Source organism: Arachis hypogaea, chromosome 4 (assembly GCF_003086295.3).
Source record: "Arachis hypogaea cultivar Tifrunner chromosome 4, arahy.Tifrunner.gnm2.J5K5, whole genome shotgun sequence".
NCBI classification, from domain to species: domain Eukaryota; kingdom Viridiplantae; phylum Streptophyta; class Magnoliopsida; order Fabales; family Fabaceae; genus Arachis; species Arachis hypogaea.
Genome location: NC_092039.1, coordinates 7,989,820 through 8,059,921, shown reverse-complemented (window position 1 = coordinate 8,059,921; position 70,102 = coordinate 7,989,820). Strand labels below are relative to the sequence as shown.

Sequence of the window (70,102 nt, the reverse complement as noted above, 5' to 3'; positions counted from 1 at the left end):
CTATTCGAGTTCAATTTGAAGCACGAAGCTCGCGGTGATCAAGTCACATTACTTGGCCGACTTCCTTGCGGAAAGAACAAAAAGAGAGCTCCATGACTAAGGGATAAATCATCAAACAAAGCTGATAGTAGGACAGGGATCATCCTAAAAAATGAAGAAGGAAAGATCAGGCATATAAGCCAAGAGCATAATGGTCAAGTTGATATCTTCTCCAAGCTAGCCAGTACAAAACTTGGGATAATAATAAAATCCCGATTCAAGAAACACTAAAGTTACCTTCAGTATCAAAAGAAGTCAACAAGATGAACATCCTCACAATTTAGGGATAGATGACTCCAAGCATTGAATATATCAAATTCAAAATCCTTCCTTAAGAGTAAAGGAAGGTAAGAAAATTAATGAAAGAAGCTCAGCATTACATCCTAGTCTGTAATATTTTCTATAAAAGAGGGATCTCAACACCTCTATCAAAGTGCGTCCTGACTTCGAATACAAGAGGTTCTAGATGAAACCCAAAGTGAAATCTATGGAATTCATCTGGGGGCAGGTCACTAGCAAAAAGGTGTTATGAGCTGGCTTTTACTAACTGACTTTTCAGAACTCACACAAATGTTATAAGCATATGAAAACGACTCAAACTACTATTGAAGAATCTCCTTTTGACATGCATATGGCACAAAAGTCATGATTCCCATTGACATAAATAAAGAAAAACAAAGGGCAACATTCTACAATGAGGTTGGTAACATTCAAGCTCAAAAAGAAGAGCTCGACCTTCTTTCAAAAACTTGAGAGCAAACTCGGATAAGAAAAGAGATTTTGAGACAAAGAATGACTACGAGATTCGCCACAAATGACCTTATCCTGATAAGAAATAATATCGGGTTATAAAGGTTGGGCGAAGGAAAGCTGACAAGAAACTGGATATGACCCTACAAGATTACTGAGATCTTAGAAAATGGTTACCACAAAGTGTCTGACTTCAAAGGTGACGAACTACCCAGGTTGCGACACACCTCCAACACAAGGAGATAATAAAATTCCTTATGGGAATTAATTTTCTACAATTAAAACACACCAATTGAAGCTCGATAAACTACAAAAATCACGGGTCGAGGAACCGATCAAGGCCCAGATCAAGCTGCTTTCTCCCGATTTTGACACTTCTGCAATTGGAGCTTTCAAAACTATTCGGGATGGTCAGATTGTTGACATCCCAAATAAGTGATGTATATAGACTTTGTAATATCTTGTTTGAACTCTTTAGTAGTTTGTGTAAACTTGTTTGCCGTTTTGTTTAACATTGGTAATCGACGAGCTTGTGTACCATTTTGTTTTGACATTGGTAATAGCAAATTGTTTACCGTTTTATTTTGACATTAGTAATTAGCAAAGCCGGTTCGTGGCTTTCAAAAGTTCAAATTCTGGCTTACTTTTCTAGCCGCTTAATGTATTGTTCACGATGTCGTTAGCTCCTGGGGTGATCAGTCCCGTGAAGCCGTAATCGCGCTAAACTGGTTAGTTGACAAGCCATATAAAGGTAAAAATAAAGAAAAAATAGAATAAAATGAAAGAGAATCATGTTAGGCAATGACAAAAATAAAAAATTAACAAAAATAAAAAATTAACAATAGTTCAACACAAAGTAAAACGGGTGTTACTAAGTCGGTGAAACGGGTGGTCGTTCTGGATGCTAAGGGTAGAACCTTGTCAAATTTGCCACGTTCCAAGTTTGGGGTACCACTTTTCTGTTTAAACGTTCCAGTTTTTAAGCCCCGTTGCCGACCACTTCCGTCACTCTATATGGTCCTTCCAATTAGTCGCCAGCTTCCCTTCCCCGAGGGTTGGGAGGCCTACGTTGTTGCGTCGTAGGACCAGGTCATTTAGCTCGAAACTCCTCCTTAGCACTCTAGCATTGTAACGAAGTGCTATTCTTTGCTTCAGCGCCGTCTCCGACAAGTGCGCATTTCCATTGATTCGTCGACCAGATCCTTTTCTATAGCCTCCTCAATTCCACCCAGGAATAGTCGTGGACTTAGCTCCCCGACCTCTACAGGAATTACTGCATCAATCCCGTAGGTAAGTCAGAAAGGAGTTTCCCCGGTGGAGGATTGAGGTGTTGTTCTATACGACCATAGGACTGACGCGAGTTCGTCTGCCCACGCTCCCTTCTTCTGGTCGAGTTGCTTCTTGAGACCTTGGAGGATGACTTTGTTTGCAGCTTTAACTTGGTCGTTGGTCTGTGGGTGCTCCACTGATGAGAACCTTTGTTTTATCCCCATGCCCGTGAGGAACTCCCTAAATTTCTTGTCCATGAACTGCGTCCCATTGTCTGATATCACGAACTCTAGGATTCCGAATCTGGAAATTACCTGTCTCCACATGAACTTATGGCAGTTTGCTGATGAAATGCTGGTCAGTGGCTCTGCTTCAACCCACTTTGTGTAGTAATCAATGGCCACAATCAGGTATTTAACCTATCCACGGCCTACCAGGAAGGGTCCCAAAAGGTCGACCCCCACTGGCTGAAAGGTCGAGAAGCCATTAGCAAGCTTAGCTCGGCTGCCGGGGTCTTATGAAAGTTAGCATTTTCATGGCTTTTCTTGCATCTCTTGACAAATTCTTGGGAATCCATCATCATCGAGGGATAAAAGTAGTCGGCCCTCACGAGTTTCCAGGCCAAAGCCTTCCCCCGATATGGTGGCTGCAACATCCCTTATGGACTTCCCTTAGCACGTAGTCCGTCTGGTTGGGTCGTAGGCATTTCAACATGGGTTGGTTTAGTCCTCTCTTAAATAGTTGGCCTTGTACTATTACGTACTTGGCCGCCTCCCTTCTTAACGCCTTCGTCGCCTTGTGGTCGTCAGGAAGCTTGCCGTTTTCCAGAAAGTCAGTAATTGGGTCGATCCATGAAGGAGCGACATTTGCTCGGGTCATGCACAGGGCGACTGCTGCCTCTTTTACCAATCCTTTGATCAAGGAATGATTTTTCGTTCCTGGCTTTGTGCTGGCCAGTTTGGATAAGAGGTCAGTTCGTGTGTTTCTTTCCCATGGGACATGCTGCACCACGACCTCCTCAAAATCCTTACTTAGACCCCTAAGCTTTTCCAGGTATTTTTGTAGTAGAGGGTCTTTGGCTTGATAAGTTTCATTGATTTGGGAGGTGACGACTTGAGAATCGCTGTTCACCTCCACTCTTGTCACCCCGAATACTTTTGACAACAGCAGGCCGCCTGATGAGCGGATAATTTATACGCTTTTTGGCATTGTTTTTAGTATATTTTAGTTAGTTTTTATTATATTTTTGTTAGTTTTTAATTAAAAATCACATTTCTGGACTTTACTATGAGTTTGTGTATTTTTCTGTGATTTCAGGTAATTTCTGGCTGAAATTGAGGGACCTGAGCAAAAATCTGATTCAGAGGCTGACAAAGGACTGCTGATGCTGTTGGATTCTAACCTCCCTGCACTCGAAATGGATTTTCTGGAGCTACAAAACTCCAAATGGCGCGCTCTCAATTGCGTTGGAAAGTAGACATCTAGGACTTTCCAGCAATATATAATAGTCTATACTTTGTCCGAGTTTAGACGACGCAAACTGGCATTCAACGCCAGCTCTCTGCCCAATTCTGGAGTCAAACACCAGAAACACGTTGCAAAGCAGAGTTAAACGCCCAACTGGCACCAAAACTGGCGTTTAACTCCAAAAAAGGTCTCTACACGTTTAAAGCTCAATGCTCAGCCCAAGCACACACCAAGTGGGCTCCGGAAGTGGATTTCTACATCATTTACTTATTTCTGTAAACCCTAGTAACTAGTTTAGTATAAATAGAACTTTTTATTATTGTATTTATATCTTCAGATCATCTTTGATTAGTTTTATGCTATCTTAGACCTCCATGGGAGGCTGGCCACTCAGCCATGTCTACTCTATTATCACTTATGTATTTTCAACGGTAGAGTTTCTACACACCATAGATTAAGGTGTGGAGCTCTGCTGTTCCTCGAATATTAATGCAAAGTACTACTATTTTCTATTCAATTCAGCTTATTCCTATTCTACGATATTCATTCGCACCCAAGAACATGATGAATGTGATGATTATATGACGCTCATCACCATTCTCACCTATGAACGCGTGCCTGACAACCACTTCCGTTCTACATGCAAATAAGGCTTGAATGTGTATCTCTTAGCCTCCTGATCGTGAGATCAGAGTCTTCCTAGTATAAGTTAAAACCCATGGACGGCCATTCCCGAGATCCGGAAAGTCTAAACCTTGTCTGTGGTATTCCGAGTAGGATCTGGGAAGGGATGGCTGTGACGAGCTTCAAACTCGCGAGTGCTGGGCGTAGTGACAGACGCAAAAGGATAGTAAATCCTATTCCAGTATGATCGAGAACCAACAGATGATTAGCCGTGCTGTGACAGAGCATTTGGACCATTTTCACTGAGAGGACGGGAAGTAGCCATTGACAACGGTGATGCCCAACATACAACTTGCCATGGAAAGAATTAAGAAGGATTGGATGAAAGCAGTAGGAAAGCAGAGAGACAGAAGGGACAAAGCATCTCCATACGCTTATCTGAAATTCTCACCAATGAATTACATAAGTATCTCTATCTTTATTTTACGTTTTATTTATATTTTAATTATTAATTCACCATAAACATTTGAATCCGCCTGACTGCGATTTACAAGATGACCATAACTTGCTTCATACCGACAATCTCCATGGGATCGACCCTTACTCACGTAAGGTTTATTACTTGGACGACCCAGTACACTTGCTGGTTAGTTGTGCGAAGTTGTGACAAAGAATTAAAGATCATAAGCGCGCATATTGAGTTTTCAGCGCCGTTACCAAAGAAGATGGACCGTCACGAATTTTGCGCACCAATATTTTGGCGCCGTTGCCAGGGATTGTTTGAGTTTGGACAACTGACGGTTCATCTTGTTGCTCAGATTAGGTAATTTTATTTTAATTTTAAGCTTTTTGTTTTTATTATCTCTATTTTCGAAAATTACTCAAAAAAAATTTCAAAAAAAATTTATATTTTTCTTCAGAATTTTTAAGAATGAATTCTAGTGTTTCATGATGATTTGTTGAATCCTGGCTGGCTGTAAGCCATGTCTAATCTTTTGGACCGGGGTTTCAACTCATCATCACAAGAGCTTGTTGATCTTCACCCATTTGGCAGTTACACACATAGTTGTTGTATACAAGGGAGGTATCAATATCTGCTGAAGCTTGGCTGGCCATTGGCCATGTCTAGTGTTTTGGACCGGAGCTTTCACAAAAGCTTGGCTGGCTAGTGAGCTATGTCTAATTCCTGGACTGGAGCTTTAGACTAACATTGCTTGATTCCTGGAATTCACATTAAAAATTTTGAAATCCTTATTTCTCTTCTTCCAAATAATTTTCGAAAAATATCAAAAGAAAAAAAACCAAAAATTTTATGTTTCTTGTTTGAGTCTAGTGTCAATTTTTAAGTTTGGTGTCAATTGCATTTTTCTATGTTTCTTGCATTTTTCGAAAATACATGCATGGTGTTCTTCATGATCTTCAAGTTGTTCTTGACAAGTCTTCTTGTTTGATCTTCATATTTTCTTGTTTTGTGTCTTTTGTTGTTTTTCCTATGTATTTTCAATTTGTTAGTGTCTAAAGTGTGAAAATTTCTAAGTTTGGTGTCTTGCATGTTTTTCTTTTCTTAAAAATTTTCAAAAATAAGTTCTTGATGTTCATCATGACATTCAAAGTGTTCTTGGTGTTCATCTTGACTTTCATAGTGTTCTTGCATGCATTGTGTGTTTTGATTCAAAATTTTTATGTCATGTGTCATTTTTGATGTTTTTCTCTCATCATTAAAAATTTAAAAATCAAAAAATATCTTTCCATTTTTTTTATCTCATAATTTTCGAAAATTTGAGTTGACTTTTTCAAAAAATTTTAAAATCTAGTTGTTTCTTATGAGTCAAATCAAATTTTCAATTTAAAATTTATATCTTTTTCAAATCTTTTTCAAAAATCAAATCTTTTTCAATTTTTATCTTAATATTTTCAAAAACTTTTTAAAATTCATTTTCAAAAATCTTTTTCTTATCTTTCTTTCATATTTTTTAATTTAATGCTAACAATTAATGTGATTGATTCAAAAATATTAAGTTGTTACTTGCAAAGGTTCAATCTTTAAATTTTAAAATCATATCCTTTTATTTCTTGTTAGTCAAGTAATCAACTTTAGTTTTCAAAATCAAATCTTTTTAAATTTCTTTTTCAAATCTTTTTCAAAATAAATTTCAATCACATCTTTTTTTCAAAAATCAATTTCAAATCTTTTCTAACTTCTTATCTTTTCAAAATTTGATTTTCAAATCTTTTTCAATTAATCTTATCTTTTTGTTTAATTCTTATCTTTTTCAAAACTATATAACTAATTTTCTCTTTCTAATTTTTGAAAATCACCCTCTTCTTTTTCAAAATTCAATTTTAATTAACTAATTGTTTTAAATTTTAATTTAATTTAATTTCAATTTTAATTTTCGAATTTTAACTTTAAATTTTATTTTTATTTTATTTAATTTTCGAATTCTTCTCTTCTTCATCTCCTTCTATTTATTTATTCATCTACTAACACTTCTCTTCCACCCAAAATTCGAACCCCATCTTCCTCTCCGTGTTCGAGTTTTTCCTCTTCTCCTTTTTATATTCTTCTCTTCTTATACTTGCATAAGGAATCTCTATACTGTGACATAGAGGATTCCATATTTTCTTTTGTGTTCTCTTCTTTTTCATATGAGCAGGAACAAGGATAAAGACATTCTTGTTGAAGCCGATCCTGAACCTGAAAGGACTCTGAAGAGGAAGCTAAGGGAAGCTAAAGCACAACTCTCTGGAGAAAATCTGACAGAAAATTTCGAAAAAGAAGGAGACGTGACTGAAAATAATAATAATGCAAGGAAGATGCTTGGTGACTTTACTGCACCAAAATCCAATTTACATGGAAAAAGCATCTCAATCCCTACCATTGAAGCAAACAATTTTGAGCTTAAACCTCAATTAGTTTCTCTGATGCAACAAAACTGCAAGTTTCATGGACTTCCATCATAAGATCCTTTTCAGTTCCTAACTGAATTCTTGCAGATCTGTGATACTGTTAAGACCAATGGGCTTGATCCCGAGGTTTACAGGCTTATGCTTTTCCCGTTTGCTGTAAGAGACAAAGCTAGAATATGGTTGGACTCTCAACCTAAAGATAGCTTGAACTCTTGGGATAAGCTGGTCACGGCTTTCTTAGCCAAGTTCTTTCCTCCTCAAAAGCTTAGTAAGCTTAGAGTGGATGTTCAAACCTTCAGACAAAAAGAAGGTGAATCCCTCTATGAAGCTTGGGAGAGATATAAGGAACTGACTAAAAAGTGTCCTTCTGACATGCTTTCAGAATAGACCATCCTGGATATATTCTATGATGGTCTGTCTGAGTTAGCTAAGATGTCATTGGACACTTCTTCAGGTGGATCCATTCACCTAAAGAAAATGCCTGCAGAAGCTCAAGAACTCATAGACATGGTTGCAAATAACCAGTTTATGTACACTTCTGAAAGGAATCCTGTGAATAATGGGACGCCTCAGAGGAAGGGAGTTTTTGAAATTGATGCTCTGAATGCCATATTGGCTCAGAACAAACTATTAACTCAGCAAGTCAATATGATTTCTCAGAGTCTGAATGGATTACAAGCTGCAACCAACAGTACTAAAGAGGCATCTTCTGAAGAAGAAGCTTATGATTCTGAGAACCCTGCAATAGCAAAGGTGAATTATATAGGGGAATTCTATGGAAACACCTATAATTCCTCATGGAGAAATCACCCAAATTTCTCATGGAAGGATCAACAAAAGCTTCAACAAGGCTTTAATAATGGTGGAAGAAACAGGTTTAGCAATAGCAAACCTTTTCCATCATCCACTCAGCAACAGACAGAGAATTCTGAGCAAAATCAATCTAGCTTAGCAAATATAGTCTCTGATCTATCTAAGGCCACTCTAAGTTTTATGAACGAAACAAGGTCCTCCATTAGAAATTTGGAGGCACAAGTGGGCCAGCTGAGTAAAAGAGTCATTGAAACTCTTCCTAGTACTCTCCCAAGCAATACAGAAGAAAATCCCAAAGGAGAGTGCAAGGCCATAACCTTGCTTGGTATGGCCGAACCCATAGAGGAGGAGGAGGACGTGAATCCTAGTGAGGAAGACCTCCTGGGACGTTCAATGACCAATAAGGAGTTTCCCTTTGAGGAACCAGAGGAATCTGAGGCTCATTTAGAGACCATAGAGATTCCATTGAACCTCCTTTTACCATTCATGAGCTCTGATGACTACTCATCTTATGAAGAAGATGAAGACATTGTTGAAGAGCAAGCTGCTCAATATTTAGGAGCAATCATGAAGTTGAATGCCAAATTATTTGGTAATGAGACTTGGGAGGATGAACCTCCATTGCTCATCAAGGAACTAAATGCCTTGGTTCAACAAACTCTACCTCAAAAGAAACAAGATCCTGGTAAATTCCTAATTCCCTGTAACATAGGCACCATGACCTTTGAGAAGGCTCTGTGTGACCTGGGATTAGGCATAAACTTAATGCCACTCTCTGTAATGGAGAAACTTGGGATCTTTGAGGTGCAAGCTGCCAGAATCTCATTAGAGATGGCAGACAACTCAAGAAAAGAGGCTTATGGACAAGTAGAGGACGTGTTAGTAAATGTTTAAGGCCTTTACATCCCTGCTGATTTCATAATCCTAGACACTGGGAAGGATGAGGATAAATCCATCATCCTTGGAAGACCCTTCCTAGCCACAGCAAAAGCTGTGATTGATGTGGACAGAGGAGAGTTGGTCCTTCAACTGAACGAGGACAACCTTATGTTTAAAACTCAAGGATCTCCTTCTGTAACCATGAAGAGGAAGCATGAAAAGCTTCTCTCACTGTAGAATCAACCAGAGCCCCCACAGTCAAACTCTAAGTTTGGTGTTGGGAGGCCACAACCAAACTCTAAGTTTGGTGTTGAACTCCCATATCCAAACTCTAAGTTTGGTATTGGGAGGTCTCAACAATGCTCTGAACATCTGTGAGGGTCCATGAGAGTTCACTGTCAAGCTATTGACATTAAAGAAGCGCTTGTTGGGAGGCAACCCAATGTATTTCATTATATCTATTTTATTTTTATTTTCATATTTATTTCATGTTTTACTAGGTTGATGATCATGTGGAGTCACAAAAATTACTGAAAAATCAAAAACAGAATGAAAAATAGAATGAAAAACAGAATGAAAAATAGCTCACCCTGGAGGAAGAGCTTACTGGCGTTTAAACGCCAGTAAGGCTAGCAGAATGGGAGTTAAACGCCCAGTCTGGCACCATTCTGGGCGTTAAACGCCAGAAATGGGCAGCAGTCTGGCGTTTAACGCCAGAACAGAGCATGAAACTGGCGTTAAACACCAGAAACAAGCAGCAGTCTGGCGTTTAAACGCCAGGATTGCACCCTGGGGAAAGCTGGCATTAAACGCCAGAAACAAGCATGGCACTGGCGTTTAACGCCAGAAATGGGCATGAAAGTGGCATTTAACGCCAGAAATGGGCAGCAGTCTGGCGTTAAACGCCAGGATTGCATACATAGGGCGTTTTACACGCCTAAAAGGTGCAGGGATGTGAATTCCTTGACACCTCAAGATCTGTGGACCCTACAAGATCACCTCAAGATCTGTGGACCCCACAGGATCCCCACCTACCCCACCTCTTCTTCTCTCCTCTTCACACCCTTCTATAATACTCTTTTCCAAAATAACCTCCACCAATCACCTGCATTACTCCTCCAAAACCATCATACAACCCACCCACAACCACCCACTCAACGTCAACCCATCAATCCTTCCTTTTCACACATTATAACCACCTAAAACCCCCTTGGCCAAACCACTCTCACATCTCCATCTCATCTATTTTCTTCTTCTTCTACTCCCTATTCTCTTCTTTTGCTCGAGGACGAGCAAACCTTTTAAGTTTGGTGTGGTAAAAGTGTTGCTTTTTGTTTTTCCATAACCACTAATGCCTCAAGGGATGCACTTCCCTCCACAAAACTATTGGGAGCAAATCAACACCTCCCTAGGAGAATTAAGTTCCAACATAGGACAACTAAGGATGGAACACCAAGAGCATTCTATCATCCTCCATGAGATTAGAGAAGATCAAAGAGCTATGAGGGAGGAGCAACAAAGACAAGGAAGAGACATAGAGGAGCTCAAGAACACCATTGGTTCTTCAAGAGGAAGAAGACGCCACCCTCACTAAGGTGGACCCGCTCCTTAATCTCCTTGTTCTTATTTTCCTATTTTTCGGTTTTTGAGCTTTATGTTTTATTTATATTTGTGTCTTTACTATATGATCATCGTTGTCTAAGTGTCTATGCCTTAAAGTTATGAATGTCCTATGAATCCATCAGCCTTCTTAAATGAAAAATGTTTTAATTACAAAAAGAACAAGAAGTACATGAATTTCAAATTCATCCTTGAAATTAGTTTAATTATATTGATGTGGTGACAATACTTTTTGTTTTCTGAATGAATGCTTGAACAGTGCATATGTCTTTTGAATTTGTTGTTTATGAATGTTAAATATGTTGGCTCTTGAAGAATGATGAAAAAGGAGAAATGTTATTGATAATTTGAAAAATCATAAAAATTGATTCTTGAAGCAAGAAAAAATAGTGAATACAAAAACTTGCAGAAAAAAAAAGAGAAAAGAAAAGAAAAAGAAAAAGCAAGCAGAAAAAGCCAATAGCCCTTAAAACCAAAAGGCAAGGGTAATAAAAAGGGTCCAAGGCTTTGAGCATCAGTGGATAGGAGGGCCTAAAGGAATAAAATCCTGGCCTAAGCGGCTAAACCAAGCTGTCCCTAACCATGTGCTTGTGGCGTGAAAGTGTCAAGTTAAAACTTGAGACTGAGCAGTTAAAGTCGTGATCCAAAGCAAAAAGAGTGTGCTTAAGAACCCTGGACACCTCTAATTGGGGACTCTAGCAAAGCTGAGTCACAATCTGAAAAGGTTCACCCAGTTATGTGTCTGTGGCATGTATGTATCCAGTGGTAATACTGGAAAACAGAGTGCTTTGGACCACGGCCAAGACTCATAAAGTAGTTGTGTTCAAGAATCAACATACTGAACTAGGAGAATCAATAACACTATCTAAATTCTAAGTTCCTATAGATGCCAATTATTCTGAACCTCAAAGAATAAAGTGAGATGCCAAAACTATTCAAGAGGCAAAAAGCTACTAGTCCCGCTCATCTGATTGGAGCTAAGTTTCATTGATAGTTTGGACTTTATAGTATATTCTTTTCTTTTTATCCTATTTGATTTTCAGTTGCTTGGGGACAAGCAATAATTTAAGTTTGGTGTTGTGATGAGCGGATAATTTATACGCTTTTTGGCATTGTTTTTAGTATGTTTTATTTAGTTTTCATTATATTTTTGTTAGTCTTTAATTAAAAATCACATTGAGGGACCTGAGCAAAAATCTGATTCAGAGGCTGACAAAGAACTGCTGATGCTGTTGGATTCTGACCTCCCTGCACTCGAAATAGATTTTCTGGAGCTACAGAACTCCAAATGGCGTGATCTCAATTGCGTTGAAAAGTAGACATCCAGGGCTTTCCAGAAATATATAATAATCCATACTTTGCCCCAGTTTAGATGACGCAAACTGGCGTTCAACGCTAGCTCTCTGCCCAATTCTGGAGTCAAACGCCAGAAACACATTGCAAAGCAGAGTTAAACGCCCAAACTGGTACCAAAACTGGCGTTTAACTCCAAGAAAAGTCTCTACACGTTTAAAGCTCAATGCTCAACCCAAGCACACACCAAGTGGGCTCCGGAAGTGGATTTCTACATCATGTACTTATTTCTGTAAACCCTAGTAACTAGTTTAGTATAAATAGAACTTTTTACTATTGTATTTACATCTTTGGATCATCTTTGATTAGTTTTATGCTATCTTAGACCTCCATGGGAGGCTGGCCACTCGTCCATGTCTACCCTATTATCACTTATGTATTTTCAACGGTAGAGTTTCTACACACCATAGATTAAGGTGTGGAGCTCTGCTGTTCCTCGAGTATTAATGCAAAGTACTACTATTTTCTATTCAATTCAGCTTATTCCTATTCTAAGATATTCATTCGCACCCAAGAACATGATGAATGTGATGATTATGTGACGCTCATCACCATTCTCACCTATGAATGCGTGCCTGACAACCACTTCCATTCTACATGCAAACAAGGCTTGAATGTGTATCTCTTAGCCTCCTGATAGTGAGATCAGAGTCTTCATGGTATAAGTTAGAACCCATGGATGGCCATTCCGGAGATCTAGAAAGTCTAAACCTTGTCTGTGGTATTCCGAGTAGGATCTGGGAAGGGATGGCTGTGACGAGCTTCAAACTCGCGAGTGCTGGGCGTAGTGACAGACGCAAAAGGATAGTAAATCCTATTCCAGTATGATCGAGAACCAACAGATGATTAGTCGTGCTGTGACAAAGCATTTGGACCATTTTCACTGAGAGGACGGGATGTAGCCATTGACAACGGTGATGCCCAACATACAGCTTGCCATGGAAAGGATTAAGAAGGATTGGATGAAAGCAGTAGGAAAGCAGAGAGACAGAAGGGACAAAGCATCTCCATACGCTTATCTGAAATTCTCACCAATGAATTACATAAGTATCTCTATCTTTATTTTACGTTTTATTTATATTTTAATTATTAATTCACCATAAACATTTGAATCCGCCTGACTGAGATTTACAAGATGACCATAGCTTGCTTCATACCGACAATCTCCGTGGGATCGACCCTTACTCACGTAAGGTTTATTACTTGGACGACCCAGTGCACTTGCTGGTTAGTTGTGCGAAGTTGTGACAAAGAATTAAAGATCATAAACGCGCATATTGAGTTTTCAACGCTGTTACCAAAGAAGATGGACCGTCACGAATTTTGCGCACCACCGCCAATAAAGGCCTCATACTCTGCCTGGTTGTTGGAGACTAGGAACTCGAACTTGATAGACTGCTCATATACTATTCATGTCGGGCTCTCGAGGATTATCCCTACTCATCCAGACGTTTGGTTGGAAGCAAGTGGTGTGCAAATGGTAACTGTTAGCTAACATTAGGTTAGTCTATAAATAGAGCTTTAGGAAAATATTGTAAGGAGTTCTGTTCTTCTTGGAAAACACTTGGAGACTCAAAAACGCTTTCAGCCTCCCTGGCATCACAGAGTAAAACAGAGAATCTTAAGTAATTCCTCTGAAGTCTGAACTCAAACTTGTACTTTATTTTCTATTTTTAATCAAAGTTCTTTACTTTTTATTTGTTCTTCTTCATCTTCTTCTTTCTTTCTCTTTTAATTTCTGCATTTTACTTTGCCTCTGGCACCTTGCATGTTTTCTTTTCATCTTTAATTTTACTTTCGAAACTACAATTGAGACCTTGAGACACCCACAAAGGAATCGTTTCCGTTCCTTAAATTAAGATTGTGAAACAAAACTCAAAAATTGTTGATTTATTTGTTGTTAACAATAGAACAAAAATTTGAGTAAAACAAATTGGCACGCCCGGTGGGATCTTGTCAATAGATTATAATTATCAAAAGGAAAACCAAGGGTTTTGAATTTCCATGTGGTTGCGCAGTGGTAGGTTCGTGCGTCCAGAGCCAACGAAATCAGCGTCAGTTGACATGTCAAATACTTCTGTAGCATCTTCTTCTACTTCTAGTGATGAGATTAGAGGAAATAAATCCGAAAATTCTCCTGTGATTTCAAACGCAGAGCCTACCTTGATGTCAGTGAGGCATGATGGCGTTGGCCATGCCCATACAGGGTTAAATGCAACTCAAATAAATATCGTGGGGGGGCCGCCATATGGCTTGCCACCGGGGTATGTCCCCTCCATGGTGACACAAGGATTGTCTGTGCCTTTCAACTCAACTTTTCAAAATTCTATTTATCAAAATCCATATGGTATGTCAAATGTACCTGTTTCTGGGGCGTCAGTCAATGGTAGAAGTTGATGCCACAATGGTTAGTGCTAAAGATGAAAATAAAGACCTGAGGATCTTTGAGCAAGACAAGAAGCCAATTTATCCTCGTCCTGGTGAGGATTTGTTAGATTTTTTGTTGAGAATTAAAGAATCTGATAGCACCATCGCCATGTGCCCAAAGTGCAATGCTGTTTTTGACAAGGAAGCTGCAAAAGAGTTTGAAAAGTACAAAGTTGAAGAGAAAGAAAAGGCTGAGTTGAGAAAGAAGATTGTTGAAAAAGGAAATGAAACTAATGAGCTAAAGCGGAAGATAGCCGAGGAAAAACAAAAGTTGGGCGGTCAAACTCCTTTGAACAAGTGCGTCAACAACACTGGGGTACAACCCGTCAACCAGAAGATGAAGACTGTGGTCATGATTGATGGAAAACCTGATGGGTTTTCTTAAAAGACAAGAGTTCCTCCCACAAAAATTTCAAATGATAAATGGGTCCAGAATGTGAGAAATGTGCAGAATCAACCTACTGCTTTTGCAAGAAGAAAAAACAAATGGGTGAAGCCTAGACCTTTCAAGCCCAGGTACTATGAGTCTCAGTTATGGAACATGAATCATGCACAAAATGGAGGTAGTATATATATTCCAAAAAATGTGCCTATTCCTTCAAAGTCAATTTATTCTTATTATAATCCTAACATGTAGCAGGTTCCTAATTATTCTCCTTGGCCAAATTGTCAAAATATTCCAAAATATTCTCCTTTTACAACTTTTAAGCAGAAAGAGAATATACCTGAGTATGTTCCTTTGGATCCATACAAAGGACACGGAGTAGATTTTCCTCCTTTTCCAACCATGGCCAAGTCTGCAGAAACAGGCAATTCTTGTAATCACCCTAAATGCAATAAAAATGTCAAGAAGAATCTTACTGGGAAGAGAGTAATGGTTGAAAACAAGGGAGAAAATGATGAAGATTTAATTACTGATAATTTTGACATTGGTTTTGATGACAGTTTAGAAGCAATATTTGGTATTAAGCAACCTATAGCTGTGGTGTCAATACTGCCTGAGGAGTATAGTCAAGTCCAGGAAGTAGAGTCATTAGAAGATGATTGTTATGATGTCTTCCCTGGAAGCGAATGCTTATTGCTAGATGACAATATGTGTGGTGGAGGATTATTTGAGAATCCTACTGAAAATGATAAGGAACACTTACGTCCATTGCATATCAAGGCTCGTGTTGATGGAAGGATAGTCAATAAGATTTTGGTTGACGGGGGAGCTGCTGTTAATCTCATGCCTGAAAGAATGATGGAAAGGCCTGAAAAGACTGAAAAATATCTAATTAAAAGTAGCATTGGGGTAATAGATTTTAATAGAAAGACTTCTTCTGTTAGAGGTGTGGTTCTACTGTCAATTGAGGTTGGTTCTGTCAATAGGCCAACTCTATTTGTTGTGGTTCCTTCAAAGGCTGGTTTTAACTTGCTTTTGGGACGTGATTGGATTCATGGAATGGGTGCTATTCCATCCACTTTACATCAAAAATTGACTTTCTGGAATGAAGATGAAGGAGTGGAAGAAGTTCTTGCTGACAACAGTACCTGTTACTATGATGAGATGCATGTGGAGTTCAGGATGTATAATCCTGGAGTCAAGCCGCTGACACTTAACACCAATGTATTTAATCCTAAAAATATTGAGATGTGCAAAATAGATATGAATGGTTTTATTTTGGTCCCTAAGGCCGGGGCGGATACGGCCTCAGGAGAAAATTAGATTAGCTTGACGAGCCAACTGGCTCGGCTGTCAGCCTATATGGCAGACAGAGAAGAGTGCATTGACAATGTATCTTATGATTGTATATATGATGATGGTCCTTTAGGTTTTGAAAAAAATAACACTGACACTGTAAAAAAGGTTGAAGTGCAGGATCCTTTGGAGGAAGTAGATATTGGTAACGGTGATTATCCTAGACCAACATATGTAAGCAAGATGCTGCCTGATGATTTCAAATAAGAAATGGTGGAAATTTTGAAGGAATATTGCGACTGTTTTGCGTGGGATTATGCAGAGATGCCAGACTTGAATCGTGAATTAGTAGAACATCAATTGCCATTGAAAGCCAATGTCAAACATGTCAAGCAGCCACCAAGGAGATTTGCTCCTGAAGTCATGCAGAAGATTAAAGAAGAGATTGAAAGACTTCTTAAGGCTAAGTTTATAAGGACAACAAGGTATGTCAACTGGATTTCTAATGTTGTTCCTGTCATGAAAAAGAATGGAAAATTAAGGGTTTGCATTGATTTTAGAAATTTAAATTCTGCAACACCAAAAGATGAATATCCAATGCCTATAGCTGATATGTTGATAGATTCTACTGCTGGTCATGAAATGTTAAGTTTTATGGATGGATATTTAGGTTATAATCAAATATACATAGCTGAGGAAGATGTGTCAAAAACTGCACTTAGGTGTCCAGGTGCTTTAGGAATTTTTGAATGGGTTGTGATGCCATTTGGGCTCAAAAATGCTGGTGCAACTTATCAAAGAGCGATGAATAAAATTTTTTCATGACTTTATTGGTAATTTTATGGAAATTTATGTTGACGATGTGGTTGTCAAATCAAATTCTTAAAAAGAGCATGTAGAAAATTTAAAAAAAAAGCATTTGAAAGAATGAGAGAGCATAAATTGAAAATGAATCCTTTAAAATGTGCTTTTGGTGTGAGTGCAGGGAATTTTCTTGGTTTCTTGGTGCAGAAAAAGAGATTGAAATGGACAAAAATAATCTCTCATTGACATTTGGGTATGTACTTCATAAATACAAAAGCCTAATTGACTTAGAAATTCTGTTGAGTCTATTAGCGCTTGGAGTCAAAACTATTAGAGTGTTAGTGTGGAGATTTTATAGGATTAGAAATTTTATCAAATTTAATTGACACCTAGAGTTTAACATATGAAAGAAACGACTTTACGAAGTTAAGATTCTGTTACTTCTGAAGTTAGGAAAATTGTGTCAATTAAAACAATGAAAGTGTGTGTCAAAAAACTCTTAATTGTACTTACTGCTACAGGGTAATGCCATTCGGATTAAAGAATGCGGGAGCAACTTATCAAAGGCTGATGAACACAGTCTTCAGTGACCTAATCGGAAAGTCGGTAGAGGTGTACGTGGATGACATCCTGGTAAAGACCAGCCAATCGGAAGACCTAGTCGGTGACCTAAAGGTTGTATTCGCGTTCCTCTGGCGACACAATATGAGGCTTAACCCCTTCAAGTGCGCCTTTGCCATGGAGGCCAGAAAGTTCCTGGGTTTCATGATAACCCAGAGGGGAGTTGAAGCCAACCCCGAGAAATGCGAGGCAATTTTGCTAATGACGAGCCCAGGATGCATCAAGGACGTGCAAAGGCTAGCCGAAAGGCTCACGGCCCTATCCCGTTTTCTCTCCCATTCTTCAGCTTGATGAAAAAAGGAATAGATTTCGAGTGGACACCAACGTGTGAAGAGGCATTCAACCATTTCAAGAGCACACTCTCGGCACCCCCGGTCCTCGGCAATCCCAAGGACGGTGAGACGTTGTTCCTATACTTAGCAGTAACAGACAAAACCCTGGCGGCCATTTTGGGGCGAGAGGAGGGGAGGATATAGTAGCCAGTCTACTTTGTCAGCAAGGCACTGCAAGGGGCAGAATTAAGGTATAGCAAGTTGCAAAAGCTAGCGTATGCGCTCTTGACCTCGTCTCGAAGGTTGCGACAATACTTCCAAGGCCATCGGGTGGTTGTCAGAACAGATCAAGCGATCCGCCAGATCTTGCAAAAATCCGACCTGGCGGGTCGGATGATGTCTTAGGCAGTTGAGCTGTCCTAGTTTGACCTGCAATATGAACCCAGACATGCAATTAAGGCCCAGGCTATGGCCAACTTTCTGGTGGAAGTAACGCTGTTTTCTCTTCGTCAGGTCGGTGCATCAGTATCTAGTTCTAACCAGAGTATACGTCCATGAAACTCAGAAAACGATATCCTGCAGCCGCGTCCACTAAAGCATCAATGTTAGGGAGGGGGAATGAGTCTTTGGGGCATGCCTTGTTGAGGTCCGAGTAATCTACACAGATTCTCCATTTTCCGTTTGCCTTTTTGACTAGAACTACATTCGACAGCCAAGTTGAGTAGTTTAGTTCTCGAATGAACCCAGCTTCCAACAAGCTGGCCGTCTGCTTGGCCACCTCGTTGGCTCTTTCCAGGGACATCTTCCTTCGTTGTTGGGCTACGGGCTTAGCATCTGCTCTTACGGCCAGGTGGTGTGACATGAACTGGGGATCGATCCCCGGCATGTCGGCTGGTGTTCAAGCAAACAAATCGCCATTAGCTCGAATCATCTCCATCAAAGGCTCTTTTAAGTTGCAGGGGAGGTTTCTGTTCACAAACGTGAACTTGTCTTCCGAGTCGCCGACCCTAAATTTTTCCAGGTCTCCTTCAGGCTCTGGTCTTGGTTTATCGTCAATCCTAGCGTCCAGATCGGCTAGGAAAACCCCAGATGCCTCCTTCAACTTTTTCCTTAGGGAGAGGCTGGCATTGTCGCACGCAACCGCCGTTTCCAGATCTCCCCTAATGGATCCCACCGACCCATCGTCGGCTACAAACTTGATTATTAGCAGCTTGGTACATATTACTGCTCCGAACTCGTTGATTGTTTTCCTCTCCAAGATAAGGTTATAAGCCGTGGAGTCCCTCAGAACATCAAACTCCGCCGTTAGCGACCTCTTTCCTTGACCTCCCCCTATGGAGACCGGGAGGGAGGTTATTCCATCGGACTTGATAAAATTATCCCCTAAGCTGACCACCCCATGCTGGTAAGTTTTTAAGTCGGATTCTCGGAGGCCCAGGGCGTTAAACACGTTCCGGAACATAATGTTTGAGTCGGCTCCGGTGTCAACGAGAATTCACTTGACCAAACCTGTTCCCACTCTTGCTGTGATTACCATGGGAGGGTTCTCCAGTACGTCATGGAACCATTGGTCTTCTGGTCCGAATGACATCGTTAGGACTCTCCTAGGGGAGGGTCCATGATTAGCCAATGACACAGCCAAGATCTTAGCGTCTTTCCTTGCTGCCAACTTCGATCTCGGTGCAGCGTCCCTCCCAACTACGACATTCACGACGGTGAGGCCGCAATCGTTATCTTCTTCGGGCTCTTGCCTTGGCTTCACGACACGGCTTCTATCGTTATCAGATTGGTCGCGCTCTCGCCTCCTGGGTTCTCTTATGAACTGCGAAAACTCTGCCAACTTTCCTTCACGGATCGCCTATTCCAGAGCGTCCTTCAAGTTGAAGCAATCTTGGGTTTTATGGTCGAAACCCTTGTGGTAGTCACAGTAGAGGTTCTTGTTTCCTCCAGTTCTGTCCTTGAGCTGGTGAGGCTTCAACAAGATACCTTTGTCGGCTATCTGTTGGTATACATCCACGATCGGGGCCATCAAAAAGGTATAGTTAGTGAACTTTTCTACCTGGAGAAATGGTTTAAAAGGTCCCCCCATCCTTGGAGTGCTCTTTGGGCCTTTCCCCGTTCCGGGGCTGACGAGTAGGATGATAGGCGTGCTGCCGCTTGTTGGCTGCTACCACTTGGCTGACCTCCTCGTCGTTGATGTACTCTCTCGCCACATTCTGGATTTCCTGCATTGTCCACACGGGTTCGGTGGTGAGGTCTTTCCTGAAGTCCATTCAGCCCGTTTGTCAAGCAAAGGCTGGCCACCGAGTCGGTCAGGCCGTCTATCTCTAGGCATTCGTCGTTGAACCTATCCAGATACTTCCTGGTCGGTTCTCCGCTTCTTTGGGTCACCCCTAGAAGGTTGATCGGGTGCTTGGATTTGGCAATATGCGTGGTAAACTGTGCTAGAAAGCCCTGAGTTATGTTCGCGAAAGTCGTCACGGACCCCTGAGGGAATGCGTTGAACCACCGGATTGCCGGTCCCGCGAGGGTCACGGGAAAAGCGCGACATCTCACCTCGTCACCCACACCCTCCAGGTTCATCTTGGCCTCAAAGGCCGTTAGGTGTTCTTGGGGGTCCTGGGTTCCGTCATATCTCATGTCCGTTGGCTTGTCGAAATGTTTCGGCAGCCGGACCTCGAGAATAGAGTGGGGAAAAGGGATTGCCCCCATGATTACGGGATGTCGTCGCCTTCTTGGTCTCTCCCTGCTATCTCCTCAGTTTTCCTCCTCGGCGTGTCTCGCTGGGGGTCGCGTGTAGATTACGGGGTCTTGCCGTCTCCGCGGTACCTCCCTGCTTTCCCCTTGGCCCTCCAACTCCCCGCGTGTCGGGGGGGATCGGGAGGTCGATGTGTGCCTGGAGCGGTTTCTCCGGAGGCTTCTTTCTTGAGTTTCCCCTCTTCTATGAGGAGACCAGGAACGAGATTGACTCAGACAGGGCTGGTAGCGCTCCCTGGTCGCCAGCTCCCTCTCAAGGTTCTGCACCCTGTGGCACAGCTCCTGCATTATTCTCACACTGTCGCTCTCCATTCCTCTGAAGGGACGCCTTTCTTGGGAACAGGAGGGAAGCTGGGGAGATCTCGTGCGTTCACGGGAAGAAGCCAAGGAGGCCACCCTACTGGTTCGGTGAGCGATTTCTTCTACGCGCGGCTCGCCTCCATCTTCTCCTTCCACTGGACCCAACAGAAAATCCATTCAGGCCAGAGTCCCCACAGACGGCGGCAATGTTCGGGATGTCGATTCCTGAACGAGTCGGGGATACTATGAGCGTGTGTTGATTGGAGGGGATCTAGATCTAGGTTGCTGGCGTATGAGTGGATCTCCCGGGCTAGTGTTGATGAGCGAAGGATAGAGTTTCATGACCTCACAGGTTGTTGGAGTGTTGAAGGAGGGCACCTGCAAAAGGGGCTCCGACGCTCAAGCCAGAATCCGTACAAGGTGGCAGAAAAGGTGTAGATATAGTAACGTACCTAGGGGGAGGGGTAGGGCCCTCCCCTTATATAATCTACACCTAGGACGGGTCCCACAGGAGCAGACCCGCCTTCCAGAAAACTTCCCCTCCGTTGAGCTGGACCGAAACAATTACTAATTTAACAATTAAAATATTTTAAAATTAATAAACTATCTCCTTCCTTCCTTCCTTCCTTCCTATTTTTCTCCCTCATTTCTTTTTCATTCTTTATATCTTTTTCTATTCTTTATACTCTATAAAAAATAAAATAATATAATAAATTTATAAAATCATAAAGAATATATTAAATTTATAATAAAATATAATTAAAAAATGACCCCATAATATTATTAATATAAAAAATATAATTATTATATACATATTTTTTCAATTCATTTATATTTAGTTTCAAAGTTTTATTATTTATCTTTTTAATTTATACTCAAATTAAACTCTTTCATAAAATAATAAATTAAATAAATCAATAAAGTTTTTATATGAAAAATAATAACCAAAAAATTTATCATTTAATTTTATTTTAGTCTATAATAATCTAATTTTTTTTAGTCGATAAAAATTTTTGTTCCTACAATTTTTTTATAAAAGTGATTTTTTGCAAATATTTTTTTTTAATGTAATTCACAATGCCAGAGTCAAATTAATATAATTTAAAAAAATTTATAATTCGTAATGTTATTATAGGCAAAAACAATAATTATCATTAAAATCCTACCAGCTTCTAGGACCTTTTGTCAAATCATGTTGAATTATTAGATACATACATAGTAAAAATCATAGGAAAATGAGTACTTAGTTAACAAGTCACAAGTTGATACGATATATAAGCCATTTATTAAGACTTTAAAAAGAAAAACATTTCCTAAAGGTTTTATATAATAAATTTATTGAAAATATCATACTTATATTTTTTAATAAAAACTTATTGTTTTAAATGTAAATAGATAAGATCGAGTTTCTTAATAAATATACAGTTGCAAATTAAAATAAATTGAAAAATAATGATTGATTTGTTTTATTTCTTTAAATATCTTCTTATCTCTTAAATAGATAGAACTTCACATGTATTTAATTTTTTTAAAATATGACAATAATAATTTCAAGATTTTATTTATTTAAAATTTAGATAAATTATCGAAAATGTACTTGAATAATCCCCGACAAAAATACAGCTAAATTTTTTATTGATAAAAATACTCTCAAATAATTTAAAAACGCAATAAAAATATTCTACATTTAATATATATTTCTCAAAAAATATTTTAGAGATTGAATTTTAATGCAGTTTTTTGCAAGTATAATTAAAAAAATAAGCTTAAAATTTAGTGATTTTTCGCTAACTATATATTTTTTTGTGATTTTTTAAAAGTATGATTAGTTATTCACAAAAAAATCACAAAAAATATATACTTAGCGAAAAATTACCAAATTTTAAAAATAAAAATATTTTATTTTTCTAATCATGCTTACAAAAAATAGCATTGAAATTCAATCTCCAAAATATTTTTTGAAAATACATATTTAATGTTAGGTATTTTTATCGCGTTTTAAAATTATTTGGGAACATTTTATCGATAATAAAATTTGAGTGTATTTTTGTCAGCGATAAAATTATTGGGTGTATTTTTGTGGTTTATCCTTAAAATTAAGAATAATTTATTAGTACTTTTAATATTTTTTAAAGAGATAAATACCAAATCAATATTCAAAAGATTTTGGTGCTAACAAAATAGATTATAATAAATAATTAAATTATAAGGATATTTTAGATATTTTTAAATTTTAAGTGAAATGTCAATAAAATAAAATTTTAAATCATACTTATTTGGATTAGAATTGATTTTAAAAGAAACCAATGTAATTGAATTGAATTTAACTGATTTAATTATTTTTGTTTCAAATACTGGAATTGAATTCATCAAAGGATTTCCAAACACTCTAAAAATAATGTTTGAATCATTTAAAAATTTGACAAGTATACTTCCAAAATTATCGAAAGACATCTCTAATCAACACGATGCTGATGTGATCACAATGTTTTACTGATTTGATAATTTTTTTAGTTTAATTACTTAACTGTAATTAACATTTAAAATAAATCAAACATTGTCTTAATTTCATATCTAGAGTTAATTATAATGTGACATTATACTAATTTGTATTTAGTTTAAATATTAATTACAACTAAATAATTAGATTAATAGAATTGTCAAATCAGTAAAATACGATAATTACATTAACATTATCTCTATTAGAAATGTGTTCTGACAAATTCAGGATATATTTGTCAAATTTTTAAATTATTTTAAAATTATTTTATCAATTAACAAAAATTAGATATTATCCATGAGAGTCAGAATTTTTGGACGTGGATTTGGGAAGAATTTTTTCATTTATAAAATAAAAAAATATTAATTTTTCCAACATAATTTTTAGACTTTAGTTTTTCAAATACTATTTTTTTTGGGCATTTAAGCAAGTCCGACGAACTCTATAAAAATTGGCAAGTTCGCCTAATCTATAGAGTTCGCCTAACTTCGGAAAACTTCCTTTTAAGTCTTTTCAATTTCGCGTTTTTAATCCATTATTATTATCTCCAAATAGTATATAGATCTACAAATAGTATATAGAAATACACAAAAATACACGGACAACACTTCTTTAAGGATTTTTTAATTATAAATTAAAAAAAAAGCTATATTTAACAATGTCAATCATTGTTATCGTCTCTAAAAATACATAGGTACGCCGGAATAAGCCATATTTAATAAAAAAAATTTAATTATAAATAAAAAAATAATTATTTCCCAAAAATAACAAGGATTGTTATCCTGTGTACTTCTTGTGTACTTATGTACTCTGAAAACGATAATAATGATTACCATTATTAACTTTCCAATTTTATCCGGCATGATAGAGTGAAAGAAGATACTGAAAATGAACCCAGTTACTTAATTAGGTTTATCTAGCTGTTAAGTTTGTTAGGAGGTTAGTTAAGTCTGCTGAGTTGGTACAAGTGGCCTAACTCTTCAGAAGCTTCTAGTGTATGTTATATAAGCCTTGTACAACTGTCAACGTAATGAAATCCTCCGCCGTTCAAATCACTCTTCTCTGAACTCTCTCTTCTCTTACTCATCTTTTTTGCTCTCACTCACCAGTCTCTGATTCCTTCATGGTATTAGAGCTGGTCTTCTAACGAAAAACGAGACCCAAGCCATGGCAGATTCAGGAAGCACCCACAGCTCAGCACAAACGGCTAGCTCACTAGGCTTTGCTGCAACCCCAATCTATATGAAGCTCGACAGCGATAACTTTTTACAGTGGAGTTGGAATTACTCGTCAATTTCTTGAAAATGGCGATATTAATCCAGAATTTCAGAAATAGAAAAGGCAAGATGCTTTGCTTAAATCTTGGCTTCTAGCGGCAATGACGAAACCCTACACTACTCGGATAGTTGGTTGTGTATTCACCTATCAGATCTGGAACAGATTAGAGACTCACTTTGCCTCTCAAATTAATGCTAGAATTATGCAATTAAGGAACAAATTGAGCAACACTCGAATAGGATCCTCTGTAAATGAGTATGTACTGTCAATAGAAGGCACAATTGATGCGATAGTGTCAGTAGGAGAGACAGTAAATATATCAGATTGGAAAGTTAACAATGGTAACTGGTTCGTCCGAACACTGGGGAGGCCGAGCTTAAGCGCTTCCGAGCAAGTCGTCGCTGAAGAGGAAGAGCTTTACGTCGGCCAAGATCAAACACCGCGGCGAGAATACCTGCAAAAGATACTCCGACGCTCAAGTTAGTGATAATCTCGAGTGAGAGTAATTAAGTAAGTATGAAGACTGAGAATGGAACCTGAACCTTAGCCGAGGATATTAGCTCGGCTTTATAGAAGCTGTTTTACCCGTTTACTGTGGATAAGTCCGAGTTTGTAGGTTAGTTATGATATTCTGTTTTGGTGATTAGGTTTGTTAAGCACGTTCCCTTTTCAAATGGGTGAGGTCGAGCTTATCTGCCTACGAGCCGAGCTTATCGGGCGGCCGAGGTTTGAGGTAACGTATCATAGCCCCCAAGCTTGCCTTGATTTGGACAGGACTAAGGCGAGCTTTCGAAAATGATGTCGCAAGCCTCGGTCGCTGAGTTGTTGTCATGTATATTCCTTACAGCCCCCAAGCTCGGCTTGGTTCTGTATGGATTCTGAAACGTTTGTGTGTTCTGTAACCTGTCTTAGTCCGAGGTTACCTATTTGTTTATATAGGCGTTTGAGGTTGCTTAGTTGTAGTTTCGGGATTCTCCGGGTTTGCCGAAGTTATCCATAAGGATAACGTTTGACTTGTTAGCTGTGATTCCGAGCTTTACATAGCTCGTCTGGATTTTGCAGGTTGTTATTATTTGATTTTGTTTGTGCTGAGGTACACGTTTGTTATGATAGCCGAGGTATACGTTATGTACCATGAGGCATGGATACGGTCCGAGAATCTCGCAGAGAATCATTTTGTGACTTCCTTGAAAAGATCTTTTTAGGGTTCTCAACAAGTAACCGTTCTCTTTTTGAATTTGCTGCACGTGGCCGAGTTATAGCACATGCGGCCGACTTATACGGATGGATCACGAACTGCTCTGTTTTGAATTTGCAAGTGGCTGAGCTATAGCTTACGTGGCCGACTTATAAGGATAGATCAGACCTAATCTCCGAATTATAGCTTGTATTCGTCGAGTTATAGTGACCAGATCATAGCCTCCAAGCTTGACCTATTTATTTTTAAGAGAAGCAGGTTGAGCTTTTGAGGTATAACTCGGCAGGATATAGAAGAGATGCAGTTGTGTTAATTCGGAGATATGAGGATTAGCCTCCAAGATCAACCTGATAATCTTGAAAATAAAATTGGACAAGTTTGTCATGGGAAAATGGGTTGCTTATTTCAATATATTTTTGAACAAGCTTATAGATGATTGTTTGTTGGAATGGCGCCGACTTATAGGTGTCAGTTTGCTTTGATTGATTCAAACTTATTATCATCAGTTTGTTTGGAGTGATTCTGACTTATAGGTGTTGGCTTGTTGTATTGATTCCGACTTATGGTTGCCGATTTGTTAGATTGGTTCCGACTTATAACTGTCGGTTTGTTTTTGTATGCCAACTTTAATATTAGTTTGCCACAATATGTGTAGAGCGTAAACAATAGCTAAACTAAAGGCATAGATAAAAATAAAGAATGATGAAGTTAAAAATAATATACTCTTTATTGAGAATTACCCTCTTAATATAAAAGGTATAGGATGAAAGTGTCTCATTAAAAAGCTCTCCAAGCAAAATTCGGTGTAGGAAAAAGTCGTGTGAGTGGAAAAAAGAGTACATCTTCGAGCCATATTTCTTTGCCTAGTAGTGCTTGAAGGGTATAAATCCCTTGCCGATCAATTTGTTGATTCACAAAGATCCTCCTGGTCATCTTCTTTTGATTGAGTTGGTTTATTGATCCGTCGAGCTTGTCTAAGCTCTTCTATTTCCATCTGGCCCGTGGCCCTTTCTCTGAACTCCTCAAGTGACTTTGGTTTGGTTATTGCGATGGTCTCCTGGAATTTGCCAGGTCTGAGGCCAGCTTTGAGGGCATGCAAGTGGACGGCCGGATCCAAGTCCTGGATCTCCATGGTAGCCTCAGCAAACCTGGTCATGTAGTCTTTTAAGCTCTCGTGCTGGCCTTGCTTGATGGTGCTGAGATAATCTGATCCGTGCACATATATTTTCGACGCAGCAAAATAATCAATGAACGACCTTGCCAGGTCCTCAAAGGAAGAGATTGAACCTGCAGACAACTTAGAGAACCAGAGTAACGCAGCACCATCGAGGTAAGTGGGAAATGCTCGGCAAAGGACGGGCTCATTGTTGGCACCGTTGAAGAACATCATGGATTGGAACTTCTTTACATGAGCTCGGGGATCTCCGAACCCCTTGTAGGGTTTAAGAGCGGAGGGAAGTGCAAAGTTTTTTGGCATTTGGTACTTTGTGATCTCCTCGGAGAAAGGGTTGTCGAGGGTGAGCTTCTCCTTTGGAGGAGTGACGTTCAAGGGGTCTGTGTTACCCTGAGCCGAGCTTTTGGAGCTCTCTCCATTGTTCTGCGTGGATAGCTCGGCTATTCTCCGTACTTCTGCCTGAAGTTCAGCGATTTGGGCCAGGAGCTCAGCTTGTGTGAGTTGTGGATTTTCCTTGTCAGCCATGTTCGAGGATTGGGAATCCTGCAAAATAGAGTGAAAGACTAAACAAAGGAAAAAGTGGGGTTAGATGTATTCCGGCCCCACGGTGGGCGCCAAGTGGTTCGTCCGAACACTGGGGAGGCCGAGCTTAAGCGCTTCCGAGCAAGTCGTCGCTGAAGAGGAAGAGCTTTACGTCGGCCAAGATCAAACACCGCGGCGGGAATACCTGCAAAAGATACTCCGACGCTCAAGTTAGTGATAATCTCGAGTGAGAGTAATTAAATAAGTATGAAGACTGAGAATGGAACCTGAACCTTAGCCGAGGATATTAGCTCGGCTTTATAGAAGCTGTTTTACCCGTTTACTGTGGATAAGTCCGAGTTTGTAGGTTAGTTATGATATTCTGTTTTGGTGATTAGGTTTGTTAAGCACGTTCCCTTTTCAAATGGGTGAGGCCGAGCTTATCTGCTTACGTGCCGAGCTTATCGGGCGGCGGCCGAGGTTTGAGGTAACGTATCAGTAACCATTATCATCGTTTTCAGAGTACATAAGTACACAAAAAATACACAGAATAACAATCCTTGTTATTTTGGGGAAATAGTTATTTTTTTTAATTTATAATTAAAAAAATCATTGTTAAATATGGCTTATTCTGGTGTACTTATGTATTTTTAGAGATGATAACAATGGTTGGCATTGTTAAATATGGTTTATTTTTTTAATTTATAATTAAAAAAATCTTTAAAAAAATCATGTTTGTTGTCCGTGTATTTTTGTATATATTTCTATATACTATTTGTAGATCTATATACTATTTGGAGATGATGATAATGGATTAAAAACACGGAATTGAAAAAATTTAAAAAAGAGTTTGCTTGTTAGGTGAACTTGTTTAAATGTCAAAAAAATCATATTTAGAGAATTAAAATTCAAAAATTATATTGAAAAAAATAATAATTTTTTTATTTTATAAATGAAAAAAATCCGAATTTGGGATGTACCATTATTTGAAAAGAAATAGTAATCAGCTTGTGAAGGGAAAAAATAAAAATCTTTTCTTATTACATATTACATACACACTTCCAAGAGACGCAGAGAGAGAGAGAACAGAAGATCCAAGAATGGCTGTTTCAGCCGCAGATAACGTCCCTCCCTTCATCGCCGCCCAGCTCACTCACCTCCTCTCTCACTTTCGTTTCACTCTCAAGGCAAGGCACTCTCCCAATATTCTCGCTTTTTTCACTCCCACCAAGTTATTTCCCTAATTAGGGTTTTCTATCTTACATTTGGGGCTTTTTGCAGGTTGAACAAATGTGGTCAGGTGATAAGTACAATTCCGGCCCCTTCGATAGATTCACACTCCTCATTCCCTTCTGCTTGGACTTCATCAAGTGTATTATTTATTTCCCCCCTTTCTCAATTGCAAAAATTTCTCCCTTTTTTTGGGATGATCATTAGGGTTTTTTATGGGATTTCAGGGGATGTTATATACAATGCCGAGTGTCCTACCGTTGCGCCTGATGTTATATTTGGACCCGAAGATGAAGACTTTCACCCATTTCCCATGTCTTCTGATGATGGAACACAAGCTAGTAACTGTTTGAGTGATTGGAACTACAGAGACCCTGCCCGCCTCCTTTCACTTGTTCAATTCTTGAGGTGAAATGAAATTAGATAAAATTACGGGTTTTTGTTTTTCTAGTGTGTAATTGTTGAGTGAATGTGGTTTCGCTTCAATAGGGATCAATACGTGTTGTATCAGAGGAAGCGTGTAGGAGAAGTCGATGATGATCGGTTGAAGTTCGAAATCAGCACCATTTTATCCAGGGAGGTACATTTTCAGATCATCACTGCATTCTTGCAAAGTATTCACAAAATTGAGTAGTTGTTTTTGGTGTATATGTCTCTGTTTGTGCAAGTAGTTCTTGACTTGATTAGTGTGATGCAGCTTGATCTCTTCCATCTCTTTGATTTGGAGAACACATTTGAATTTTGGATGATGCTTTATATGTAATGGATATGGATATGATTGATCCTTCCCTTGAATGAGATATGTCTGACTGTGGAACTTTGCTGCAGGGAATAGAAATGCACATGAGTTCTGTTGCTGAGAAGGTATTTCTTTACGAAATGTGTTAATAATTTTTACGATCTACTCATGGATGGTTGAAGAAATTAAAGTAGGTTTTGGACAATGTTCTTCACTCCTATAAGTTTGCATTTTAGTGTAGCCAGAGGAGGTTAAATTTGCTGTGCCCTTACTGGACATGAACATAAACAAGATGGTGCCTAGTTGCCCATGGAGGTATCCTCAGAAGATACACTTGCAGGTTGCTTTCTTTTCTCTTTCTAAACGACTCTCTTTAACATCTTAACGACTTGTTTTTGGCAACAAACAAATAAAGGGAAAACCTTATCATATGCTAAATGTAGGTTGTATATCCTGTTGGGAGGAAATATACCTCTGCTCCTTCAGCTCCTCGGCTCAAATTGGTATCTTCTTCTGAGTTGAAAGCTCTATTTTCCATTGATGATGTCAAGCTGCCTCCTTGGTTGGATGGGATGTAAGATTTTTGACTTGTTATCTTTATTCCCCAATGATAGATATATCCAAGATTAAGTTGATTTCTGAGTACTGACAATATGTTGGCTTTTGTGTTTATTCTGTTTTTCATAGGTGTTTGGCAGAATATCTTCCAAACTTGGAAGAATATCTTGAGAAACAGGTTAGCTGAAAATATCTTTTGTGTTGTCTGTTACAATTTAGAAGTGTTTTGTGGACATCCTTGTTTTTGTTAAAATTATTGTAAATTTTAAGTTGTGTTTAACTTAGGTCTCGGAGGCTGTCTCGTTAATTGATCTAAGAAGGCAATTCATTGAAGCATTGGCCATTCAGCTAGGAAGGCCAGTTGAAGCTGATCCTGTACTTGCCCTTGACTCGTATTCTCAAATTGTTAGTATTGTTCGGTTTTGACATTAGACATTAATAATTGCTAGTTTCTGGCTTCTTTGTTGTCAGGTCTTCTGCAGAAAAGCAACTTTTCTTTCTGCAACTGGAGTTTTCACATTCCTGGTAATTTACAGATATCATTACTGATGGATTATGAATTGAGTTTGACCAAAAGTCTGACTGTTCTGTTTATTTAGGTACACTTTCTAATTCCAACTCAGTTTCCAAAGCAACAGCCAGCTATTATGCTTCAAAGTTCACAGGTTATTTTCATTTCAACATACTTCTGTTTGGAAATTTAGAATAGGCATTACTGTGTTAGAAATGTTGGGCAGCAGATAAATAAGATGCTCTTGTGGGACAGTTTTACTCATCTAGGCTTGTAGCTAACGTTTCTTCATTGGGCTATAACTCACCCTATTTTGCATTTGTTATTTTTTAGCATTTTAATTCCCAAATGGCGCCACTTAAGTCGCGTTCTATAGCTGATTATCCATGGAGTCCAAGATGGGAACCGTTGCTGATGGCTGAGCGAATCTAGTGAGTGTTTTCCAGATTATCTTCTTGGTTTTTGCCATTATGTATGGTAGGTTCTTCTCTGCGTCATCCAATCCAATCCAAGCTAATGCGAGTCATTTCTGTAGTGAGTTTCTGGCAGATGAAGCTTTGAACTTCAAGCGACAATGCAGCGAGGGTCAGCTTCAATAATAACTTTGTTGGGCGGAATCTTTAAAGTGGTTCATTATAAACATGTAATTTTGGTCTGCTGGATCAATGTATCTTTTTTGTTTGAATTTAAATGAATTTGCTATCGAACTTCATCTTGTTACTCAATGTATTTGAAGCAGATGGATATTGCTATGCTAGTGTATAATTCATTAATTCGTATGTTTCTTTTTCTCCTTTTTCTGGGCTCTATTTTGTTATTATATAGAAAAAGCTTGTGTGTGTCTATTCTAAGTTATGAAACAAGCAAAGGCAAATTTACTGATGCAACATTCAATGAATTTTCGTTTCAGGGGAATAATAAAGACTAGTTCAATATTACTATAAGAATCTAAACCAAATTATTTTGTTACAAACTTGGAAGAGAATAAAAATGAAATATATAACTTTTACAAGATTATTGTTAACCTAAAATTAAAGGGAGAAAAGAAAGAATAGAGGGTAAAGCAGGCACTACAGACTTATATAAGAATACAAGAATAAGCAAAGGAAATTACCAATTCAATTCAAAGTACTTCCCAACTAAAGCTGAAGCTAAATGGAGTCACACGCAACGATTCTTCTGTCTCGCTATTATTCAGTTCCTCTAGTATTGTCCACTATCCAACCCACTCCTCCATTTCTTGGTTTTCCCTCCAAAACTTCTCTTTCATTTCCGCGCCTCAATTTTTCCACCCCAGGTAATTAACCACTTATTTATTCAGTTAGTTACAATTATTAGTTACCCTAGTATTCAAGCTTGCACTCCATATGTTTGTATAAATGCCTATATGGGATCCATACTTGCGGAGCAAAATTTATTCATATTTAATTTGTTTTGTTTGTTTTCTATGTTTCAAGAAATCATAGGGCTGCCACTGTGAACCTTTTTTTTTAATTTTTGATATGAAGCAGGGGGAAGGTTGCGGCACTGTCTAACTGTTAGTGAAGGCTTGTCCTCTGCCAGTTCCTCTGGAAGCAGTGTTGATGTTGATGATGGCAGTGGCGGTGGCGGCGGAAAAGAAGAGGTACTGTTGGATGAGAGTCGAATGGTTAGGGTGTGTGATAAGCTTATTGGTGTTTTCATGGTTGACAAGCCCACACCTACCGATTGGAGGAGGTTGCTGGCTTTTAGCAGGGAGTGGGATAGCATTAGGCCCCATTTCTTCAAGCGATGTCAGGATAGGGCAGATGCCGAGGCTGATCCCACATTGAAGGAGAGGCTGCTCCGCCTTGGAAGGAAGCTCAAAGAGGTATGACTATGTGAATGAGAGCCTTATGTGCACTATTTGTAAGACAAGAAACGAATATTAAATAAGAAAGGTGTTAGATAGTACAAACCAAACTGTTATACTGGAAATTTGTTACAGGTCAAAGTTTGAAGCCCTGGAAACACCATTTGTAAGGGCCTAACAAGACAGATGTTTGTATAAAGGAAATAGTCTTGCACTTTAAGAGTTTAAGTATATACCATTTGCAGTGTTTATAGGGTGTAACCATATTGCTATGTGCACGGAAAAGGTGTGAAAGAAAGAAAGAAGGAGGGAAGGAACAATATCTTCTTGCTTTTCAGTCCTCCATTTTTGTTTTGTCACAGTTTGAATGGGATATGATCATTATTGTATTTTTGTAATGCAGTCCTGCCATAAGCTGTATTTATTTGGGAGGGATAAAGTAGAGAATGTTGCAATTTTATTAAGAAGTTCTTGTGCAGATTGATGAGGATGTGCAGAGACATAATGATCTGCTTGAAGTGATCAAAGGGGACCCATCAGGAATTACTAACATTGTCGCCAAGCGTCGTAAAGATTTTACAAAAGAATTCTTTGTGCACCTTCATACTGTAGCTGAATCCTACTATGACAATGCTGAAATGCAAAATGGTAAGATTTTGTTTCACAGACTTTTAGCATCTTTGTCTATTTTCTCTAACACTTTGGTTTAGATTCCAATATCATATCATCTTCATTTCTTGTCTTGTAAATTATCAAGCCACATTTAGTTCATTCAGTTCTGAGTTTTGAACGTATTTTGAACAATTAAATTATTTCTCATTTGCCATAAACTAATTTAAATGAGGTAGAAGGAACTTAAACTCTTAAATTTATGTAAATTTTAGTACCCTTGATATCAAAACTTAAAAACTAGAATAATATTAATTGATCATCAGAATACTAATGGCGGTAGTTCAGTCCTGCATATTTAACTAATTTGTTTGTTTATAACACCCCCCCTCCCTCCTTCTGTGACAAGAACTTGCAAAGCTTGGGAACACTTGCTTGGCTGCTGTACAAGCCTATGATGATGCAACCAAAAGCATGGAAAAGTTAAATGAAGCAGAGTTGAAATTCCAAGATATTATCAATTCTCCCTCACTTGAAGCTGCCTGCAGAAAAATAGACAGTTTGGCCGAAAAAAAGGAACTTGATTCCACATTGGTATTGATGATCACCAAAGCTTGGTCGGCTGCTAAGGAATCAAACATGATGAAAGATGAGGTATTGATGATGAAATCTGCATTTTCCTATTCCTATCTATGTTGATATATCTACTTAACTTTATAAGCTCGAAGGTTAAGAAATTTTTGGATGATTATTGCAACTAATATAGTTTGTTTAGGGTACACCGGTAGTGTAACCACATGGGAATTTCCATTTTTGTTAAAGGAGAGATGCCATAAAAGGGTATACTCATTTCAGATTTATGTTTACCGTAACATTATATGCAAATCTTGCCATTTTTTTATATTATTGTATGCAGGTAAAAGATGTACTTTATCATTTATATAAGACTGCTGTGGGAAACCTCCAGAGACTTGTGCCAAAAGAGATTCGAATTATCAAATATCTTATTAGAATTGAGGATCCTGAGGAACAACTGTGTGCTCTCAAAGATGCATTTACACCTGGAGAAGAACTTGAAGGAATCGATGTTGATAACTTGTACACGTATGTATGAATGTATCAATTTCAGAATGTAAACTTACTGAAATAGAATTTACTTACACTTTTGTGTTAATCATTTCGTTATTAATTTTTAGGACACCAGAGAAACTTCACACATGGATAAAGACTGTGGTGGATACTTATCATTTGAGCACAGAAGGTACCCTTATTAGGGAAGCAAGGGATATGCTGAATCCAGAGGTCATCCAAAAATTGGAGGTCCTTAAAACTGTTGTGGAAAGGAATTTCATGTGAATATGAGCTTAGCTTAAGAATATGGGTGCACTTGGAGCATGAGTCCTAGATGTCTACCAATCTGTAAGCCCTGAATTAAACGCATTGATGCAAGGAAGTGGCTAAATTATGGCCACTGTTCAAGGATTTAGACATTTTCTTTAAACAATAGAATCAGCTAAGCCAGGGAAAAAGCTAGACAATTCCTGATAATTATACCGTCTAATATAAAGTTAGGTCCTGGTTATTTTGGTTTCAATAAGATGTTGAAAACTGGGTGAGAGTAGGGGAATGTGAACTTTGCATATGGTATGCCATATATGAGATAGGAAAATGACATATTGCAAATTGAGAATTTGAATACAGTATTTGTAGGTGTAGTTTTTGCAGATAAATGTACAGCCTTTTGTATCTATTCCCCCCTTTATTCCTGTGTGTTTAATTAAATTCAGAAAAATGAGGAATAAAATACAGATTTGGTCAAATATGAATATATTGCATGTATTGACTATTTGCTTTTCATCATTGCGGTCGGTGATTGGCTGGCCAATTTTACTTATGAAATTGGACATTGATTGTAATTTGGAAATTTCCTCCAGGTGGTTACGAACTTAAGATAGTGGTTCCTTGCTTGTGGAAATGTTCTATGCTGTTGTTCCCCACTTTTTTGTCACTGAAAAGCAACTTTTGACAATTGTAATTGGCATGATTTTATTATGGACTTATTTGATTGAGTGGAGGGGGTTATTCAACAAAGATTCCAATCTTTATATATTCTCCACTTATGAGTTTAATACACGTGTGAGGCGTTTGTTCAAGATATCTAAACATATTTTTAAGAAAGATCACTTGGGAAGACTGGGAACTAAGAACTAAGAAGTGTGTTCCTAGAATATATTTCTAGTTATGTCATTATTATGTTTATTAGATATCATTTTAGACAGACCCCCTTATTCGGCTATGCTAGGCTAGCATAGAAATTATAGCTATGTCGGTATAGTTATGTCCATATTTACGACTGTTGCATTTTATTTCACACTTTTCATTCAATTTTCTATGAGAAAAATTGGTTCGGTGAAAAAGAAAGATACTGGTCATCATTAATTCTTCTTCCTTCTATAGTTCGATGGTATTATACTATTATTAGCTCATCACTTTGAAAAAAAAATAAAAATAATAAGAAAAATATTCTTAACTTTTGTATTTTTTATTTTATATTTGTTCTTGCTGAGTTTGGTCGTTGTATAGCTCATCCGTCGATGAATGTCTTCAAGCTTCTCGTCGGGATGAGTTATACGTCGGCAAGGAGAGAACAAGGGGGTGGGTACCTGCAAAAGACACTCCGACGCTCAAGTCAGTAAGTGTTTAAGAGGTATATAATAATTCTATGAATATAGAATGTAAGACATGAAATGAAAGTTATCATGTGTTATGTTGTGTTTATAATAATTCTATGAATATAGGATGTATGACATGATATAGAACTTATCATGTTATTAGATATAGAAGATTTCTTTTATAGGCATAAAATTGATGAATAGAATTGATGTTATGACCGTTTGGTCATTAAGATAGAAATGATGCTCATTAAGTCGGTAATAAAGGTGTCAGTTACAAGCAAAAGAATGAATGATAGTTAATGCCGAGTTATAACTCATAATGCATAATAAAGACTGAGTTATAAGGTGACGGATCAATATTCATTTTCTTTTATTTTTTTTGTTCCAATTTAATTTTGGAATCGCATTTTCATTATTATTGAGAGGCGAATAATCTTAGTACTTATCCTTTGATAAAAATAAATAATAAATGGAACACATTGGAACAAAAAACTAAGCTCATACAAAACCAAAAAGAAAACCCCATCCACCCCTTAAATCAAAATCTCAATCGAAAAAAAAACCGATGAGTTCAAGCGATAATACGAACGCCATTGCTGAATGTACGAAGCAACTGAGGCGCCACGAAGTTGCCATTGCTGAGCTCAACAACCTTCCCTCTTCCTCCGTAATTACCTTACTACCCCCTTTTTACTCTTTCTCCATTACTTATAGGGTTTTGATATTCAATTAGGGTTTTTATGCTTCTCACTTTCTTGAGTCTGATGGGAACAATACATTATTTTCTAGCTTCTATTGGAACTATACTGGACCTAAGTGTAGTCATAAAAATTAATTGGAATAAGAATATTTACAATTTTGGATCATATGTACCTAGCTTGCTCTTGGGTTATTTCTTGAGTTACGAAAACTAGTTTAGTTGCAATGAGAATTCAACTCATGTGTTTATTCTGTGACTTACTCTTATGAATTTATCCTCTTATTCCCTTGAAAAATGTAATGTAGCACTAGTTCACATTTTTATCACATTTTGAACCATTGTTCTTGGGAGTTTAATTTAAGCGTAAACCTCTGATTTTGTCCCTGACCAAAGAACATGGAGGATAAAGTGGTTCTTTGCAATTTTAATTAGTCCTTTATGGTGAAAATTCATGTGCAGTTAAGTTGATGACAATTTAGATAAGGTGAAAACTCAGGTGCAGTCGACGTGAAATTGATAATTGAGAATTGTTAGATGAAAATTTAGTCAAATCAGTCAAATCATCTAACGAAAATTTAGTCAAATCAGTCAAATCATCTAACGGCTCTCACTTATCAACTTCACGTGAAGTTGACTGTACCTGAGTTTACACCTTTAGTTAAACCTATCAAATTATTTAACTGACTCTCAGCTATCAACTTTACATGAAGTTAACTGTACCGGAGTTTTTACCTTTGAAAAAAGAGTGACGAATTTGAAAAATAATTGGGAGTGGTAACTCATCCTCCTAATCATTACTCGACAAATTTAGTCATTCTATACAAAATCCGTACATGTATGAAGGAAGCCTCTAAACATATTTGTGTCTTCTAATATTTCTATATTTCGTGGCAATTTCTATTCTAAAATAATTACCCAATAGGTCTAAAAGGACATGCTTTGTTTTCTTGCTGCAGGCTGTGTATCAGAGAAATTGCAACTTATATTTTCGCACAACCATCCAGAAAGCAACAACAACGGAACAAAGTAAGAATTATTCACCTTTGACTATGTTCTTCACCCATGTTTTTATGTAATTCTTAGGAGATACCCGTGTTTGAAGGTGCCAATTGCCAAACAATTCTAATAACATATTTTTCCCCTGAATTTGTGTTGGTCAGAGCAACTAGATTCAGTCAAAGCCAAGCTAAGAAATCTGAATCCTTCTTCTTCGTAGCCATGAAGCCTAATTCTTTCTTGGTAAGTAACACTAACAATTTCCTGAGCTATGAGGGAGGACAATAATGTAATTAGACTATTAGAGGACTAATGTTCCAACTTGGAAGTTTCTTCTTTTGTCCAATTGCTATGTAAAGTGAAATGCATTTTACTAGTGATGTTTGTTCTACACTACAAAATGAACACTTTAATTGAAATTTGTCCCTTATGAATTTTGTTTTATTACTGACTCTTGTGATTATTTGTGTTTTGATTGGTTATGGACATTTGATAACTTCGAAGAAATTGTTATAGAGAACAAGATGCTATCAAAGATAATCTATTGCTTCAAATTTGATGTATGATAAGATAGTTTAGTGTATGGTTCAAATTTGTCCCACTAAGTTATCTTAGTACACTACTTACCTCTTAAGATGTATGTATTTTATTTTATTTTTTTAATGTAAGCTTCATGAAAGGTTATTTTTTTATTAAAGGAAATTAATTTGAATGTGTTATTAGAATAACAAAAATTATATTTATCTAATTATATGCCACTATATGTATGATTCTTTTAAATAACTTGGCAACTAGCTAAGATTAAATACTATTGACTATAGTCTATATGACCATATATAATTGGTGGATGAGCGACTTACACTGACTTTATACAAAACTAAAATCATAAATTAGATATAAAAGAATAAAATGTAATAAAGTTGAAATAGGTCTATGAGGCTGAAAGAGCAAGGCTCTGACAAAATATCTTTACAATAAGGTGAGAAGATAAGGTTAAAATTTTAATGGGGGTAGCTTTCGGCACAGCAAAGCTTGAGAAAGAAAACCCAGACAGTAATCGAATTTTTTAACCCTTGGAACTGGGTAATTATATCTGATTACTCTTACAAGATCTTCTACGATTTTAAAAAATAAATAATAAAAGTATCCATTTTTTAATTTATCAGTCAAGCAAGAAGAACTAAGCAATTCTTGTATCTAATATCAACCTTGGTGTCATCCCTACCCTAATAATTGAGATGGTATGTCAGCAAATTTTAACGTGTGTGTATATAGTAATAATAATAATAAATCATTTTAAACACAATAATAGCATTATAACAACACTCCTTTTGTTTTTTCTTTGTTCTTTCATACAACTCAACTTTCATGTTATTATCATTTCTTCTCTCTTTTTAATTAGTAGTTTGGTGTTAATTTACTACATGTATTTGGGTATCACAATTTAGTTGTGCATTTATACATTTTTTAAAAGAATTTTTCTTCTAGGTATTATGGTCATAATGAAACTATTGCCAAAGTATATTAATATGAAATTAGATAATAGTATAAATATTTTTAATTACAGTTAAAATATAACTCTGATTCGCCAAAAAAAAAATCTGAAACTGATGTCACAATAATAATTATTTAACATGCTAAAATTGCTTCAAGTAAAACAGATAAATAAGAAGCTGAAGCTGCTCAAATGCAAGTGCCAAAAATATGACGTGTCTCGTTAAGTAATTTATGCTACTATATTATTGTGGAGGTGATGATGTATAACCACGGTCACAAGATAAGGTTGATAGATTGGTGAGTTAGCAAACTTACAATAAATAAAATATCCCCATCTCTGCGATGCATGTATGTCTTCCCTTCTCATCCAGCTTTGGATTATTCATTTTCCGATGGCATTATGTTGTTGGCTTGGGGTAAAAAACAAAATTAGAAGGAGAGAAAAACTCATTTTCTTTTTCTTCTTTTAAATTGTCTTTGATTTGTCACGTAATTTAATCTCCTTTTTTTTTTCTTTACAGAATTGAGATATATATCGTCTCTTATGGAAAAACAAATATTGTATAATTTATATATAGTAAGATGTTCATTGACCTTCATTCTAGGAGAGATTAGTAAAGACAAGATAGTGAGATACTGTAACAGTATAGAAGAACAATTTACTAAAATTAGGGAATTAAAGATAGAAAAAGGATAAAATTCATGAGGTAGAAAAGGAATTCAGAGTAAAGAAAGTGTTTTTCTTATTCACCAGTATTTTCTAACAACTAAATACGTATTTTTTTATTTTGTTAATTAAAAATAGTTTAAATATATAATTAATTAATAATTTTTATATTTTTATAGGAGTATTAAGAGTATTTAGTGTATAAATAAATAATATTTATTATTATTATTATTATTATTATTATTATTATTATTATTATTATTATTATTATTGGGCTATCTACAGTGTCTCTTAACTCGACAGACTAAAGACTAAGTGTGTGTTTGGATTGACATTTGTCAAATTAGAGTTTGAATGAAATTGATTTTATAAAATTATTTTTGGATAAAAGTGAACATGATTTATATTTGGCAATTCTATATCAAAATTGTTTTTGATGAAATGAATATTGTTTTAATAATATTAGTTAAAATCACTCTTAAATAGATAGTTATTAAAAAAATATAATATTAAATTATAATGTTATCTTTTTAAGTATATTTAATATTTTTTATATTTTTTAAGTATATTTTTTATATAATATTTTTTAGTACTCTATTTTAATATACTATAATTTTTTATTATTATAATAACAATTAATATTTATTTATTAAATTAAAAATAACATATAAAAATTAATAAAATATACTTTATATTAAAAAAATAAAAATAATATATGAATAAATCAATAATGTTTTTTAATACTCTTTCTAAATACTCTTGATAATCTTATTTTTATTATTATTTTAGCTTCTAACTTTTTACTAGTTATGATTTTATTATTACTCATGGTTAATTTTTTTATTTAATTGATCATTTTTAATAGAAACAATAATATATATTATAAAAAATTAGAATAATAAATGATGCACAAGAATTACAATAATAAATTTTATAATATCAAATAAAAAATATTGTATAATTTTTTCAGTATTCTTAGTATTCTTTTATTTAATATTATTTTAGACTATAAATTTTTATTACTTATGACTTGGGTTGAAAGTGAACCGAGCTCAAACTCGACTCACGAAAATTGAGTTTAGTTTATGACTCGACTCATTAATAATCGAGCTTATTTTTTAAGTTCAAGTTCAATTCACCAAAACTCATGAGCTGGCTCAAATAATACATGAGCTGACTCAAATAACAAGAACATAATCTATAATTTTATATTAATAAATTATAACTTATATATATTAAAAAATATTAAAAAGATTAATTTTATATATTAAAAACCTAAATGAGTAAACGACATCAATTAATTATATTTTCTATTTAGTAGGGAATAAGAATTAGGATTGAAACTTAACAAGGATTCATGTTGGTAACGCACAATTTTTTTCTATTAACTAACGCACAAATCAAAATATATATGTAGAATTTTATATTACTATTTTATATGTGCATATATAATATTAAAAGTATAGATTAAATACATATAAGATATGTGTATTAATATATATAATCGAGTCAATTTACGAACTGAGTTTATCAAAGCTCAAGTTCGGCTTATTTAATTTATGAGCTCAATTTTAAGTTTAAACTCGTCTTATGAGCTCAGCTTATTGAGCTATTAATGAGTCGAGTTCGAGCTGGCTCATGAGTTGACTTGACTCACTTCTAGTCCTACTCATGACTCTATTGTTATGCATTCTCAGTTTTTTTATTTACTTTATCATTTTTAATTGGATTAAGAAGTCATATTATAGCAAAATTACAATAAAAAATTCAATAAAAAGAAAATAAAAATCAAAATATAAAAGAGTACTAAAAATAATAAAAAAATTAAAATATTTATGGAAAAAACTATTGAAATTAATAAGGAGCAGAAAAATCAAATGTAAATGCACGGTAAGTATCTTGTGTAAGAGATGTAACAAGGCACAAAAAATAATGGAGCATTGCCTTAGAAATTGTGAATGATTAAAGGTAATTTGGCATATGTTGGATCCTAGTATCCTGGACTCGACGGCTAGGACTGTTCTTGAAGAGTGGTTTCAGAAGGCCTTAGCTGATAATGAGGCGTCTTTTGATACAGGACTTTGGTGGGTATGGAGACATAGGTGCAATGACATATTCAATGCTAACAATCCTTAGACAGACCACAAGGTTGTTGCCTTGACCAGAATTACCGCCAAAGACTTACAAGTTTACAGTAATCGAAACAATGTCTTTAGATCTCTCTAAAATCGCCTGTGTTGGAACCACCAACAAACAATAGTTTTAAAGTTAATTGTGATGCAAGCTTGTATCGGATTCAAATTTAGCAGAATTCAGGTGTATTATTAGAGATTCTAAGGGAGGTTGGATCTTGGGTTTCTAAAAACATTTTTTCCTGATCTATCATCAGATATGAATTATTTGCTGCTTGGAGGAGGTTAGTTTTAGCTAGGAATTGGAGTTTAAGGGATATTATATGTGAAACGGATTGCCTTCACATTCTGCCCATCATGCATGGTCTTACAAATAGGTATTCATCTGAAGTAATAGATTTGGTTCATAAGATTCATGAGCTTTTATCTCGTTCTTGGTTTGTTCATGTTGAGTGGGTGTCCCGGAAGCAAATAAAGCTGTGAATTGGATATCTAGATATAGTACTAAGAGTAACTCTTATAATGTTATTTGGTTTGGACCTTATATTAATCTCCAGCAAATTATCGACTCGGATATAAGATAGTGTTTGCTTTATTTTTTTACATGTTTAGACAAAAAAAATGTACATTAAATAAATGCAGAAACTACAACTCTTTACTTTAGGTCAGAAGTTACAACTTCTTATTTCAACTAAACACGTGTTTAAGATGAAAAATCACGTCCGCATTTAGAATAAAAAAAGTTATCAATATAACGTTAAAAAATTTTAAACATATTTTTCTCCTATTCAATACTAAACTAAATACATTTTAATTTGTTGCATATTTAAACTCTATTTAAAAACTGAATTGACCACTAAAATTCATTTTATTATTATTATTATTATTATCATTATTGTTGGAGAAAGAATTAAAGAAAGAAAAGGTAGTCTAATGGGGACCCAATATGTGAACAGGTAGTTCAATCAAGTTTAATTATTTTACATTTTTTAATGTTTTATACTTTATTTAAAAATAATGTAGAAAGTCTGGTTGAGTATTGCTTTTCTAAAATGGATTACTTTTCTTACCTTTTTAAATTCTAGGAAAATTTTTGTTATTATGAGATTTTGAAACTATTTTTAATAATGTATGAACTATTTAATTATATTTCTTGAACCTTTTATTGATAGAATAAATATTAGATATTTCAATATTAAATTATTAAGAATAAATATAATTTAATTATGTATTATATGTTGTTATAAATTTTTATAAAATATCAATGACATTTTGTATTTTTAATATTAAAAAATATTTATTTACAAAATATCAATAATTTTTTGAACTACTATTATAAAAATATAAATATAAAAATAATCAAATATTATCGTATTTTACCCTAATATTAGCCTAAATATTACTGAGTCTCAATTGAATAATTGATTGGTCTTTAATTTTGTGAAGCTAATTGGACCCAGACGCAGCAATTTGCTTTACAAGTTTGGTGTGTGGGTTAAGCAATGTTTTGAGAACCGGACTGGTCATCAAACCGTTCTAGTTATTAGTTTATTGGTTTATTGGTTTAATCGGTCTAACCGATGGTTCAACTAAAAAAATCGTTCTAAAATAAAATAATAAATAAATTATAAATAAACATCCTAAAATGTAATTATAGTCTAATATAAATATTAAAATATCTTCGAAATTTAAAACACTACATAAAATATCATTAACCAAATCCATATGATCTTATCAAAATACAAACTCAAAAATTAAATAGTAAAAAAACATATCTAAATATTATATCCCAACATCATGATCTATCAATCATCAAAATCTGCAAGAACTTGTTGTAAATTTGCTTCGGTGGATTAGGATTAGGATTTGCAGCATCATTCGAAATAGGAGGATTGACAGACAAGTTACTATTCACAGATGCATTATTATATCAGCAGTTGCTTCTTGATTAATACTATTATCCATAACTGAAATTAATAAAAGTTTTATTAATTAAAACAAAATTAAAGACCAGCCACAGCACAATGAAAAATAAAAAAAATTATCAACATGACCATATCTAAATTCTGTCACCAACATTCAGCAACGAACAAAGCCAGCAAAATCAGCAATAATTAGGAACCAGCAACTACAAATCAAAGCAAAACCAGCAACTACAAAACAAAGAAATATTCATAACCAGATACGAAATTAAAGACCAGCCACAACACATTGAAAAATAAAAAAATTACCAACATGACCATATCTAAATTCTGCCACCAACATTCAGCAACAAACAAAGCCAGCAATAATTAGGAGCCAACAACTACAAATCAAAGCAAAACCAGCAACTACAAAACAAAGAAGTATCCATAACCAGATATGAAATTAAAGACCAGCCACAACACATTGAAAAATAAAAAAATTACCAACATGATCATGTCTAAATTCTGCCACCAACATTCAGCAACAAACAAAGCCAGCAATAATTAGGAGCCAGCAACTACAAATCAAAACAAAACCAGCAACTACAAAACAAAGAAGTATCCATAACCAGATACAAAATTAAAGACCAGCCACAACACATTAAAAAATAAAAAAAATTACCAACATGACCATATCTAAATTCTGTCACCAACATTCAGCAACAAACAAAGCCAGCAATCATTAGGAGCCAGCAACTACAAAGCAAAGCAAAACCAGCAACTACAAAACAAAGAAGTATCCATAACCAGATACGAAATTAAAGACCAGCCACAACACATTGAAAAATTAAAAAATTACCAACATGACCATATCTAAATTCTGCCACCAACATTCAACAACAAACAAAGCCAGCAAAACCAGCAATAATTAGGAGCCAGCAACTACAAATCAAAGCAAAACCAGCTACAAATCAAAGCAAAACCAGCAACTACAAAACAAAGAAGTATCCATAAACAGATACAAAATTAAAGACCAACCACAGCACATTGAAAAATAAAAAAATTATCAACATGACCATATCTAAATTCTCCCACCAACATTCAGCAACAAACAAAGCTAGCAAAACCAGTAATAATTAGGAGCCAGCAACTACAAATCAAAGCAAAACCAGCAACTACAAAACAAAAAAGTATCCATAACCAGATACGAAATTAAAGACTAGCCACAACACATTGAAAAATCAAAAAATTATCAACATGACCATAACTAAATTCTGCCACCAGCATTCAGCAACAAACAAAGCCAGCAAAACCAGCAATAATTAGGAGCCAGCAACTACAAATCAAAGCAAAACCAGCAACTACAAATCAAAGCCATTAGCAAATGTGAACAAAAAAATTAGGAGCCATCAGCAATCAGTAAACTAGTAGAAGTGTAAAATACTAGCAAACGAGCAATTAGAAAACACTAAACAGAGTAACAATAAATTTGAAAACAGAGAAAACACTAAAACAGAGAAAACACTAAAACACTAACCTGGGTAATTAGTTAATTACAGATCCATCAACAAATACATTCCGAACCAAACTTCAACCCAAGACCGAAGAAGAAGAATTGAAGAAAAACGGAACAAAAATTGAAGAAGGCTGAAGAAGAAGATCGAAGAACAACTACTTCAGAGCTTCAAAGTTCAAATCAAGAACAAGACTAAACATTTAGTGAAGAACTGAAGATGAAGACGAGAAGCCACTAAGAAGCCGGCGAAGATGAAGGCGACGTGCCGATCTACTGGGTTCCGGACACGGGAAAGAGGAAGAAGCGGCAGCGCTGAGGACCTGGGGCGGCAGCGGCGCTGAGGATCCGGGAATGGCGACGGCGATGAAGGGCTAGGGAGTATTCTGTGGCTCAGCAACGTAACCTTTAATTTGAGGTAGCCTAAGTTGGAGAGCGTTAATACTTACTTTTGTTCAACATTGCATCGCTTTGTCTCTACTCTCTAGTACAAAGAAGCTTCACACAAATCTATTTCGTATCTATCATACTATCATTCGTGGGGGGTAAATAGTCAAATTCGTCAATCATCATTAGTATTTTAAATTAGCCTCTAAAAAATTATTTTAATCAAATTCGTACTTTAAAGATTTTAAATTAATCGCATTAGTCCTTCTGTCATTTTTTTCATGACGCCAAAATTCATTAATTTCATATAAAAGTCTTAATTGACTATTAGCTTGATAAATTTATGAAATTAGGTCAAATCAAAATCTAATTAAAGAGAGAACTTGAGGCATTGGAATCCCTTAATTTGGGATTGATTTGATTTAATTTCATAAACTTAGCCGTCAATTAGGACTACTAAATGTGTGTTGTGGTATTACATAACCTGTCATATCAACAAATTTTGACGTTATTAGCAACGAAAGTGACGAAAAAACTAAAATGACTAACTTAAAATCTTTTAAATGACAAATCTTATTATAAAATAAGTGATCTTTAAGAGATTAATTTGGACATGTATTCATCTTAGGTGCTACCATATGTCTCTACAAGTACAATTACCATCAACAAATCTGTGGTATCTGTTAACATCCCTCACAATAATTTCCCTCTCTAAAATTCTGGTCATATACTTAAAAGCTTCATGACAATCCTTACAAATCCTCAAATTCTTCACAATTCTCAATGGTTTTCCTGGTGGTGCAGACCCACATAACACACCAAATGCCACTGCCAACTTCTCGCTGTGATGCCAAAGAGCCTCCTTTCTCCTTTCTTCCTCCACATTGTGCAACAACTCATCCCAAATTGGAACATATCCCAATTTCTCAATCTCCCCCATGATCTCTTGTAACTTGCGATAAATTGCCGCGGATCTCTCATGCTTCCAGTCCCCTGCTGCAAAAACATGTACTTTTCCCTGAATTTCAATCCAACTCCTCCCTCCTTGTTTCTTCACCCTCCGATCTCTCAACATTTTCCTCAATTCTGCAACATCATCCCACCTTTCTGCAGCTGACAACACATTGGCAACAATAACATAAGCCGAGTCATCAAGCGGTTCAAGTTCCAAAACCCTCCTGGCCATAGACCAAGCCTTATCGGCTTCACCATGAAAAGCACAAGCTGACAACAAGGCTCGCCAAACTGCAGCATCTGGCTCATATGGCATTGTCAATGCTACCCTCTCTGCCTGTTCCAAGTGCCCAGCACGGGCCATTGCACCTACCAAGCAAGTATAATGCACCAGAGTTGGCTGCAAACCATAATCCACTTTCATCCTTGTCAACCACTGATCAGCCTCAAGAAACATTCCAGCATTATAGAGTGCTGTCAACATTGCCAGAAAACTATACTCATCCGGCACCAGTCCTTGGCATTCAATTGAATCAAACAGTTCGGAAGTAGATTTATGATCTCCTTGCTGGGCATAACCGGCCATCATAGCATTCCAACCCACTAAATTCATCCAAGCCAAATTTTCCTCAAAAACCTGCCTTGCATTCTCAACAACGCCGGCTTTACCATAACCATCAACCAGAGCACTGCCCACCACCACATTTGAATCAAACCCAGCAACAACCGCATGCCCGTGTATCATTCTACACTGCTCCAATGCTGCCAGCTCAGCAGCAGCATGCAGACCCCCCGAAACGCTATGCTCTGTGGATGCAAAACCACGATGCCTCATGTCAGCCAAAACCAGAAGCGCATCCACAGAGCGGGAATTCTGAGCTAGACCCACGATCATAGCGGAATAACAAACACTATCTCTATCAGGTATTTCATCGAATACCTTGTGTGCGTGGTGCGGCATACGGCACTTGAAGTAAAAACTGAGTAGCGCAGAACCGGCAAAAGGATCACTGGAAAGGGCGAGCTTGAGGGAGAGGGAGTGGGGGGAAAGGGCAAAGGGGAGGGCAGAGAGTGCAGCTGAGGTGCGGAAGAGGGAGGCAAGGGTGCGATTGTTGGGGAGTGTTGGGTGGCGAAGCATGGAAACGAAGTAACGGAGGGCGAGGAGGGTATTGGAGTGGGCGGAGACAAGTGCGGTCCATGACACAACGTTGGGACTCCGGATTTGGCTGAACACGCGGACAGAGTAGGACGCCAAACTCTCCAATTTCGAGTAAAGCGTTACCAGATTGTTGAATGTCGCATTGTCGGTTGCAACTGATTTTATAGCCCGTGCGTGAATTGTACGCGGATCGGTCTTAGTGGGAGATGGAGACGGTGGCAGCGGCCGCGGTGGCGCGCTGAGGTCATCATGTTGCGCCATGATTCTCTCCATAAAAGAAGCAAACTTTATTATTACTCCTTTTTACTCTGTTTTTAGCAAGGTTCAGAAAACCGGACCAGTCATCAAACCGTTCTAGTCACTGGTTCACTGGTTTAACCGGTCCAACCGATAATTCAACCGAAAAAATCGTTTTAGAATAGAATAATAAATAAATTATAAATAAACATCCTAAAATATAATTATAGTCTAATATAAAACTTAAAATATCTTCCAAATTTAAAATACTACATGAAATATTATCAACCAAATCCATATGATCTTATCAAACTACAAATTCAAAAGTTAAATAGTAAAAAGAAATATTTAAATATTAAATGCCAACATGAAAAACTTGTTTTAGTGTGTTAAACTATTTTGTAGAAGATTTAAAGTGACAATAAGCTAATAAAATGGCACTCTAACTAAAATGTTACTAACAAGACAACCACTCAGGAACTAAGTAAAATACCCCAGCAGTGTAATATACTCGTACTCATAAAAGTGGCTGTCATTTTGTCTATTATCAACATACAATATTTTCAAACACTAGCAACTAATTGAGATAATTCATAATTTCTAACCCATAAAAGAATGATGACAGGAACGGGGAACCACAACACTAGGTGGAATAATAAACACAACCCATTTTTTGCTTGAAATGTAAAGCTTGGAAAATGGATTAGATTTCTTCACTGTGAATTTAAAAACAGAAAGTAGGACTACAAAACTGGAAGTACATAAAATATATATGACTTTAGGGAGGCCTTAGAGGGAACATATCATCATTTGTATCTTGCCGATTCTGTTCACTACGGGTAGAAAAGGAGATGGATCTTACAATAACAAAATTTCTCCCAGGTACAGAAAGGGACTTTGAAAACTTGGAACGACCAACATCTTTCTGCACAAAAGTTAACAACAGCCATTTGAAAATATAAAACAGCATTTGATTTGATTTCCATTTTTAGCATTCAGCAACAAACATTACAAAACAGCAACAAGTAATCCCTAATTACACTAAACTTGAAACTTCATCAGCAGCAAGTAATCCCTAATCACACTAGACCTGAAATTTCAACAAATATTACAAAATCGCAACAAGTAATCCCTAATCCCTAAACAAAAATTCCAATAATGATTTGATTTCCATTTTTAGCAGCAGCAAGAAAATTTCAACAAAAATTTCCGGAATTAAAAAAAAAGCAGCATCACAAAATCAGCAAAAATTAGCAATTTAACAATTTCACGTTAAAAATCAGCAAACAGAGCATAAAAGGAAGAGAAGAACGAAAGAAGTGAAAGCAATGCCACTAACCTTCGACGGAGACACGGACGGCGACCGGGGAGACGACGACGAGCCGCAACACGGCGGCGAGCTACTCCAAGCCTCGAACAGAGAAGCCACGGAGGACGGGAACAGGGGGGAAGGAAGACACCGAGCTACAAGAGAGGGCCTGGGTTCGGCACAGCTGGAAGGAGGAAGCCGCGGAGGCGCCGACAGCACGGACGGCGGCGGCACTGCGGCAGATCCGTTGCAGGGAGAACCTAGGGTTTGGGTTTGCTTCAGAGTTCAGAGGGTCACAGTGATTCACGAAAGGGGGGGTTGTATTGGGGGAAGGGGGTGAGACGGTTACTGAGTGAGGCTGAACCATGGGGTGTCTTTTTTTAAAAGAAAAAAAAAAAGAAAACGGCACAGTTTAACAAGAACCGGCCGGTTACCGGTTTGGTTCAACCGGCCGGTTTTCAACCAGTTCAGCGCTTTTATAGCGGTTTACAAATGAGCGGTTATTAGCATCGGACCGAACCGTATACATCGCCGGTTCCCGGTTTTCAGAACCTTGGTGTTACGTAGTACGTACTTACGTTCTTCTCTTCATCAATTTACGCAAACCACTCTTTCTTTCTTTCAATAGCGATGACGCAATCCAACCCCAGCTGGGGACGCTGACGTCACCTCTTTCGTCATCCAAACAACTTCACCCTCCTCTTCTCTCTCTCCTCTCTTCTCCTCTGACAACGATAAACGAACCTTCCAGGATGCTCTTCTTCCCTTTCTTTCCTCCATTGATGTGATGTGAACCCAATACTATTGCTTTTCTTCCCACTTTCATTCTCTCTTCTCTTTTCCCTCACTCGATTCTCATGCTTTGACTTCAACTAGTACCTTCTTTGTTTATTTTGTTCCGTCTTTTGCGCGCTGATTCCCTTTTGTCTCTGATTGGTTTTTCTGGGCTTGTCAAAGTTTGAACCTTTCTCTGATTTGGATGGATCTGGTGCCAGTTTCTCAGAATTTGGTCTTCTGGGGTGTCGAGTATACTTGAACTTCACTGATTCTACCTCAAAGGTTTTTCTTTTTTTTCATTCTTCAATTGAGGGAATAGCTTCTGGATTTTTGTTTTTTTTTTTTTGTTGTTTGTTTGATTTATGCTATTTTGGTTGCGCTGGAAATACAAAAAGGGGGTTTCTATTATCTTTGAAGGAAAATTGGTTGGGGGTGTACTCCTGTTCTCAGTTGAGGGTTGACTATTGTCAACTTACCTTCAAAAAGAGTGATTTGAGTTGAAGTGCGTACTTCCTTTTCATACAGTTTTGTTGTGAGTGGTTTGGATGTCATGTTTTTTTGTGACATAAGATTTTGCAGCTAACACTTGTTCAGATTAGCATATATGGTTTCTATTTATAGGTTGCTTTTTGTTTTCATTAGGTCTCTGCTGGAAATTCAAGACCTTATTTATCACACCAATATCCGTCTAATTAGTAGTTAGAGAAGTTTTGGGGAATCTATCTCAGAGAGAAATTTGAGTTTTTGGTTTCTGCAATCATAAGAGATGTTCTAGCCTGCTAGGGACAATTAGGTTCTCGGGTTTAAGAATGGCTAATTCAGCTGAACCCTCTTCGTCTTTGAGCTTTACATCGTCTTCGCACTTATCGAATGGCTCTGTTAGCCACAACATATGTCCCTCCTTCGGTGCTGATCCTGGACATAATCTTGATGTTATCAGTTTGAGTAAGCTTAGCTCCAGTTTGGAGCAGCTTTTGATTGATCCTGCTTGTGACTATAGTGATGCCGAGATCATTGTGGAAGAAATTCCGGTCGGTGTTCATCGATGCATTCTGGCCTCTAGAAGTAAGTTCTTCCATGAATTGTTCAAGAGTGAAAAAGGATCTTCAGATAAAGAAGGGAAATTGAAGTACTCCATGAGTGATTTATTGCCTTATGGCAATGTTGGATACGAAGCTTTTCAAATTTTCCTTGGTTATGTGTATACCGGTAAACTCAAGCCTTCTCCAATGGAGGTGTCAACATGTGTTGACAATGTGTGTGCACATGCTGCTTGTAGACCTGCAATTAACTTTGCTGTGGAGTTGATGTATGCATCTTCCATTTTTCAAATACCGGAGCTGGTATCGCTTTTCCAGGTAAATATTCTATCTATGATGATTTTGATATAAGAAAACATCAAAGGTTATGGATTATACATTTCAGTTAACTAAGTGATTTCCCATTTAATTAATCCATGCTATAAGATTCAACTTTTGTTTTCAAGTACATAACACAACCATTCCCTTATATCCGAATTTGAGATCGGCTATGTAAAAGATTTGCAATAGACTTTGACAAAGTTGAGCTATTGTAATAGATATTTACCAAAATTTGATTTCATCTTCTCTACTCTACTTGTTTGTGGATTCATTTAGAGAACTAGAGTTAAGAGGTTTATAAAAAGAATTAGTAGTAGATTTTATCTTCTAGAGTCATGTTATCGGCCAGGCTATAACCATAGTTCTCAATAAGAATTAAGATTCATTGGATTTCTCAGAACACATGAATTGATTATTGAGATTTATTTAATTTCCTCACAGCTAATACGATTGAATTTGGACTATCTAAAGTGAGGAAGTTGGTAAAGTGAAGGATTAATCACCATTGATTTGTAACTTCCATGAAATGTGTGCCCCACTATCTTAATTTAAGAGTGATTATCTCTTTACCACTTTATCAACTTCCTCACTTTAGAGGATCTTGATCCAATACGATTAACCTATCTTTAGTTAGGCCTAACTTTCAGATTTTTTTCTTTCCGAGGGAATATAAAATTAACTTTATAATTGACTTACCAAATATATCACTTTGTTTAGGCGCATGCCTTGTACCTGGCATCTTATGCATAGGCCCCGAGTATTGTCATCCTTAGCTTTTCCAGGGTACTGAATAACTGGACATCACATGTTTTGGTAATGCATGGGAAAATACTTGTAAAGCATCTAAACTAATAACGATTTGTGTCTTATCATGCTAACGGATCGAGGAGCTAATTAATACTTTGGATTATGGCAGCGACGTCTTCTTAACTTTGTAGGGAAGGCTCTTGTGGAAGATGTCATCCCAATCCTCATGGTTGCTTTCCATTGTAAATTGAATCAGCTTGTCACTCAGTGTGTCGACAGGGTGGTACGCTCAGACATTGACCAGATCTCAATCGAGAAGGAGCTTCCCTATGAGCTCGTGGAAAAGGTTAAGTTGCTCCGCCAAAACCAACAGCAAGATATGGAAACCGATGCTTCTGTAGATGTTCCTGTAGTTGATCCTTTGTGTCTAAAACGGATCACTAGAATACATAAAGCATTGGACTCGGATGATGTTGAGCTTGTTAAACTTCTTTTAAACGAGTCAGACATTACATTAGATAAAGCCAATGCTCTCCATTATGCTACAGCATACTGTGATCCCAAGGTTGTTTCTGAGGTACTTAGTTTGGGTCTGGCTGATGTAAATCTTCGGAATTCTCGGGGGTACTCGGTGCTTCATATAGCCGCCATGCGTAAAGAACCTTCTATTATAGTATCACTTCTCTCAAAAGGAGCTTGTGCATCGGATTTGACTTCGGATGGCCAGAGTGCTGTTAGTATTTGCAGGAGGTTGACAAGGCCAAAGGATTATCATGCGAAAACAGAACAGGGGAAGGAGACAAACAAAGATAGAATATGCATCGATGTTCTTGAAAGAGAAATGAGAAGGAATCCATTGGCTGGGGATGCTACAACTTCTTCCCATACAATGGCCGACGATCTACACATGAAGCTACTATACCTGGAGAACAGAGGTATCCATTGATGTTCTTCCATCTTGATGCTGCTTATTGAATTCTCATAGGAGATTCGATATATTGTTTTTAAATACTTTGAATCATGTTTTAACTGATTTTGTTATGTTTTCATGGGTTATTTTATGCTCAAACCATCATATTAAGTATTGCTGCTTTGTGCAGTGGCATTTGCAAGATTGTTCTTCCCTTCAGAAGCAAAACTAGCCATGGACATCGCTCATGCAGAGACAACTTCCGAGTTTGCTGGTCTTTCTGCTTCGAAAGGTTCAAATGGCAACCTAAGGGAAGTAGATCTCAACGAGACACCGATCGTGCAAAACAAAAGACTTCTTTCTAGGATGGAAGCCCTTATGAAAACAGGTAGGAACTATCTTAAGATAATTTTTTGATTTGATGTAACCGTTGATGTGTTCCAATAACAAGTCTAATGTCGAAGATCTTTTACCTTTTTGTGGTGGCAGTCGAGATGGGAAGGCGCTACTTTCCGCATTGCTCGGAAGTACTGGATAAGTTCATGGAGGATGACCTCCCCGACTTGTTCTACCTCGAGAAGGGAACCCAAGAAGAGCAGCGAATCAAGAGAACGCGCTTCATGGAGCTCAAAGACGATGTCCACAAGGCTTTCACCAAGGACAAGGCCGAGTTTAGCCGCTCCGGAATTTCGTCCTCTTCATCCTCATCATCCCTCAGAGATTCTGTACATTACAACAAGGCTAGAAAAGTGTGAACTGTGAAATATAGCATAGCTTCTTCATTTTCTTTTTTGGTTTCTGACTTCACATATTATAATATATAGTGCAAATTTTAGAGGTTGATGCATGCTCCCCAACCAAGTCATATGTAAAATTGTAATAGCAGGAAGGAAAGTTGATCCTTTACAAAGTGGTGTTTTTGACAAAAATAATTTCCTTTCCCTTCTTCCAATTTGTGACAAATTTACAGTATAAATTTTGTTACAGATGAAGTATATAGGATCTATCATTAATTAGGTGCAGTCTATTAATTGTATGGTTATTTTACTCGTAAAATGTGATTTTGCAAGAAAATAGATGAATTATGCAATAAGTAATATTCACTTTTTTCCTTTTCTTTTTTTCATGCTAAATAGTATGTGAATCTAGATTTTAACTTGTATGTGCTACTTACATTAGTGAAAATATTATATGATATCTGCAGAAAATATGCATGGTTTTCTAAATAAAACATTTTTACATCTAATCATATTGAATTTTTCAAATGATCATTCTTGCAGTTATTTTTGCTTTACAAAATTGAACTCATGTTAATATCATAGCAAAAATTAAACTCGTATAAATATCATGCATTAAATTTAAATAGAAGGGGCATTCCGAGAATTGAACTCGGGACCTCTCGCACCCTAAGCGAGAATCATACCACTAGACCAAATGCCCATGTTTACTTATAAAGTCACTTTTTAAATAAAAATTTTATATATATATATATGATGATTTTAGCTGGAGATAAATAATCCCATGTTGGCAGACAATTTTTGTAGTTATTATAAGCTTTTCATCGTGATTCGTGTGTTTTTTTATGTTATATAAGACTGACCGGAAAAAAAGTGAGGTTTTTTTTTAGTAATGAAAAGCTTTCATGATCACAAGAGATACGCGCAGAAAGTAAAGTTGAATCAAATTTTATATGAAAACTCCATTAATTGAAGAGTGATATCAATATGGTTTGCATGTCGACAAGCATATGAAACAAGCATTTTTCACACCAAATCATATAAAGAACTGTTCAATAATCAATTGTACGTTCTGTTCTATAAAAAGCTCTGTTTCTTCATTATAAAATGACAAATAGACAATCAAAGTACACCTTTTTAAATAGTAAAATACACTTTTATGCATGGACTAGTAATATTTGAAATTTATTATTAAATTATTAATTTATCATTTTACTATTTTCTCTATTCATAAACTAAATAATATTCACCAATGAGTTATAGTTCAAATGGCATAGTCTCCCCATACTTAACTAAGAGGTCGCAGATTCGAGTCTCTCTATCTTTGGTAAAAAAAAAAAAAAAAACTAAATAATATTCATCTTTAAATTAAGTTAATTTCAAATTTCTTAAAATTATAATAAATTCAGTATTATATTTTATATGAAAAAATTTTAAAATTTGAGTTCAGTATCAGAATCCCTACGACCAGGACCAATAGAAAGAATAATTACTGTATTCCAATTATAAAAAAGTTTTTGGAAAGAGAATACAGAAAGTAACTATTTATTGACTTATTGTTGAATAAAGCGTGGGTTCTATGTACACTAGGACCTATATACCACATATAATAATGGAAAGTAGATAGATTTTAATTTGATGTAAAATATTTGGTAAAATCATTTAATTATATATGTTCTTTTAAATAATATGTGATTAATATAAATATATATTTTTTAATTTGATGTTATGTGATTTAACATACATGTAAAATTATTTTACATTGATAGCGCATTAAAATTAAATTATAATAATTATCTATTTTTAATGACAAAATAAAAGTACATTTTTGTATGCAGATTAAAATATGAATGCAAGTGAGTGTTTTTATATAAGATGTGGCAGCAATTTCACTGGCTGAAGATGTTGGTCCAAAAAGTTGTTTTGGCATTTTACATTAGAGTACCTCAAAAATTAAAAATTAAAAAAATAAAATAAGTTATGGTTTGAAAAATAGAATCACCATGCAGCATTCACCATTCACAATTCACCAAACCCAACCCTTTTTCTTTGTCTTCATCACTGTTACCCTCTATTCTTCTATCTAATAATCTAGCTGTCTTTCTGTGTTATCTTTTTTATTGGTTTCTTTCTTCTGAGTCCTAAGAATATAAAGAAAGAAAATGTCATCATTGAAAAACCATAATAATAATAATAATTGGCATTCACCAATGGCTTCTTCATTTGCTGAACTTCTTCCCTCAGATGATGGAGCCTCATACAAGAAGAAGCTATCACTTCCTTCATATATATGTCATGATCCTAGAAGTGTTGCTTCATCAAAGCACAAGTCAGAGAAATCCACTGTAAGAAGATATGATATCATATGATACCATAAATGCTTCGTTTTTATTCGTGTATGCATATTGTTTGCATAAATGCTTCAAATACTACTATTATATTTAATACTCTTACTTGCATAGGTAAGAAGTGGCTCTTCTTCATCGTTCAAGAGGCCTGGTTCAGCTTCTGAGAGATCAAACTCTAGGTCTCTGGTGGCAGCAGATTCAAGAATGGATGAAGTTGCTATTGGAGCAGTGATGAAAATCCTCAGTGGCTACATTGGAAGATATGTAAAAGATGAACTTTTCAGGAGAAAAATCAGGGAAAGATGCAGTTCTGTGATGGAGAGAAGAAGAAGAGAGGACTCAAATGATGAGGTTTTTGAGAATTTGGAAATGGGCATGGGGAAAGTTGATAAATTGGTAGAAGATCATGGAAGAATGAGGCAAGTTATGTTGATCAAAAGCTTGAAGAATTCCATTGAGATATTAACCATAATAGTTGCTTCCTCTTTGAATGCTAAAGATTCTCATCTTTCTGCTTGTGCTCAAATTTACTTGGCAATAGCTTATAAGATGTTGAAGAAAGAGAGAGTTTCCTCAAAGCATTTACTTCAAGTGTTTTGTGATTCTCCAAGTATGGCTAGAACATATCTGATTCCTGATCTTTGGGAGCACTTGTTTCTTCCCCATCTTCTCCATCTCAAAATTTGGTATAACAAGGAGATTGAGTCTCTTTCAAATGAAGATCATGGTGATAACAAAAGGAAAATGAAGGTGTTGAGCAAAGTCTACAATGAAAAAATGGATGCTGGAACTAGTCTCTTTGCTTTGTACTACAAGCAATGGCTGAAAGTTGGGGCCACAGAGCCTCCTCTTCCTGTTGTATCATTGCCATCAATGCCAAGTTGCAGATCATCATCAAGAAGAAAATCTTCAGATTCTTTGGTTTCAAATTCCTCAATCAATCCAAACTTGTAAGTGATTTGAATTACTTATTCTTCCGAATTTCGTATATTCGTAACTAAATGTATCTGGATACTACTTGTTTCCAAATTCATTGAGTTATGAATATTTCAAATTTTTAAAATGACAAATATTATGTTTCGGTTCTCTTCAACAGATATAAGGCAGTGTTTGGCCCCAAACTGGAGCAGCAACCTACTGGTCCGGATGAACAAAAAGGAGCCATTGTAATTTATAAGGGCTCAGAGATTAATGATAAAATTTATGGAGATGAATACAGGAGTTCATCTCAGGTTAGTTGTTTCTTTCCTTTATTTCACAGATGAAAATTTTCTTATTTACTCCCTTCATTCCACAATATCTGTCACTTATAGAAATCTGTTTATTCATAATCAGTTGTGTCCAGATATGATTGATTTATGAATGTATCAAATTTCTAAAGTGAACGATAATGCAAAACAGAAGGAGTATACTGTAGAATTGATGTCTTGATACATGATTCTATTTTCTTGCTGTTGTCAGAGAGAAAGAGATGTATATATGGGAAGATCATCAATCCAAGTTGACAAGAATCATGGTCAATTATGGCCCGAGTCGCAGAGATTGGACTATTTCCAGTGCTTTTCTTGCAGGAACATACCTACAGAAGGATTGGAAAACAGCAGCTACAGATCCAAGAACATTGCTTCAATCAGAAGGGGAGGAATAAATTCTCTTTCAAGTGATTTGGTTGGAGCTATTGCAATTATATGTTCATCTGATATCCTAAGTGAATGCGAATCGGCTATTCGTGTGGTTACCTCAGCTTGGTTGAGGTCTCCTGGTGATCCGCTCATTGTAGAAGCATTAACACAACATAGTGTAGTTGAAGCTATGTTAGAGGTGCTATTTGCCTCGTCTGAAGATGAAATTCTAGAATTGATTATATCAATTTTAGCTGAATTAGTAGCAAGGAGCGACGCGATTCGACAAATTATACTGAACTCTGATCCACAACTAGAATTGTTTGTGAAACTTCTGAGAAGCACTAGTCTGTTTCTGAAAGCTGCGGTTCTGCTTTATCTATCAAAGCCGCAGGCAAAACAAATGTTATCATCAGAATGGGTGCCATTAGTACTTAGAGTGTTGGAGTTTGGAGACAAACTGCAGACCCTTTTCACAGTGCAATGCAGTCCTCAAGTTGCAGCATTTTACTTTCTTGATCAACTTCTCACCGGTTTCAATGAAGATAAGAATCTGGAGAATGCAAGGCAAGTTCTTTCACTTGGGGGATTGACACTGCTTATGAGAAGAATTGAAGATGGAGAGATTCATGAAAGAAACAAAGCTGCTTTGATAATTTCCTGTTGTATACAAGCTGAAGGAAGCTGTAGATGCTTCTTAGCTGATAATATAAACAAGACATCTTTGCTAGAACTCATTGTTCTTGGAAACAAACAAAGTTCAAGCGCTTTCGCCTTTTCCGTGTTAGTTGAGTTGCTCTGCCTAGATAGGTATGTCTTGTTCTTCTATCATTTCTTGCTTACAAAATCAGCAGAATTTTAAACAAATCTGTTTTCAACATTAAGAAAAATGATGATAATCTTTTAAAACAATACCAGAAGAATGAAGGTTTTGAACTTCTTGAAAGGGCTTAAAGATGGATGGAGTGGATTAAACATCATGCACATTGTATACATTTACCTCAAGAAAGCTCCACCTGAAGAATGCCCTTTAGTTGCAGTGATAATATTGCTGCTTGATCTTATGGTAACTCTTCCTACAATTTTTTTTTTTAACTCCATTCATAACCATATTAGTCTATATTGAACTTACTTCAATGAATATGTTGAAGAGTTCACAAATGCAGTAGCAGTTGTGTTGCAGGAAGATCCTTTCAAAAGTAGCTTATACAGAGCAGAAGCAATTGAGGCACTTATATCTGCTTTAAATTGCCAAACATGCAACGATAGAGTTCAAGATCAATCATCCAGAGCTTTACACTTACTTGGAGGCCACTTTTCCTACACAGGAGAATCACTATTGGAAAAATCACTTTTACATAAAGCAGGTTTTAGGGAGATTTGCTTAGAAGATTCCTTCGTCGCCAAGGGAATCTTCGTTTATGATTCGATTCACAAGGTAATCTTTGGTTAAATGTTACAATTATGTATCATGTCAGGGACTTGTTTCTGTTCTTAAATAACTGTTCACTTTGACAAATCAATATATCTGGACATAATTAGGCTTTGTTTGAAAAAATATTTTTGTCTAGACAAATTTTGTCTAATTTTCTGTCTATTCAAAAGCTCGAAACAATGAAAGAGACTCAACTTTTCTATCTCGTCCTTGTCTCCTGTATCTGTATTTTCTGTCTTGAAACACTTACCATACGCAACAGAGCATAAGTGCTGGTTAAGTGCTGGCCAGTATTTAACAAAAGTGCTGGCCCCTTAGCACTCCTCTATTGTTGTTTCTCCATTCAAGCCCTTCAAAGTATTGATTGGTTGTGTGTTTGCATGATTGTTATAGAACAAGGAGGAAGAAGAAATTGAGAGTTGGCAACAAAAAGTAGGTTGTGTGTTGTTAAAATGTGGAAACAAGAAGTTGATATCAGCACTTGGAGAATGCATGGCAAATGGAACACCAAGTGTAGCAAGAGCAAGCCTTATAACTATTTCATGGATGAGCAGCTACCTCCACTTGGTTGAAGATAAAAGGTTGCCACCAATGGCTTTCTCAATCTTAACCCCACACTTGATACAATCCTTGAATCATGACAAAGATGTTGAGGAAAGAGTTCTAGCTTCATATTCATTGCTTTGCCTCATTAAAAATTCAGGTAATTAATATCTTATACAAAGATCTATTTAATTATAACTAAAGACAAAAGGAATATTAGTTAGATGCCAATTTCAATGCATAACTAATAAACTCATTATTAATTATTTCCTCCAAAGGTGCAATGCCAAACTTTAACTTTTGTCCTGAAAGTATATATAATTGTCTTACTCATGTCTCAAACTTAAGATTTGACATATCACAGAGCACATCCCAATAATGTTTTTTTTTTTTTTGTTGGGAAAAAAAATGGGTCTAGATCAGATTCTTATTTTAAATTTGAATGGCTATGTTACACTACATCAATGTATTCCTGTACTATGACTCTATATTATATATTCAATTTTTTATTAATTTATTAGTCCTTATTTTTGACACATTATTATTTTGTAGGATTCCTTCCATCGTTGGATAAAGACTCACTAAGACACCTCAAAAATCTCTCCCTAGTGACATGGACTGCCAATGAACTCATCTCAATCTTCTCAAAAGGGAGCTTGCATTCAAGACAATAATAATATTATTATTATGACATAATTTTTTTTTTATCATTTTCAAATGCTTATTGTAATCAAATCAATCTCACCCTTGAGTTTTGTATAGTTAGTTGACTATTTATTTAACGTGTGATTTAAATTAATCAATCATTAATTAAAATGATGCAACATAATATAATTTTAGAAATATGTTAAATTAATACTTTTTAAATTTACCAGGGTTAATACTCATTCGTTTCTAGAAGATCACGCGTTCTTCATTTTTGTCTCTGAATGATTTTTTTTTAAATCACATTCGTCCTTCTATTAACCTTTTCACGCTGCCGTTAACGATTTGCTGACCTAGAACGTGAAGTAACAGCACAACCTACTAAATGACGTCGTTTTGCCCTTTAAAAGTGTGTAAGTTGTCAAACGCCACCGTTTTAAAAGTAGAGAGTGTAAAAACGGTGGAGTTTGACAACTTACACACTCTTAAAGGGCAAAACGACGTCGTTTGGTAAGTTGTGCTACCACTTCACGTTTTAAGTCAATAAATTTTTAACGGCAGTATGAAGATATTAGTAAGAGAACAAACATGATTTAAAAAAAATAATTCAGAGATTAATTTGATTAAAAATTTTATTTAAAGACAAAAATAAAAAACATGTGATCTAAAAACGAATTTGAATATTAAATCAAATTAACCATAATGGGATACTATGATTTCATGATTTGGAATGCTTGTTTAGGCAAAGAAATAAACTAGAAAGAAAACAAAATAGAGGGTAGAAAGGGACAGTGAAACAAGAATTCAGTAATAATAGAACATGTCGAATTTAGTAGCTTCATATCTTGATGTCAATATTATTACCATAGTTTCTAGATTACAAAAATTTGTACTAATGTAATAATAATGTTACACTGTCCCTTTATTTTCACTCCCCTAAAACAGAAAGGAATGAGGAAAGGTGATAGAAGACAAAAGGGAAACTTCAATGTTTTTTTATTTTATTTTATTTATTTATTTTCATTGTCACATGGATATCAACTTATTATCTGTTACGTGGTCCTGCATGTGCAGCTGTTTGGTCGAGATTGTGACAGCGTGAACATCCACCACTTCATCATGCATACAATTAATTAAACAGAATTTATTGGATAAATAAAAAATAAAAAATCTTCATTTTCTTTCTTGTTTATTGTCAACAATAGAAGACGAACTGTATGTAACTGGCAATTTGAGGCCTCATAATTGAAGAGGCAACTTGTGGTCGATTGTGTTTAGTTTTTTATTTTTAAAATTTTATAAAACAATAATAATAAAAATAATAAAATAAAAATACAAATTAAACATATTTTATTTTTTTCCCTTTAATAATACTGCCAGTTTGGCATTAATTCATTATTACTAATTGAGTGATTACTTATGAGTAATGACACATTTCTATTAATCTAGCTACTATTCTGTTTATTAAATAATAAGGGTTTATCTAACCTTTGTTCTAAGAGTATGTATTAAATTTATAAATTAAAATTTTTTTTATTGAAAATATAAAAAATTTTAATTTTAATGAATTTTTTTTATTCATTAAATAAAAATATTTAAAACTTTTTATTAATAGTAAATTAAAAATGTGCCTTTAAGGCACATGTAACTAAATCCAAATAATAATAATAATAATAATAATAATAATAATAATAATAATAATAATTTGTAATATCTCCTATAATTTGCTTAAAAGAAGTAAACAAAAAGTTCCAACGATATCAATTAGAGTTATTATATTACCAAAAATGTGATATCTTCAATTGAATGGTTACTTCATTCAATAGAATAAATTAAAGTTGTAGTAGCTAGTACTACTACTATATTAGTAGCAATGCTAGTATATTATTCTTGAATTATGTTGCCCTTGCCCTCATGAAGAGGACAACTTAAATATACCATATGCATTTTGAATAATTTAACAATATATAGTGATATTAATTTAGTGTTACCCACCTCTTAAAGGGCACTAGTGTCTAGTGTGTAGTGTGTAGGTACCTCAGTGATTTCATTGTCCAATAAGTCAATAACTTATCTCTCCATGCATCATGCATGCAATGCTTTCATAATTGTTGATAACCCCATCTATATCATCCTCAACCCTTCATCCAATACCTAAGGGGGGACCTCCCTCTCCCTCTCTCTCTCTCTTCAACATGCAAATTCCTTAAATAAATATAAAATGTAATGTATTACTTTTCTTTATGAGGTATTTCATCTCTGTAATAAAAAAATTACGCAAATATTAATTATGTTGCAATTTTATAAGTAATACATACGAAAATAGAAGAGAGAATTTTGTTTTATATAATAAAAAGCTAAAATTTAAAATATGATTATTTGCTATTTGACCAATTTTATACTGTTATTAAATAATATATATTAAACTGATAAAATACTTGGTTCTAATAATTAAATTAAACCAGTCAATTTAATTAAATTAAGGGTTACGTATGATTTTGGTTCTTAAAATATAGGTCGAAAATTTTTTTCGTCTCTAACATTTTTTTGCGTATTAAATCGTTCTTAAGGTTCAACGTAGTTTTAAAATCATCTTTTTAACCTAAATTTTAAAATTCAGGACTAATTAAATTATCCCTAAAAAAAGTTATTAAAAAAAGCCATTAATAGAAAAAAACCACAAAAAAGTTATTAATGGAGTACCAACAATAACAATACACAATACACAATATTCATCAACACAATATACAAATTTAAGAACAACAATAACATCATTTATTGCAATCTAATATTTCAAATTCAACAACAATATAGAAGGGAAGAAGAGGATGAGATTTAAAACTGTTTGCGGAGGAGAAGCATGTCCATGAGCGACGCATAGTAGAGACGACGTCGTGAAGAAGATAGAGTTAATGTCGCTGCTGCTCCTCATTGTCATTATTCCACGGTCGTCGTTGTCCTTTTCTGTATTTGTTTCTGGTTCTGTTTTTTCTGTTTTTACTTTTGATAAAGAAGAGATGATGCTATGATGAAAAAAAAGAAGAAGACAATAGTAATTTGGTTCAAAAGACAATTTTAAAATTACTTTAAAATTTAGAGACGATTTTGTATAAAAAAATGTTGAAAAAAAAAATTTTAACCTATACCTTAAGAACTAAAATTGTATTTAACCCTTAAATTAATCAAAATAAAATTGATCATTGAATCAATCTAATTCGAGTAAAAAATCAATTAATAATAAATCAGATTTACTAATGGGTTAAATTAGTTTGTTTTTAACAATTAATTAATTTTAAATAATAAATTATAAAAAGTTATATTTTAAAAAAATATAATATATAAAAAAATTATTTTGTATTTTAAGGATATTAGTTAAGTATTTGTTTTAATGTTATTTATTATAAAAATAAAAATTTTTATATTTTTAATACATTAAATATATAAAAAACATTAAAATATTTTTTTCATATGCTTAACCAATACCTTAAAGCAGATGAAAACGATATATATATATATATATATATATATATATATATATATATATATATATTATTTTATTATATTCGATTTAATTTTAATTAGATTTCGAGTGAGTTTTTAAACATTTAGATATCTAATTCTCCTGAATCCACGGTCGGTTTGATTTTCACCTTGCGTAAAATAATGAATTTTACAACTAATTCAATTAAAAAACCATATATATGAGTGTAAATAATGTACGTGTATTGTGTAATAATAGTTGGTTTGGAAAAAAGGTTGGCAGAAGAGACTTGACAGAAATTTTAAGGATTGTTTTCCCCATTGTCCTTTTGCGGATTCCCAAGATAACAGTAAATTAAATTAAAGTGTGTCAAAGCTCAAAATTTAAAGCAACTACTACTTTATCTCCATGACTCCATGGTCCCTATACTCCTCTCTATCTTCTCTGGGCTGTTCACGTGCCGCTATCTCTTCTATGCACTTTACTTACGTACCAAATAATAATGTTATGCACCACTATTTTAGAATCTTTGTTGTATTATATTGCCGGTGTATATTACATTACATTACACTAGATATGTATGTTACTTACCACTATAAATATATATTCTAATAATGAAGTTGAAAATTATTGTATATATAACTGTTTGTGATGAATCATGTAGTTGGAATTTTATATGTGCAGAAGAATTTGGCTGCTAATAGAAGAGAATCTGGCCAGGGACCACACGACCACAATTCCAATCGTTAAGACACAGACATTCGTGAAAGATGAAAACCAAGTATGAATATAAAAAATATACGTAAATTTAAAAACTCAAATGTAAAAAGATTCCTTTGAATACTTGCATAATGCTGCACGCTTGTTTATATATGGTAAGTGAATTATACACTAGTGTTGAGCCATTTTAGGGTTTTTGTATAGTGTCTTATGTGATGCTAAGAGATTGTAATTTTTAGAAAAAGATAAGGAATTTTTTGTTATATTTAACGAATTACTTTATTGTTGGTGGAAGTTAATATTGCATATGCCAACAATTCAAGAGTTACCATGAGTCCCACTAGACCCTGAATAAGTGTGTTCTTTTCCTTGAATAAGGTTTCAATCCAATTTGTTTGCTTAGAAGAGGACACAACATACAAATAAAACAAAAGTTGTATTTAGATTTTTGTTTCTAAATTCTAATATAGATTTGCAAAAGTAAAAATTTGTCATCTACTACTTTATCATCTAATCTAATTATTAGTTAAAAGTTATTTTCTAACAAAAACATTCTTTTAAATTGGATCATTGATATAACCGAGATAGTGTAGATTCTTCTTTTTTTTTTGGGAGGGGGATTCCTTATTAAAATTTTTTTTAATGCGTATTTTAGTTGTGGATCTTGTTTTTGGTCTTTAACTTTCTAATGCATGTTTGCTTTTTGGTCAGTAAAAGATAGCTTGTTTGAGCAAGTTAAAGTGAAAACTATGAGCTAGCCCATTATCTAAGAGCCCATTATACCTTTAGAGATACTAGACCCCATAAAAAGTCTATTTTTTTGTTATTGGACCCATAAGAAGTATATTAGTCCGAAGGAGTTTTGAGCCTCTGGCCCATTGTTAATAAAAAAAACATGTTTCATATTAAGTTTCGGCTTGTTTGGTTTTTTTAATCGAGAGAAAGGTGTATGAATATTAAGAGAGGGAGAACAATAATTTATTCTCATCGTAAAAAGAATGAAAAAAATTTTTTAAATTCAAAAATATTTACTGAGTTATTACACTTTATAAAATATATACTATATACTTTTTATATATTCCTACTAAAAAAATTATAAGTAAACTTACATCTACTGCTGGTACAAAATTAATCTAAGCAACACTAACATATTTCATAATAATTAATTTTAAAAAGACTAAATTATTTTTACATGATTAATTAAAATTGTATAATTGTATTATAAATAGAAATTTTACATATAAAAAAAGAATAAAATATTTTTATATTTGATTTTTAAAAGATTAAAATAATTTTTTAAGATGAATATTAAATATCATTTTTAAAATTTGTTAAGATGAATCAAGTATACAAATATACAATTATAATTAAACAAAATATATATATAATCTTTAACTTTATTTGAATGATACTTATACTATGGTTTACTGTACAAATTTTACAAGAGAAACAATTTCTCTCTTATAAAAAGTAACATACGTGTGAATAGAAAAAAATATTTTTTTCTTTTTAAAGATTAATTAAAAAAATCTAAAAAAATATCATTATAAGACTAATTTATATTGTTTGATTGTATTACAAATTGAGAATTTGAATATAATTTTAAAAACACTAATATTCTTGTAATTTATATTGACCAAAATCCTTTTAATCATTAAGTATAAAAAGGATTTTTTTTTGTCTGAAATAACATAAAAAATAATTATTTTTTAAAATTCTATTATTTAATTTTAATTTTAAATTTTTTTGTTTAGGACAAACTTAAAAACTCTATAGTTTATATAGAGTTTGTCTGACCCGACAAACTTCTATATTTTTTTAGAATTCGCTTATCTTCCGGAGAACTTCAATGGATGAGAAAGAAAAAAGTTAGAAGGTTAATAATGACAACTATTATCATCGTCTACTAAGTACATAAGAATACACAAGAATACACAGGAATAAGTCGTATTTTTTTCTATGAAATAGTGATTTTTTTAATTTATAATTAAAATTTTTTGTTAAATATGACTTATTCATGTGTACCTGTGTATTTTTTGAGACGATTATAATGGTTATCCTTGGTGCCGGTGATATTGAAAAAGCAACACTTGTTGTTGGTGTACTTTTGTATATTCCTATTATATATAATGGCTTACAAATTGGAATTTCCGAAAATTTGGGTGAACTACAGGGTAGTGTTTGTTTTCAGTGAAGTTTGTCTTCAGTGAAGTTTAATGATAAAAAATACTTCTAATTTCATTGATTTTGCACAAACACAACGATTTATGTAAATATTATAACTTTTGAAAAATAAATTATCTCCGCAACACCACCAACAACAGAAGATCAGAGCTCTTCGTTCTCTTCACTAGTGCGTCAACTTGTTTCCAGCTACTTCTTCTTCATTAATGGTAGCAACACCAGATGATTATCCATTAAAAAATTATCAATAAAATTTTATTTTAGACTTTATCCATAAAATATATGAACCATCACAGGATTACACAACAGAACCAAAATATATAGTAATTATTAATAATATCATCATAAAAACAAACAAAAATGTTAGGAAGCTAAAAAAAAACAACAAAATGGGGAGTTGCCTATTATATATTAATTAGCTAGTGCATCGACCCAATTGAAAACACGTAATTACAAAATTAAAAGTAGTGTAGGAACCCAATTGAAAGTAAAAAAAGTATAAAAACCTCATTAAAAATTTGGTAAAACTATAAGAACTAACAGAATAATTAAACCAATAAAAAAAATACTAAGATCTTATGTTCTTTTTAAATGTTTCTTATATTGTCTTCAGCCAATTTGTTTTTGCTTTAAGCTTCAAACATTTAGTTTCAAAGTTTGACTTCTATTATTAAATATAAAAAAATTTATAGTGATGTAAATTGTCCCTTTATTTTTAAATTTTTTTTATAATAGAATAATCAATCTATATATCAAAAATATATTGAAAAAATAAATCTTTCAACTATTTTTTAAAATGTAGTATTCAAATCAACTAAAAAAGAAAATCCAACATCATCACTCTACTTTTAGAATTGGTTCAGTTCTGTAATAATCTCCTAGTGCTTATGCCCTTCATGCACACCTTATCATTTTGTCTCTAAAATCGTTAACATTAAGCACCCTATTTTGTTCAACATTATGTCATTTTTCTTAATGAATCACGTTTTCGTAGCATTCAACTCATTCATTTTTTTTTTCAGAATCGGTTCATTCCCAATCATTTTTCAGGATCGCTAATTCCCAAAGATGGCTGATAACGGAGTCCAACAACCCACCCAAACAGAGCTCTTAGCTCAGACTGCCAAACTTCAGGCGAAGGTTCGAAGGATAGCTGAATTGTCATCCAACAACCACGCTGACAAGCATGGCGAAGGGAACACGGACCCCCACAATCTCACCCCGCTAAAAAGAGAGGCTAACCATAGACAACCCTTTCTCGAAGAAGATTACCAAATTTCAAATGCCAAAAAAATTCGTGCTTCCAACCACCCTTGAACCATACAAGGGGTTCGATGATCCTCGTACCCATATTAAAAAATTTTAATCTATGATGTTCTTTAATGGCGCTTCTGAGCCAATACTTTGTCGAGCTTTCCCTACTTATCTTGATGGTGCTGCATTACTCTGGTTTTCTAAGTTGTCTGCAGGTTCAATCTCCTCTTTCGAAGAACTAGCGAGATCCTTCATCGATTACTTTGTTGCATCGAGAATATATGTGCATGGGTCAGACTACTTGAGCACCATCAGACAAGGGCAACAGGAGAGCTTAAAGAACTACATGACATGGTTTGCCGACTTAACCATGGAAATTCCATATCTGAACCCGGAGGTCCATTTACATGCCCTCAAAAGCGGCCTCTGTCCTAGCAAGTTTCAAGAAATGATCACAGTGACAAAACCAAAAACTTTGGACGAATTCCGAGAAAAGGCCGTCGGGCAGATAGAGGTCAAAGAGCTTCGTGAAGCTCGAAAAACAGACAAACACCTACCCAAAAGAGAAGAAGAGAAGGCTTTTAGGTCGTCAGGAAACAAGGAATCAAAGAACCTTTCAAGCTCACACCCAAATTTGATACCTACACCAGATTCAACATCAAAAGGGAAAACATAATCAAGAAAATCATTCACGCTAAAATAATCAAGCCCCCTACACGAGCAAGAAGCTACCAAGACCAGAGATTTGTGGACAAAAATAAATACTGTGCTTTCCACCTGAAGTTCGGGCACACCACAGACGAGTGTGTCATAGCAAAGGACTTATTAGAGAGGTTAGCTCGACAAGGTCTCCTAGACAAGTACATTGAGGAACAAAAGAACAAGGAAAACAACTCAGAACGAAAGGAGCGTCTACAAACATCCGCAGAACAAGACAAAAGGAAATGTATAGTGCCTGACCCACCAAGAAGCATAATAAACTACATATCAGGAGGATACGCGGGGGGGCGATGAAACAATCTCGACCAGGAAGCGCAGTTACCTGGAAATGCTAGCAATTGAAGGAACGACATACTCCAAAAAAAAAAACACACACAAAACATGCTGATAACCTTCTCCCAATCTGACCTCAATTCAACAAGCCCAAACCTTGATGACCTAGTGGTAATCTCCATTCAGACTAGAGAAATGTTGGTAAGGAAAGTTTTATTAGACCCAGGCAGCAATGCCGATGTCCTGTTTTACTCTACTTTTAAAAAGATGAAACTATGTGAAAAAGCCATGCAACCCTTTTCGGGAGAGTTGGTTGAGTTCTTTGGAGAGAGGGTCCCCATCCTAGGGCATAAATGGCTAAAGACGACAATGGAAGAAAGCCCATTGTCGAGAACAATTGATATTCAATACCTTATAGTAGACTGCTATAGTCCATATAATATGATTATGGGAAGGCCTACTTTGAATGCTTTTAGGACAGTGGTATCTACTTTACATTTGTACGTTAAGTTCCCTATGCAGGAAAACAGAATCGCAACAGTACATGCTGATCACCAAGAAGCTCGACAGTGCTACAATGCCAGCCTAAAGCAAAACTCAGAAAAACAAACACCTCGGCCACGGGTGCAAGCCATTCACCATCCCAGCGAGGTCCTAACGCTGTCCGAACTTGATCCCAGGGAAGACCTTAATGAAAGACCTCAACCCATAGACACCCTCCAACGAGTCATATTGACCAATAAGGAGGAACAATTCACATACATCGGAGAAGCTCTTAAAGGAGAAGAACAATCAAAATGAATCTTGGTACTTCGAAATAACGCCGATCTATTTGCATGGACACCGTCCGACATGCCTGGAATAGATCCAGAAGTCATTTGTCACAAGTTGGCTATTGACAAGGCGATCCGACCTGTTTCCCAAAAGAAAAGAAGCTTTGGAATAGAAAGAATGCAAGCAACCCTAGAGGAAACCAAGAAGCTCCTCAATGCAGGCTTCATCAGAGAGATCTGCTTCAGCATATGACTCTCCAACGTGATGATGGTAAGGAAAAGTTCATGTAAATGGTGCACGTGCGTCGACTTTACAAATCTAAATAAGGCCTGCCCTAAAGATGCTTATCCGCTACTTTGCATTGATAAATTATTAGATAATGCTTTCGGTTTTAACAGCTTAAGCTTCATGGATGTATACTCTAGTTATAACCAGATCATGATGCACCCAAAAGACCAAAGCAAAACAGCTTTCATAACAGAACATGGAAATTTAAGGTAATGCCATTTGGTCTAAAGAACGCAGATGCACCATATCAAAGACTAATGAACAAGGTGTTCCAAGAACAAATAGGTTGGAATGTGGAAATCTACGTAGACAATATGGTAGCAAAAACACCAGCACAAGGCGCACATTGTGATGACTTAGTAGAAATCTTCAACCAAATCCGAGCTTACAACATGAGGCTCAACCCAGAAAAATGCG

At 35.5% G+C, this 70,102-nt stretch overlaps 5 protein-coding genes, 3 long non-coding RNA genes, 2 other non-coding genes and 1 pseudogene across 15 annotated transcripts; 6 read left to right on the top strand and 5 right to left on the bottom strand.

Annotated features, from left to right (window-relative positions):
* Positions 1-4,042, top strand: part of LOC112796130 (NADH dehydrogenase [ubiquinone] iron-sulfur protein 1, mitochondrial-like) — an 11,926-nt pseudogene extending 7,884 nt beyond the window's left edge.
* Positions 4,043-7,329: 3,287 nt separating this feature from the next.
* On the bottom strand, positions 7,330-7,437 carry LOC112798863 (small nucleolar RNA R71). Its single transcript, XR_003200460.1, has one exon. It is a non-coding gene; the product is annotated as a small nucleolar RNA R71 (small nucleolar RNA).
* A 20,802-nt stretch (positions 7,438-28,239) lies between these two features.
* LOC112796129 (uncharacterized) lies at positions 28,240-31,090 on the top strand. Its single transcript, XM_025838438.3, has 13 exons — positions 28,240-28,445; positions 28,540-28,630; positions 28,716-28,896; positions 28,978-29,068; positions 29,317-29,352; positions 29,469-29,567; positions 29,671-29,801; positions 29,915-29,963; positions 30,071-30,160; positions 30,257-30,310; positions 30,385-30,450; positions 30,630-30,727; positions 30,832-31,090. Exons 1-13 carry the CDS (start codon positions 28,359-28,361, stop codon positions 30,893-30,895), a joined length of 1,137 nt encoding a protein of 378 aa, XP_025694223.1. The 5' UTR covers positions 28,240-28,358; the 3' UTR covers positions 30,896-31,090.
* A 100-nt stretch (positions 31,091-31,190) lies between these two features.
* LOC112796128 (uncharacterized protein At4g37920) lies at positions 31,191-34,466 on the top strand. Of its 4 annotated transcripts, none has more exons than XM_025838435.3 (6): positions 31,191-31,593; positions 31,808-32,145; positions 32,607-32,775; positions 33,146-33,390; positions 33,653-33,840; positions 33,933-34,466. In XM_025838435.3, the coding sequence occupies exons 1-6, from the start codon at positions 31,452-31,454 to the stop codon at positions 34,090-34,092; spliced, it is 1,242 nt and encodes a 413-aa protein (XP_025694220.1). In that variant the 5' UTR covers positions 31,191-31,451; the 3' UTR covers positions 34,093-34,466. The 4 variants fall into 4 exon arrangements, with proteins under 4 accessions (XP_025694220.1, XP_072091082.1, XP_025694221.1 ...); XM_072234981.1 differs by having other exon boundaries at positions 31,207-31,593; positions 33,941-34,466; XM_025838436.3 differs by having other exon boundaries at positions 31,335-31,593; positions 31,805-32,145; positions 33,941-34,466.
* A 465-nt stretch (positions 34,467-34,931) lies between these two features.
* Positions 34,932-37,554, top strand: LOC140184392 (uncharacterized). Its single transcript, XR_011880903.1, has 3 exons — positions 34,932-36,078; positions 37,068-37,137; positions 37,272-37,554. It is a non-coding gene; the product is annotated as an uncharacterized lncRNA (long non-coding RNA).
* A 5,490-nt stretch (positions 37,555-43,044) lies between these two features.
* LOC140184391 (uncharacterized) lies at positions 43,045-45,342 on the bottom strand. Its single transcript, XR_011880902.1, has 2 exons — positions 44,845-45,342; positions 43,045-43,370 (listed from the first exon to the last, which is right to left on the bottom strand). It is a non-coding gene; the product is annotated as an uncharacterized lncRNA (long non-coding RNA).
* A 420-nt stretch (positions 45,343-45,762) lies between these two features.
* LOC112796126 (pentatricopeptide repeat-containing protein At4g33170) lies at positions 45,763-49,231 on the bottom strand. 2 transcript variants are annotated; one of them, XM_072234980.1, is made up of 2 exons: positions 48,897-49,231; positions 45,763-48,482 (listed from the first exon to the last, which is right to left on the bottom strand). In XM_072234980.1, the coding sequence occupies exon 2, from the start codon at positions 47,591-47,593 to the stop codon at positions 45,839-45,841; it is 1,755 nt and encodes a 584-aa protein (XP_072091081.1). In that variant the 5' UTR covers positions 47,594-48,482; positions 48,897-49,231; the 3' UTR covers positions 45,763-45,838. The 2 variants fall into 2 exon arrangements, with proteins under 2 accessions (XP_072091081.1, XP_025694217.1); XM_025838432.3 differs by having other exon boundaries at positions 45,763-47,689; positions 48,897-49,220.
* A 228-nt stretch (positions 49,232-49,459) lies between these two features.
* LOC112796125 (BTB/POZ domain and ankyrin repeat-containing protein NPR1) lies at positions 49,460-53,735 on the top strand. Of its 2 annotated transcripts, XM_025838429.3 has the most exons (5): positions 49,460-49,925; positions 50,286-51,001; positions 51,921-52,686; positions 52,852-53,049; positions 53,151-53,735. In XM_025838429.3, exons 2-5 carry the CDS (start codon positions 50,453-50,455, stop codon positions 53,414-53,416), a joined length of 1,779 nt encoding a protein of 592 aa, XP_025694214.1. In that variant the 5' UTR covers positions 49,460-49,925; positions 50,286-50,452; the 3' UTR covers positions 53,417-53,735. The 2 variants fall into 2 exon arrangements, with proteins under 2 accessions (XP_025694214.1, XP_025694215.1); XM_025838430.3 differs by having other exon boundaries at positions 49,460-51,001.
* A 294-nt stretch (positions 53,736-54,029) lies between these two features.
* On the bottom strand, positions 54,030-54,101 carry TRNAP-AGG (transfer RNA proline (anticodon AGG)). The gene has a single exon. It is a non-coding gene; the product is annotated as a tRNA-Pro (tRNA).
* Positions 54,102-55,374: 1,273 nt separating this feature from the next.
* Positions 55,375-60,145, top strand: LOC112796124 (putative E3 ubiquitin-protein ligase LIN). The gene is made up of 8 exons (XM_025838428.3): positions 55,375-55,743; positions 55,861-56,696; positions 56,843-56,978; positions 57,208-58,178; positions 58,287-58,434; positions 58,552-58,806; positions 59,197-59,506; positions 59,899-60,145. The coding sequence occupies exons 1-8, from the start codon at positions 55,561-55,563 to the stop codon at positions 60,018-60,020; spliced, it is 2,961 nt and encodes a 986-aa protein (XP_025694213.1). The 5' UTR covers positions 55,375-55,560; the 3' UTR covers positions 60,021-60,145.
* Positions 56,894-59,301, bottom strand: LOC140184390 (uncharacterized). The gene is made up of 2 exons (XR_011880901.1): positions 58,369-59,301; positions 56,894-58,236 (listed from the first exon to the last, which is right to left on the bottom strand). It is a non-coding gene; the product is annotated as an uncharacterized lncRNA (long non-coding RNA).
* Positions 60,146-70,102: the final 9,957 nt, after the last annotated feature.

What these genes read in the sequence shown, in the direction of transcription:
- LOC112796126 (XM_072234980.1), bottom strand. Translation starts at nt 47,593, where the DNA reads ATGGAGAGAATCATGGCGCAACATGATGACCTCAGCGCGCCACCGCGG.
- LOC112796129 (XM_025838438.3), top strand. Translation starts at nt 28,359, where the DNA reads ATGGCTGTTTCAGCCGCAGATAACGTCCCTCCCTTCATCGCCGCCCAG. An exon ending in GGCCAGTTGAAGCTGATCCT is followed by an intron (nt 30,161 to 30,256) that starts GTACTTGCCCTT and finishes CTTTGTTGTCAG; the next exon opens with GTCTTCTGCAGAAAAGCAAC. An exon ending in CTGGAGTTTTCACATTCCTG is followed by an intron (nt 30,311 to 30,384) that starts GTAATTTACAGA and finishes CTGTTTATTTAG; the next exon opens with GTACACTTTCTAATTCCAAC.
- LOC112796128 (XM_025838434.3), top strand. Translation starts at nt 31,452, where the DNA reads ATGGAGTCACACGCAACGATTCTTCTGTCTCGCTATTATTCAGTTCCT. An exon ending in CAATGCTGAAATGCAAAATG is followed by an intron (nt 32,776 to 33,145) that starts GTAAGATTTTGT and finishes TTCTGTGACAAG; the next exon opens with AACTTGCAAAGCTTGGGAAC. An exon ending in CAAACATGATGAAAGATGAG is followed by an intron (nt 33,391 to 33,652) that starts GTATTGATGATG and finishes TATTGTATGCAG; the next exon opens with GTAAAAGATGTACTTTATCA.
- LOC112796124 (XM_025838428.3), top strand. Translation starts at nt 55,561, where the DNA reads ATGTCATCATTGAAAAACCATAATAATAATAATAATTGGCATTCACCA. An exon ending in ACAAGTCAGAGAAATCCACT is followed by an intron (nt 55,744 to 55,860) that starts GTAAGAAGATAT and finishes TTACTTGCATAG; the next exon opens with GTAAGAAGTGGCTCTTCTTC. An exon ending in TTTATGATTCGATTCACAAG is followed by an intron (nt 58,807 to 59,196) that starts GTAATCTTTGGT and finishes TGATTGTTATAG; the next exon opens with AACAAGGAGGAAGAAGAAAT.
- LOC112796125 (XM_025838429.3), top strand. Translation starts at nt 50,453, where the DNA reads ATGGCTAATTCAGCTGAACCCTCTTCGTCTTTGAGCTTTACATCGTCT. An exon ending in AGCTGGTATCGCTTTTCCAG is followed by an intron (nt 51,002 to 51,920) that starts GTAAATATTCTA and finishes GGATTATGGCAG; the next exon opens with CGACGTCTTCTTAACTTTGT. An exon ending in GGAAGCCCTTATGAAAACAG is followed by an intron (nt 53,050 to 53,150) that starts GTAGGAACTATC and finishes TTGTGGTGGCAG; the next exon opens with TCGAGATGGGAAGGCGCTAC.